We start from the raw sequence: 64,508 nt of genomic DNA, 5'->3' as shown, positions 1-64,508 counted from the left end.
GAAGTCATTCCATCTACACTAGCTGAAAATGCTGGCCTGAATCCCATTTCTACAGTAACAGAACTAAGAAACCGACATGCCCAAGGAGAAAAAACTACCGGCATAAATGTCCGAAAGGTAATAATTGAATTCTTAATTATTGCAGAAAATGTTGATTAAAACATTAAAAGCTTCATAAATGTCTGTCAAATGAAAAGGTGATGTGGGTTTTTTGGTTTTTGGCTCTTTTTTTGGTGGACAGCAAAGCAAGGTTTACTGAGTCGATAGTAAAGTTTATTGAATGATAGAGTACAGAGCTCCCAAAAAGGGAGGAGACCCAAAGGGTTTCCTGAGTGAAAAGCATTTAATTAAAAGTAATCTTAGGGGGTGCCTGGGTGGCTCCCCCAGGGAGCCATGTTGATTAAGCATCCAACTTTTGATTTTGGCTCAGGTGATGATCTCAGGGTGATGGGATCGAGACCTTTGTTGGGTTCCCTTCTCAGTGGGGAGTTAGCTTGAGATTCTCTCTCTCCCTCTGCCCCTGCCCCCTGAACTTTTTCAAAGAAAATAATTTTTTATTTTATTTTATTTTTTTAGTAATCTTGGGTTTAGAGGTGCCTGGCTGGCTCTATCAGAAAAGCATATGACTCTTGATCTCTAGGTTGAGAGTTCAAGCCCCATATTAGGTGCAGAAATGACTTTATTTTTTTAAATTATTTAACAAGAGTACAAGTTGGGGGAGCAGCAGCCAGCAGAGGGAGAGGGAGAAGCAGGCTCACTGCTGAGCAAGGAGCCCACTGCAAGACCTGGTCCCAGCACCCTGGGATCATGACCTGAGCCCAAGGCAGATGCTTAACCGACTGAACCACCCAGGCGCCCTGTAGAGATTACTACTTTTTTTTTTTAAGATTTTATTGACTTATAAAAGAGAGGCAGAGACATAGGCAGAGGGAGAAGCAGGCTCCCTGCAGAAAGGCCTGATGTGGCATTCAATCCCTGGACCCTGGGATCACTCCCTGAGCCAAAGGCCGACTCTCAAATGCTGAACCACCCAGGTGCCCCTCCCTTTTTTTTTTTTTTTTTTAAGCTTAGATCCAAATGTGAGAATTGCAGATTAATTTATGCTGATGAATAAGAATGAAGATGATGTCTTAAGTGAAAAGTATTATTTGTTCATTAACACTGCTATTTATTGATTGTGTAACTCTTAGTTATTTAAGTCTGTGCTTCAGTTTCCTTGGTTGTTAAAAGGGACAACTCATAGTTCCTTCAAAGGCCTGTTGTTAGGATTAAATATTTTACCAACCAGAAGGCTCTTACTAAAGTTGCCTGGCATAAGCACTACATAAATATAATTAACTGTTCTGTTGTTGTGGCCAGCAGCCTAGTATAATTGTGTAAGGTAAACACAGCCGTAATAACCTTCACTTTTGTATTAGTGCTTTATTAATGTCTACTTTTATTGAAGAGAGAGACAGTACATAATGGAAAATAACAGAGTCCAAGGTAATATTTTTTAAGTGATCTAGAACTCGAAAGGAAAGGCACTGCCTGCTTAGGGAAAGCTTTATGATAATGCAACTTTTAATAGGGGGCATGAGGAAATTTCAGGTGGAGAAGCAAAAGTTTTAGGTGAAAGGGCTCATTTTGTCTAGAGGGTTATATGTTGGCATTATAGTAGACTTGAAGGTTGGAAATCTCACAGAAGAACTAGAATGAGGAGGCCTTTGAGTATTGGGGCAGTTATGAGGGAGTTTTGTTTTTATTCCAGTAGTTGGGAGCTACTGATGTTTTTTTAACCAAGAGGCTAAGATGATGAAAAAGTATTTTAAGGAGGGAAGACTGGAAGCATGGTTGTTGCCCATTATGGCCACCATAACATAATGCAATAATCCAGAGAGAAGGTGGACTAAGATAATGGCAGTAACAATTTAAAAATGGGATTTGAGAGAGGTACAAAGGCAGGACAGACCAGACTTAACTATATTCAGAATTGGGGTTCAGGGATTACTTGAGCATTAAAGATCTCACTTTTTTTTTTTTTAAAGATTTTATTTATTTATTCATTCATTCATTGATTCATGAGAGACACACACACAGGCAGAGGGAGAAGCAGGCTCTATGCAGGGAGCCTTACGTGGGGCTCGATCCCAGGTCTCCAGGATCAGGTCCTATGCTGAAGGTGGTGCAAAACCGCAGAGCCACCCAGGCTGCCCAGATCTCACAATTTTTAATTAGTATGAGATTTATCTACCTAATTTTTGCCTGGGTAATTTAAAGATAATTAGAAATTGTTTTGGGGTTAGGACTAGGAAAATCTAGCATTAATTCGGTTTTTCCACATTTTAGTTAAATACAACCTACAATATACAGAAGGGCTTAGCAGAGAGTATTGACTTTTGACTAGAGCAAAGGAAAACTAGGTTGGAAAGGCAAGCCATACTGGTAACAGTGTAGTTGGTGATATGTGTGATTACAGACACTAAATGCAACTTATGCTATTTGGCAGGGTGGTATTTCCAACATTTTGGAGGAACTGGTTGTCCAGCCTTTGTTGGTTTCAGTCAGTGCACTGACTCTAGCAACTGAAACCGTCCGGAGCATTCTGAAAATTGATGATGTGGTAAGTATAAATAGGTTGTGAATTTCCCTACAGGGTCAAAAAGGCATATATTTTTTAAAGTTTTATACACTTAATGAATAAAACATGTTTGTATAAAAGTAGTGGTATCACACATCTCTAATCATTTTAAGAGTTTTAGGGAGAGGAGCAGGGTGGTGAATACTACTTTGCTTGTCATCAAGGTGATAACAGTTCATACTTTTACAGTCTTTTCTCACTTGTAAAAATAGGGATGATTTGGTAATTGCCCTAGAACCTTTTTCATCATTAAAATTCTATCATTGCAAGTTGTGGAACTCAAGTTTTTTTCTTGTCAGGTAAATACTCGGTAATCGGATTAACACCGGTCAACTGGTACTGCTGTGGCCACTAACAGTGCATCTGGAGTGGAAGATCACCTTGGTGTTCTTGCTGTTTGGAAGATTTGTTTCCTTTACGAATCCCTAGGCCTGGTCTTCCAGTTGGCACTTGCTTGAAAAATTGTATTGATACAACTTGATTAAAATATTAAATGTTTGATTTCAAAAGGCAGATTAATTTATTGGCCCTTGTGCCCCAACAGTCTGTTACTTCTGATATTCTTTAAAAACCTGTGTAAGAAGAGAAAAAAATGAATTCACATTTGCCTGTTGACTTTCTTGGGTCTCAATCCTGAGTTCTTTAAGTTTTGTGGGGTGTTGTTTTTTCTTTTTCTTATGGAAGTATTGAGAATTTTTAAATGACCCAATCTGCGCCTCACTCTGATAAATCCCCATTCACACAAAAATATCAAAATGATAATATCTGCTGTTTTAAAAATTAACAGTATAGAGGGCACCTGGGTGGCTCAGTTTGTTAAGCATTTGACTTTGGCTCAGGTCATTATCTTGTGAGATTGAGCCCAGTGTCCAGCTCTGTGGGGTGTCTGTTCAAGATCCTCTGTCCCTCTCCCCAGTTCGTGTGTGTGCATGGGCACTATCTCAAATAAATTTTTTTTTTTTAAGATTTATTATTTATTAGAGCACAGAGGGAGAGGGAGAAGCAGACTCCCCACCTTGCAGAGAACCTGATGGGCTCAATCCCAGGACCCTGAGATCATGACCCAAGCTGAAGCCAAACACTTAGGCACCCCAATAAAATCTTATTTTAAAAAACGTTTACAGGAAGATACTAAGTGAAAAATGAAGTTTTTCCTATAGCCTATCATCCTAGTCCTTTTTTTTGAAAATATAACTTTAACTGTGTTAATTGGGATTCCTTTTGCAAATAAAAGTATATGCATCTATGTAGCAAATATTATACATGGGGATTCTTTTTTTTTTTTAATTAATTTTTATTGGTGTTCAATTTACCAACATACAGAAAAACACCCAGTGCTCATCCCGTCAAGTGTCCGCCTCAGTGCCCGTCACCCATTCCCCTCCTACACCCGCCCTCCTCCCCTTCCACCACCCCTAGTTTGTTTCCCAGAGTTAGGAGTCTTTATGTTCTGTCTCTCTTCTGATATTTCCCAACAATTCTTTTCCCTTCCTTTATATTCCCTTTCACTATTATTTATATTCCCCAAATGAATGAGAACATACACTGTTTGTCCTTCTCCGGTTGACTTATTTCACTCAGCATAATACCCTCCAGTTCCATCCACGTTGAAGCAAATGGTGGGTATTTGTCGTTTCTAATTGCTGAGGAATATTCCATTGTATACATAAACCACATCTTCTTTATCCATTCATCTTTCGATGGACAACGAGGCTCCTTCCACAGTTTGGCTATTGTGGCCATTGCTGCTAGAAACATCGGGGTGCAGGTGTCCCGACGTTTCATTGCATCTGAATCTTTGGGGTAAATCCCCAACAGTGCAATTGCTGGGTCGTAGGGCAGGTCTATTTTTAACTCTTTGAGGAACCTCCACACAGTTTTCCAGAGTGGCTGCACCAGTTCACATTCCCACCAACAGTGTAAGAGGGTTCCCTTTTCTCTGCATCCTCTCCAACATTTGTGGTTTCCTGCCTTGTTAATTTTCCCCATTCTCACTGGTGTGAGGTGGTATCTCATTGTGGGTTTTTTTTTTTTTTTTTTTTTTATTTATGATAGTCGCAGAGAGAGAGAGAGGCAGAGACATAGGCAGAAGGAGAAGCAGGCTCCATGCACCGGGAGCCCGACGTGGGATTCGATCCCGGGTCTCCAGGATTGCGCCCTGGGCCAAAGGCAGGCGCCAAACCGCTGCGCCACCCAGGGATCCCTGTGGTTTTGATTTGTATTTCCCTGATGGCAAGTGATGCAGAGCATTTTCTCATGTGCATGTTGGCCATGTACATGGGAATTCTTAGTGTGTCATTTCAGTAGCTTAGAACTTCTTTGCCTCTGTCCTGATCCAGGCATCCTCTATTGACATGAATCATGTAAAATTTCTAGACTAGTCTCTGTCCTTGCTCTGGCTTCCTTCCAGGCAGTTCTGTACACTCTAGTGATTTTTAAAAATTTGTCAAGCACAGTTTTCATGGCTATTAACTGCTTTGGATAAAGGCCAGACTTTTGAAGAGGACCATAAATTGAGCTTACACAATCTGATACCACTTGGCCCACATCTCCTGGACTCAGTTAAGGGTCCATTTCTGGGTTCTCTGCTATTCCATTGATCTTTGTGTCTTGTTTCTGTGTCAGTACTGTACTGTCTTGATAATTACAGCTTTGTAACAGCTTGAACTCTGGAATTGTGTTACCACCAATTTCGGGTTTCTTTTTCAACATTCCTTTGACTATTTGGGGTTTTGTGGTTCCATACAAATTTTAGGATTATTTGTTCCAGCTCTGTGTTGATTGTATTTTGATAGTGATTGATTGCACTGAATGTATAGATTCCTCTAGGCAGCGTAGACATTTTAACATTATTCTTCCAGTCCACGAGCAGGGAACATTTTTCCGTTTCTTTATGTCTTCCTCAATTTCTTTCATGAGTGTTCTATAGTTACAGGTCTTTGCCTCTTTGATTAGGTTTATTCCTAGATATCATGGTTTTGGGTGCAGTTGTAAATGGGATCAACTCCTTAATCTCTTTTTTTATCTCATTATTAGTGTGTAGAAATGCAACTTATTTCTGTGCATTAATTTTATATCCCACCATATTGCTGAATTCCTATATGGGTTCTAGCAATTTTAGGGTGAAGTCATTTGAGTTTTCCATATAGAGTATCCTGTCATCTGCTAAGAATGAGAGTTCGACTTCTTTGCCGATTTGGATGCCTTTTCTTTTGTCTGATTGCTGAGGCCAGGACTTCTGGTACTATGTTGAACAATGGTGGGGAGAGTGGACATCCCTGTATGTTCCTAACCTTAGGGGGAAAAGCTCTCCGTTTTTCCCCATTGAGAATATTTGCTATGGGCTTTTCGTATATGGTTTTATGATTTGAGATGTTCTTTATCCCTACACTGTGAAGAGTTTTTCTTTTTTCTTTTTTTACTGTGAAGAGTTTTAATCAAGATGGGATGCTTTACTTTGTCAAATGCTTTTTCTGTATCTATGGAAAGGATTATATGGTTTTTGTCCTTTTTTTTATTAATGTAGTATATCACATTGATATGTTGATGTTGAACCACCCTTGCAGCCCAGGAATAAGTCCCACTTGGTCATGGTGAATAATCCTTTACTGTTGGATCCTATTGGCTAGTATTGGTGAGAATTTTTGCATCCATATTCATCAGGGCTATTCTGTAATTCTCCTTTTTGGTAGGGTCTTTCTCTGGTTTTGACTTCAAAGTAATGCTGGCCTCATAGAAAGTTTGGAAGTTTTCCTTCCATTTCTATTTTTTGAAACCGCTTCAATCAAATAGGTATTCTTTAAATGTTTGGTTGAATTCCCCTGGCAAGCCACCTGGCTATGGACTCTTGTTGGGAGATTTTTGATTACTGCTTCAATTTCCTTGCTGGTTATGGGTCTGTTCAGATTTTCTGTTTCTTCTTGTTTCAGTTTTGGTAGCTCATAGGTCTCTAGGAATGCATCCATTTCTTCCAGATTGCCTAATTTGTTGACATTTAGTTGCTCATAATATGTTCATATAATTATATTTTTTCAGTGTTTCTTGTGATCTTTTTCATTCATGATTTTATTTATTTGGGTCCTTTCTTTTTTCTTTTTGATAAGATAAGTCTGGCCAAGGGTTTATCCATCTTAATTCTTTCAAAGAACCAGCTCTTAGTTTTGTTGATCTGTTGTATTCTTTTGGTTTCTATTTCATTGATTTCTGCTCTAATATTTATTCTCTTCTTTTAAAAAAAATTTATTTATACATGAGAGAGGCAGAGACATAAGCAGAGGGAGAAGCAGCCTCCCTGCGGGGAGCTCTATTCAGGATTTGATCCCAGGACCCTGGGATCACGACCTGAGCCAAAGGCAGGCACTCAACCACTGAGCTACCCAGGTGCCCCTTTTCTTTTCTGCTGGGTTCAGGCTCTACTTGCTGTTCTTTGTACAGCTCCTTTAAGTGTAAGGTTAGGTTGTATATTTGAGACCTATAGATAGGTCTCTATATACTTCCCTCCTTAGGATTGCTTTTGCTGTATCCCAAAGTTTTGAACAGTTGTGTTTTCATTTCCATGAATTTGTAAAATTCTTTAATTTCCTGCTTGACCCATTCTTTAGTAGGATGCTCTTTAGCCTCCATGTATTTGAATTCTTTCCAAATTTTCTCTTGTGATTGAGTTCCAGTTCAGAGTATTGTGGTCCAAAAATATGCAGGGAATGAACCCAGTCTTTTGGTACTGGTTAAGACCTGATTTGTGACCCAGTATGTGATCTTTTCTGGAGAATGTTCCATTGCGTCTGACATGTAGTTAACTGAAAATAACTAATTTGGTAAATGGTAAGTCTTAGTGTGTTTAGATGGCTATTTCTGGATTATCTAGAATTTAATTCAGTTTACTCTCATTTTAATGGATAATGAAGTATATTCTAAAAACTTTTAAGTCAAAATACTGTAATCCAAATGACTTATATTTGTTGTTTTTTTGAAATTTTATTAGAGCACACAAGCAGGGGGGCAGGGGTAGGGAGAGGGAGAAGCAGGCTTCCAGCTAAGAAGAGAGCGTGATGTGGGGCTCCATCCCAGGACCCTGGAATCATGATGTGAGCCAAAGGCACATGTTTAACTAACTGACCCACCCAGGTGCCCCAAATGATTTATATTTGAATTTAACCATTACTCAGCACAAGGTTTATAGGCTATGTTTAAATAATAGAAATTGTTTATATAACAAAAAATTTAAAGATTTTTTACTTACTCATGAGACAGAAATGCAGAGACAGGCAGAGGGAGAAGCCGGCTCTCTACAAGAAGCCCGATGCAGGACTTGATCCTGGGACTCCAGGATCACGCCCTGAGCCAAAGGCAAACGCTCAACTGCTGAGCCACCCAAGCGTCCCAATAACAAAATTTTTTTTTTTTCCAATAACAAAATTCTTTAAAAGGGAACTCTTGAAAGGACAGGTTTCTTACTCGTTTTTTCTGTTAAATTTGTTTTGATCTGTATTAAACCACTAAGCACTTTGAGTAGGGTTTTGTTTTGTTTTGTTTTTAAGATTTTATTTATTCATGAGAGACACAGAGAGAGGCAGAGACACAGGCAGAGGGAGAAGCAGGCTCCATGCCTGATGTGGGACTCATCCCAGGTTTCCAGGACCACGCCCAGGGCTGAAAGCAGTGCTAAACTGCTGAGCTGCCCAGGCTGCCTTAAACCAGTTGTATTTTAGGAAATGGGAGACCAAATAAGATTACTCAAAAAGATCTTTATATAGTTATATAATTCTAAAATAAAGGGAAATATATCTTGTTAAATATTAAAAGATGGGCTTTTTTAATAAGGGAGGGGTACCTCAGTGTCAATTAAGCATCTGCCTTGGGCTTAGGTCATGATCCCAGGACCCTGGGATTAGCCTCCCCACTGAGTAGGGAGCCTGCTTCTCCCTCTCCCTCTGCTGCTCCTCCCGTTTGTGCACACTCTCAAGTAAATAAAGTCTTAAAAAATAATAATAGGTGGAATAGTATTGTGCCCTAATGCAAAGATTTTACACACTTGGCTTTTATTCTCTTGAGTGCTATTTACTCCTAACCATTAACTTTTTATTATGAAAAATCTCAGATACTTAAAAAAGTTTAAAGAATTAGCATGAACCATTATATACCCTTGTCTAAACAATTACTGGCATTTTGCCACATTGAAATTCTGTAAATGACATTCCTAAAAATGATGATATGCAAAATTGTGCAACAGATATCATAGGACTTAGAGGGGAAATGTGATTAAGGACACAACATTCAAAAACTTCATCAGGAACAAATCTAAGAGAAACATACAGGTGTTAAATGGTTAAATACATTCGATATTAAATATGCCACTTTACCTTGAGAAATACCTAAAACTGGCTTGTGACAGTGGATATTAAGTTGCAGCTATCATTGCAAAGTGATAGGGTTATCCTTAACATGACAAAGTTGTGACACCTGATGTGGATAGGTATAGCTCGTAACAGTGAATTGTACCAATGTATATTGAGGTTTTGTATGTATGTTATTAGGCAGTTTAATATAGCTGGGTGCATTTTTCTTGAGCTCACCTTTTTCTTAGGAAATCACAAGCAAATTTTGAAATTTAGCATTTTGCTCAAGTTGTCCACTTGTTGGTTTAAGGTTTTTCTCGACATTTTTACTATAACATGTCCAAGTGTAGATCCCTTTGAATTTTTTGCCCTTGAATATACAGATTATTTTTCCAGTGATCTTGTTAATTGAGATAAAGATCAAAATTCAGAATAACTGAAGTGGCTAGAAGTTGGACAAAATACTACAAAAGGAAGCTTGTAGTGTGGAAGAATAGTCTTGAGTTCTTGGCTGAGTACTTATTTTTCTATCTGGGGGGTAAAATTCTAGAGTCCATGGAACAACTGCTGGAAGGTAGTAGGCCGAAGTTTACAAAGGACCAGGAAAATTCAGTAGAGCCTACAGAAGGCTATTATTGCCTTAGTATTCATGCTAAATGAGCTCTGCAATAAAGACTTCTCTAGACTCTTCATAACAGGTTTTCTTTTTTTTTTTAAGATTTATTTATTCATGAGGCAGAGGGAGAAGCAGGCTCCATGCAGGGAGCGTGACATGGGACCTGATCCCGGACCCCAGGATCACAGCGTGAGCTGAAGGCAGGCGCCCAACCCACTGAGCCACCCAGGTGTCCCCATAACAGGATTTTTTTTAAAGGATCAAACTAATCCCAAATAGCTATGTATCAGAGCAAAACTTCAGGGTCCCAAAGTGGTTTAGTCAATCATCCAGCTCTTGATTTCAGTGCAGGTCTCAGTCTTAGGATCATGGAATTGAACCCTGAGTTGGGGAGAAGTCAGCGGGGAGTCAGCATGGGGTTCTCCCTCTACACCCCCCGCCATGCATTAACACTCTCTAAAAAAATCTTTTTAAAAAATTGAAAACTTTAAATGATAAAATCCAGCACTCAGTAACTTAAAATTCATGATATCTGACATTCAGTCAAAAATTATTGGTCATGCAGATGAAAGGACAATGAAAAAAAGGTGGGGATCTGTAAAGGAGTGGTTTTTGTGTTACTGAAATTAAGTTGGCATAAATTCAGGTTAGAGTGTTATGAATTTAAGATGTTAAATGTCTCCATGGTAACCACAAAGAAAATAGCTATAGAATATACACAAAAGAAAATAGGGTAGGAATTTAAATATTTCACCATAAAAAAAGACAAAAGACACATGCCTGGGTGGCTCAGTCGATAAGCATCCAGCTCTTGGTTTCCACTGGGGTCATGATCTCGGGGTCCTGGGATGGAGCCCCATGTCAAGCTCTCTGTTAGGGAGCCTGCTTGTCTCCCTCTCTCTCTGCCCCACCCCTTTCACACTCTCTCTAAATGGATTAAAAAAAAAAAAGACAAGTCAGGAAGTGGACAAAAAAAACATGTAAGACCTATTAAAAAATGACAGATGGGGGCACCTCGGTGGCTCAGGCAGTTAAGTATCTGATTCTTGGTTTTGGCTCAGGTCACGACCTCAGGGTCTGAGATCAGCCCCAGGTCCAGCTCCACACATCCACCAGGATGCTGCCTCCCTCTGCCTCTCCCCCTGCTGGTGTGAACACTCTCACAATTTTTTAAAAAGAGAGTGCATGTGCACGAGGGAGGGAAGAGCAGAGGGAGAGAGGAAGTCCTCAAGCAGACTCCCTGCTGAGTGTGGAGCCCCATGTGGGGCTTGATCTCACCACCCTGAGATCATGACCTGAGTGGAAACCAGGAGTCAGATGCTCAACCAACAGCCACCCAGGCACCCTAATAAGTAAATCCTTAAAAAAAAAAAAAAAAAAGAAAAATGACAGACATAAGTCCCTCCTTATCAGTAATTACTTACAATGTAAATAGGTTAAACTCTTCAATCAGAAGACCAATTGGCAGAAAAGATACAAACATGATCCAACTAGTTTGTCTAGTTTTGGATTTCACTTGAGATCCAAAGACAAATAGATCAAACATGAAAGGGTGGTGTAAAGAAACCCTATAGGGGCGCTTGAGTGGCTCAGTTAAGTGTCCAACTCTTGATTTCAGCTCAGGTCATGATCTCAGAGTCATGAGACTGAGCCCCATATCTGAGCCCGACATCAGGCTCTACACTGAGTGTGAAGCCTGCTTAAATTCTGGGGTGCCTAGGTTGACTCCATTGGTTGAGTGATGGTCTTTTAGTTTTGGCTCATGCCATGGTCTCAGGGTCTTGACCAGGGAGTCTGCTTGAGATTCTCTCCCTCTGCCCCTCCCCCCACTTTGGTGTGCACACCAAATAAATAAATTTTTTTTTTTAAGATTTTATTTATCTATTCATGAGAGACACAGAATGAGAGGCAGAGACACAGGCAGAGGGAGAAGCAGGCTCCATGCAGGAGCCCGATGTGGGACTCGATCCTGGGTATCCAGGATCCTGCTCAGGACTGAAGGCAGCGCTAAATCGCTGAGCCGCCAGGGCTGCCCGATAAAAATAAATCTTAAAAAAGGTTCTCCCTCTCCCTTCCCCCCTTCTCTCTTATACTCTACAAAAGCAAACAAAAAACAACAAAACCCCAAGTGGCTATACTAATAACAGACAAAACAATTTAAATTTTTTTTAAGATTTTTAAAATTTACTTAACACAGAAAGAGCACAAGCAGAGGGAACGACAGAGGGAGAAGCAGGCTCCATACAGAGCAGGGAGCCAGATGCGGGGCTTGATCCCAGGACCCTAGGATCATGACGCGAGCCAAAGGCAGATGCTTAACCAACTGAGCCACCTAGGTGCCCCTAGAATTTAAAATTTTAAGAAGTTAAAAGAAACAGGACATTATATGTAAAAAGGCTCAATCTACCAAGTAAGTATAACAATTACAAATACTTATGCACCTAACAATAACATCAAAATGTATGAAGCAAAAACTGACAGAATTAGCACATGTGGGTGGCTCAGCAGTTGAGCATCTGCCTTCAGCTCAGGTCATGATCCTGGAGACCTGGGATCAAGTCCCGCATCAGGCTCACGGTAAGGGGCCTGCTTCTCCTTCTGCCTGTGTCTCTCTGCCTCTCTCTCTCTCTCTGTGTCTCTCATGAATAAAGAAATAAAATCTTTAAAAATAAATAAATAACAGAAGAAGACATACAGAGAGCCAACAAGTACATGAAAAGGTATTCAACATCACTAATCATTAGGGAAGTGCAAATCAAAACTATCATGAGATATCACACCTGTTAGAATGGCTATTCTCAAAAAGATAACAGTGTTGGCAAGGGTGTGGAGAAAAGGGAACCTTTGTGCACTGTTGGTGGGAATGTAAATTGTTGCAGCCACTGTAGCAAACAGTGGAGGTTCCTCAAAAAATTAGAACTACCATATGATCCAGCGATTCCACTTCTGAATATTAATCCGAAGGAAATGAAAACACTAATTCAAAAAGATACATGCACTTCATATTCATTCAACCTTTTCGACAGACAAATCCTATTACAACAGCCAAGATATGGAAGCAACCTGTGTCCATCAATAGCTGAATGGATAAGGATAAAGAAACGGAATAGTATTCAGGCATAATAAGAAAATCTTGCTATTTGTGACAATATGGATAGACTTTCAGGGCATTGTGCTAAGTGAAATATATCAGAGACAAATACTGTATGATCTCACTTATATGTAGAATCTAAAAACAAAAATGAACTCATAGATACAGAGAACAAATTGGGGGTTGCTAGAGGTGGGGGGTGGGGTTGTGGTGAAGTGAATGAAGATGGTTAAAAGGTACAAGGTTCTAACTGTAAGTCACGGGGAAATAAAATACAGCATAGTGACTGTAGTTAATACTGTATTATATATTTGAAAATTGCTAAAAGTAAATCTGAAAAGTTCTCATTTACTGTGATCATTTTACAATCTATACAAATATCAAATTATGTACTTAAAACTCATGTTAATTATTTCTCTCTCAATAAATAAAGAAATTTAAAAATAAGGCAAACTGGGGGTCCCTGGGTGGCGCAGCAGTTTGGCGCCTGCCTTTGACCCAGGGCGCGATCCTGGAGACCCGGGATCGAATCCCACGTCGTGCTCCCGGTGCATGGAGCCTGCTTCTCCCTCTGCCTATGTCTGTGCCTCTCTCTCTCTCACTCTGTGACTATCATAAAAAAAAAAAAAAAAAAAAAGGCAAACTGGAAAATTATAAAATTGTAGAAATTAACATTCTTTTAAGCAACCAATAGATCAAAGAAAAATCACTAGGGAAATTAAAATGTACTTAGAGATGAATAAAAATGAAAACACAACATACCAAAACTTATGGGAAACAGTGAAAGCAGCACTAAGGGGGAAATTTATAAATATAAAACAAGAAAGGTCTCAAATCAACACCCTAACTGTACAATTTAAGGAACTCTGACAAGAGAGCAAAGACCATTCAATGGGGAAAGGGCAATCTTTTCAACAAATGGTGCTGGAAAACTGGATGTCCACATGCTGAAGAATGAGGTTGGACCCTTATCAAACACTATATATGAAAAATTAACTCAAAGTGGATCAAATATGTACATGTAAGACAAAACAATAAAACTTTTAGAAGAAAACCACGTTGGATTTGGCAGTGATTCCTTCAATATGACACCAAAAGCACAGGTAACAAAAGAAAAAAAATAAAATGAACTTCACAAAAATTTAAAAGTTTTGTGCATCAAAAGGCACTATCAACAGAGTAAAAAGCAACCTACAGAAAGGGAAAAGGTATTTGCAAATCTTATCTTTCATAAGGGATTAAATTCTAGAATATGTACAGAATTCCTAAAACTAAAAAAAAAAAAAAAGAATTCCTAAAACTAAGTAACACTAAGCAAAAAACAAACAATTTACAAACCCAATTCAAAAATGGGCAAAGGACTTGAGCAGACATTTCTCCAGGGAACGTACATACACAAATGGCCAATAAGCGCATGAAAAGATGTCCAACATCACTAAACATTAGGGAAATGCAAGTTAAAACTACAATGAGATACCATCTCACACCCCTTAGGATGGCTACTATAAAAACCTAACCAAGCCAGAAAGCAACAAGTGTTGAGAAGGATGTAAAAAAATTGGAACCCTTGTGCACTGTTGATGGGAACATGAAATGGTACAGCTGCTGTTGAAAACAGTAGGACAGTTCCTCAAAAAATCAAAACTAGGATTACCATATGATCTAGCAATTCTGCTTCTGCGTATACACCCAAAAGAATTGAAAGCAGGCTCTCAAAGAGATATTTGTACGCCCTCATTCATAGTAACATTATTCACAAAGGCTAAACATGGAAGCAACCCAAGTGGCCACTGATGAATGAATGGATAAGAAAAATGTAATATTCATATATAATATGTATATTATATACACATACACACATACATACAGTGGAAGATTATTCAGGCTTTTAAAAGGAAGGAATTTCCAACATATGCTACAACATAAATGAACCTTAAGGACATTATGCTGGATGAAATAAACCAGTCACAAAAAAGATAAATATGATCCCACTTATTTGAAGTACTTAGAAGTACTTAGAGTACTCAAAAAATCATAGAAACAGAAAGTAAGAATGGTGGTTGCCAGGGCTGGCAGGATTGGAGAATGGGAAGTTCTCATTCTGGGAGTGTGGCATTTCAGTTTTACGAGAGGAAAAGTTCTGGGGATGGTTGGTAGTGATGGTTACACAATAGGGCAAATGTATTTAATACCACTGAACTATATGCTTAGAAATTGTTAAGATGGTAAATTTTAGGTATATTTTGTATATTTTGCCACAATAAAAAACTGAAAACACCAGTCACATAAAGAAGCAGGAAACTATGTATAATGGAGAAAAAAAAATCAACCAAGAGAAACAGATCCAGAAATGACAGAATGTCAGACTTAAAAACAGCTTTTTAAAAAAAATTTATTTATTTATTTATTTATTTATTTATTTATTTATTTATTTATTTATTTGAGAGAGAGAGCATGAGTCGAGGTGGGAGGAGAGGAGCAGAGGGAGGAGAAGCAGACTCCCCACTGAGCAGGGAGCCCTATGCGGGGCTCAATCCTAGAACCCTGAAATCATGATCTCAGCTGAAGGCAGGCATTTAACTAACTGGGCCACTCAGGTGCCCCCTGAAAACAGCTTTTATAAATTTTCCATGTACACTCAAGCATGTAAAAGAAAATATGATCATGATGAGAAAATGAAGGATATAAGATAGATTGAAATGAAATGTTTACAAATGAAAAATTCAATACTCTGGATAGGATTAATAGCAATTTAGATATTGCTGGAGAAAAGGAGTAAACTTGAGGGAATGACCTCAGAAACTATCCAAAATAAAGCACAGAAAGAAATGGAATTGATTTTGTAAATTGATTTTGTATACACCAACCTTGTTAATTTATATCACTCTAATAACTTACCTCTCTTTTTGAGAGATCTTCTACACAATTAAGTCATTTGTAAGTATTGAGAGTTTTTCACCCTCCCTTTCCAATCCATATACCTTTCATTTCTTTTTCTATCCTTTCTCGCTGGCTAGGACCTAGAGTACAAATGCAGAATAGAAATGATCACAGTGGGTGTGGTCGCCAGATAGCAACTAATAATTTCTGCCTTCTGGTATTCACAATCTTGTGTAACCCCCATCCTTTCCCTCTTTGCACCAGGGTTGGATGATAGCATGTGATTACCAGGCATGGAACAGAAGGGATAATCACTCCCAGGATTAGATCATAAAACACCGTAGCTTCTGTCTTGGACACTCTTTGGTTTTTGCTCTCTCCTGAATTATTTGATCTTGAGAGGAACAAGCTGCTATGAAATGGAGAAGCTTTATGGAGACAGGCCTTCAGCCGACAGCCAGCAAGGAAATAAGGCCTGTCAACAATCACATGAGTGAGCTTGGAAGCAGATTCTCCAATCTCTCAGTTGAGCCTTGAAATGACTGTGTCCCTAACCAACAACTTGACTTACCCTTTAAGAAATCCTGAGCTTGAACCATTCAGCTAAGCTATCCCAAATTTCTGACCCTTAGAAACTAGATGAGGTAATAATGTTTTATTGTTTTAGGGAAGTATTTTACATAACATTACATAGATAATTAATACAGTGGGCATCTTGGTTTCACCCATCTTTTCACCAATAAGTATGATTGTTATTTTTTGTTTGTTTGCTAGATGTCCTTTATCGAGTTAAGGAATTTTCCTTTTGTTCCTAGTTTAAGAGATTTGTTTTAAACATGTATGGATGTCAAATTTTTTGGTATCTTTTTTTTTTAAAGATTTTACTTATTCATTAGAGACACGAGAGAGAGAGGCACAGACACAGGCAGAGGGAGAAGCAGGCTCCATGCAGGGAGTCTGATGTGGGACAGGATCCCGGGTCTCCAGGATCACACCCTGGGCTGAAGGTGGCGCTAAACTGCTGAGCCACCTGGGCTGCCGGATTTTTTTTGGTATTTATTTGAGATTATTTTATGACTTTTCTGCTTATATTAGTCTTTTCAAAGAATTAATTTTGGCTCTGTTGATTTTCTCTATTGCACATTTGCCTTACATTGCTTTAGTTTTACATGCTTATTATTTCTACTTTCCTTTGAATTTTTTTTTTTTTTTAATTCATGAGAGACAGAGGGGTACAGAGACACAGGAAGAGGGAGAAGCAGGCTCCACGCAGGAAGCCCAATGTGGGACTCGATCCCGGGACTCCAGGATCACACCCTGGGCCGAAGGCACATGCTAAACCGCTGAGCCACCCAGGGATCCCCCAGCACATTTTCATCACCCCAAACAAAAGCCCCATTCCCTCTAGTAGTCACTCCCTATTTCCCCTCTCCCCAGTCCCGGGAAACCACTAACCTTTCTGTCTCTGTGGACTTGCCTATCCTGGACATTTCATATAAGTGGAATCAGACTGTGTGTGGCCATTTCTTTCACTCAGCATAAGGTTTTCATGGTTCATCAACCTTGTAGCATGTATCAGAAGTTCATCCCCTGTTTTTAGTGTAAATTCATGGCCCTTTGCCCCTGTATTAATACCTTGGAACATCAATTTAGCATTTATTACAACAAATGTTATAGTCTAAAGTTAAAACACATTTTTGCAATTTCAATATCAAATTGCATACAGACCAAATAAACTTTACATAATAACAAGACATTTCCATCCATGACTGGGACATGTGAGCCTTCATATTGATCTCAGCCCCCCACAGGTGCTTTTTAAGTCATGAAGGTTATCCTCAGCTTCCCATCTCCTTCTTAGTCTCTGGCTCAGCCCTGGTTCTTCTTGTGCTGATATGGCTATAGGAACAGCAGCTGTGGCAGGGGTTAAAAACAGCTGTAGCAGCTGCAGCCACAGCCTCTTCCTTCTTATGTTTCTTTTTTGGGGGGGCCTGTTTTGCTTCTTTTATACTTTTGTCTCTTTCTTTCTTCTTTCTTTCTTACTTCTTTCTTTCTTTCTTTCTCTTTCTTTCTTTCTTTCTCTTTTTCTTTCTTTCCTTCTTTCTTTCATCTTTCTCTTTCTACGTCCTTCTTTGGGATTCCTTGCAGTAATGGGTTTGGTGGCAGGCTTTCAGTCTTTTTGATCAGTGACACGGGTAATCTGTTTATAGAGGGTGACTGAGACTGGACAGGGGATGGAGGTGCTTGGGGGTTTTAGCTACTGGCTCAGGAGACTCTGAGGTCTGTGGAGCCGGAGGCCACTGGGAGATCAAATGCTCTTTCTAGGTAGATAGGCTCAGGGAAGACTCTTTCCCATGCTTTGATAGCAATGCAGGTGAAGTCTGTTGCCGACTTCTTTGGGGGGTGAAGAATGAAAGACCCTGTGCTTTGGGTGGAGATGGTGATGCCCTTGTTTAGGAGGTGGAAAAGAAACACACATCTCATCTGTTTTGGAGACTGTCTTGAGAATATTGAGCACTGATGTGGGGTAGGAGAAGGGGGCTCTTCCCTTGGTAGCATCATGGAAGACCTTGGAAGACCAGCGTCTTGAAGAGGAGTGAGGAGGAAAACGGCGTCCTCTACTGGTGATGAGGAGGGAATCCACCTACCACAAGGGAATCCTCTTCCTGGCCCTTTGGCTTTCGTGGTGAGAAAGAGGCCTGAGAATCCACACCATTTTTCAAATGGGACCCCATGAGTCGCTCATCATCATCTAAAAGGAGGATCCAGAGTCAGATGAAGACTGCTGGTTTTGGCATCTGGTTTGGTGTCTCTGCTGCACAGAATCTGTGGCAACCATTTTGCCACCTTTATGTTCTTTGGATTCAGAGAACTCTTTTCCAGGTTTTGGGGCTGGCGAGAGGGGCTCTTTTCTCATTACCTTTATATTGTGTCCCTTTACCTGAAGGTCTCCTTTAGAGATACAGAAACATGAGCTTGTCGGTACAGCTTGGCTGCTGGGAGGTTAGGAAATGAATTTTTGGTGTTGTTGCTGGAGATGTTGGTGCCTTCTCCTCAGAGGGCATGTGAAGGACATAACCTACAAGTTTTTTTGAGGGAGCCAGATGTTTTTTGTGATTGGCAACCAGACAAAGCAGACAATGAGCTATTTCTAGACAAGGATGCTGATGAGCACTTTTTTCTGTCTCTCTTCTAAGCCTTGATGGAGTTCAAGGAGATAGCCACCTCCCTAGGCATGGCTTGCTGCTAGGTGAGCCAACCAGGGCAAGCATGAGGAGAATAGTGTCTTGGTCAAAACTCTTTTTCTTTTTTTTCCCCCCGAAAAGGTTCATACCAGGCTCTGGTACAGGTTCAGGTTGGGGAATTTTCAGGATGTCACTGAAGTGGCGACTTGTACTGAAGGTTCTTTTTAGTTTTCTTGAAGATTCTGGGAATGCTGGTTTTTCTTTTTCTGGAGCTGGGGAAGGACTCTGGCTCATGGTTCTGATGGGGAAATTGAACATAACTGTGCTTTCTCTCTCTCCTGACTGGGCAGGAAAAGAGAGACCAATTGGAGTCTTCTTGGGTTTCAGGAAGACTCTCTCCTTTCTCTCTCTCTGCTGCTTTTTCTTTCTTTCTGCTCTTTATCTTTGTTTTCACCTTGCTTTTTCATAAATGCCAAGTTTTCTTTTCATTCTGCCTCTGCTTTATTTCTTCTTTAGATCTGGGAAAGCAGAAAGTATTCCAGTGATGTCTCATAGGAGGAGCCAAAGTTCTCCCATAAACTAACTTTCCAGCTCTTTTTTTTTCCATTCAAAAACCCAGTCAGGTTGATTCTCATAATATTGGAGTCTGGAGTCTCCAAATATACCCAAAAGAGTTGGGTCAGAGGCACAATGGGACGCTTACTCTGCTGTAACCTAATAAGGTGATGGTACTATTTACTTAAATTCAAGGAGTAACTTCTATTTTGGTTCAGTCCTTCACTTCTAATTGGTTGACTAAACTCAGTCACAACATCCTCTTCAAACCCAAGAATTTCTGTTACTTGTTTTGTTATCCAAGGCTTTGTAACCTCCAGATTTGCTTTGCTCATATCTGCCAATTTTTCTAGGCATTCTGTACATTTCAGCTATTTCAGTAGCTTCTGTTTGTTTTTGAAGCAATGATCTTTTTTTGCAGTTGTTCTATAGAAGAATCCCAGGGTTATGTTGTTCTAACATCACTTCTTTACTCCAAGTGCCAGAGCTCTTTTTTTTTTTTTTACCTGGCTGAGGCTTTCTCAGAGTTACATTGCAGTTTCAACCTCCTCCAACACAATTATTCTACTTTCCCTCTCTTTTCTAAGGTGTTAGACTATATCTTGGCCTGGAGACTTCCTACTCTTCCCTTTATCTTTCACAGGAATTTCCCCCAGTAAATCTCTTGCACTTCCAACTCCTTAGTGTCTGCTTCTTGACTCAAACTGACAGAAAAAAGAAAAAAGAAGAAAAAGGAAACAACCCAAGTAACCATCAACAGGTATATGGATAAACTTTGAAAAGTAAAAAAGTGGGGTGCCTGGCTGGCTCAGTTGGTAGAGTGTGCAACTCTTTATCTTGGGCTGTGGGTTCAAGCCCCACAGTGGGGAGTAGAGATTAAAAATAAAAATCTTTAAGAAAAAAGTGAAAAAAGACAATGTTAATAGTGCAGATTAAATTTAAGAGTATCCCTTGTCTGTAACTCTTACATTATAAAGAACACACACACATACAAAAAATTAAAAATGAAGAAAATTCTTCCAGTATTGGAAAGCTATTATCTTTCAGCAAAGAATACTATTCAGCACTTTAAAATGAACAGACTGCTCATATACACAACATGGATGAATTAAGAATAAAAACCAAAAGAAACTAATATTCTGAGCAAAAAACCTGAAAGCAAAAGGAGTACATACTACATGATTCCATTTATGTGAAGTTCTAGAACAGTCAAAGGGATGGAATGGGGGATTGGCTCGGAAGGGCACAAGAGATCTTGCTGGAATAATGGAAATGTCCTGTATCTTTCTTTGCTATTTCAAATTTTTATTTAAATTCTAGTTAACACATAGTGTAATATTGGTTTCAGGAACAGAATTTAGTGATTCATCAGTTACATATAACACTCAGTGCTCATCATAACAAGGGCCCTCCTTAATCCCCATCACCTATTTAGTCCATCCTCCACCCATCTCCTTCCATCAACCCTCAGTTTGTTCTCTATAGTTAAGAGTCTCTTATGGTTTGCTTCCCTCTGTCTCTCTTTTTTTTCTTTCCCATATGTTTATCTGTCTTGTTTCTTAAATTCCACAAATGAGGGAAATCATATGGTATTTGTCTTTCTCTGCAAATGTTCTATATCTTAGTAGTGGTATGATCTCATGAGTGTATGCATTTGTCAAAATTCAACTATGCATTTAAGATGTTTAATTCACTGCGTATGTTACCTCTCAATACAAAAGTACAGAAACCATTCTTCTTATGATGACGTAAGATTTGTCATTTTGCTCTTATAAATCTGTCCATTTCTGCCCTATATACTTTGCAGCTATATCATTAGGTATCTGCAAATTTAGAATATTGTTGGCAAATAACTTTTCTGCTCTTCTACATACACACATGACCATACTTATCCCCTCTATTCTGTTCTAATCTTCCATTTGCAGTGCTTCAGCATGTAAGTCTGTCTTGCTGTTTTGGGGTCAGGCCCCAGGAGGGGCACATGTGGCCACAGAACCATCTGCATGTGAATGACCAGAAGTCCCTATATTTATGGCATCCATACCTCATAAGCTTCTTCTTCTTCTTCTTCTTCTTCTTTTTTTTTTTTTTTTTTTACCTCATAAGCTTCTAGCTCTAGCTTCTGCTCAGAATCCAGCCAGTATCCGTTCCAGTATGCAAAGCAAGTCTCAGCCAAAACAAAGAACAGCCTGAAGGAGGTGGGGAAATGGAGGATTTTGCAGATACTCACACTCCAGCTCCATATGCAAGAAACGCTTGGTAAGAAGAGTTCAGAGGTGCCTGGCTGGCTCAGTCAGTAGAGAGTTTGACTCTTGATCTCAGAGTCCTGGTTCAAGCTCCATGATGGATGTAAAGCTTGATTAGAAAAGAAAAAATGATTTAAAAAAAGAAAGTGAGCTCAGACCTCAGAGATAAGTTCTAGGCAGCACATGCACATGCAGCACATGCAGCACACGCTGCAGCTTAGGGCTCCTGGGCACGACGAGGCTGAAGGATAGGGAGGAGAGGGTGATGGCAGCCTCAGCCTGAGGCAGCAGGGACTTAGGTAGCAGGTGGCTGAGGCTGCACCGCAGTCCCATGGGACAGGGGGAAGCTGCCTCCTGAAACGCCCAAATCTTGAGTGGGGAGCTGCTGATGGGGTGAGGTGGAGGTGGGATGTGTCTGCGGCTACTGTTCAAGTTGGTGGGCCCTTGCAGCAAACGCCCGCTTCGTGCACCTGCAATTTCAATCACTGGTGGGTGGGCCAGGCTCCACCTAACTCTGGGCTTTGATTGGTCAAACCAAGAAAAAAAAAAGAAGAAAAAGCCCGGTAGCTCTCAGGTCAATCAGCAGAACGTACCTCTGCTCCCCCTTCTCGGGCTCCGGGGGAGCCGTGTCAGGTAACAGGTGCGAACCACGCGGCTGCCCTGAGGTCGCCACGCGACAGCATCGCCTGCTTTCCGCCGCCGCCGTCACCACCGCGTTATTTCAGTGAATGAAAACGCGCTATTGTTTTTTTTTCTACAAAGCGAGTCGTTTCGCCGGTAGGAGGCGAGCAGCGCGCACCCGGGCGGCGAGGCGCGAGGCCGGCGCAGAGGCGCCCCTTCCCGCCCGCCAACCCTCTAAGCCAGCGAAGGCGCAGCCTCGCGCCGCGCCTCCCGGAAGCGCCCGCCCCGGGTTTCCCGCCGCCGGAAGGGGCGTCCGGGGGCCTTTTGGCCCCTCGCGGGCCCTGTAGCGTCCCTGGTTACGGCGCCCTTGGTAACCGCCCGCCCCCAGCCGGGAGCCGCCGGGTGGCGGGAGTCCGCGCCCGCTCCCCGGCCCCGGGCGAGCGCGGGCCTCGGCGGCGCGGCCATGGCAGCCTCGCAGCGAGCGGCGACCCCGGCGGCCGCCCGCCTCCAGTGCCCGGGAGATTCCAGCCCCGGAGCGCAGGCCGCCCAGTCCCAACGCCTTGAAGACCCCTCGGAGGCTGCGACGGCGGCGGCCGCGGCCTTGAAGGACGAGGAAGACGGAGAGGAGGCGGCGCCGCGGGCGCTGGCGCGGGTAATGCAGGGGGCCGCGGGCCGCGGCGGGGTGTGCGCCGGGTGCTGGCTGGCGGGCGGTTCGGGTCCCGCTGGGTGAGCGGCGGCCTCGCGGCCGGGAGGCGCCCTGCCCAGCCCCCCACCCCCAGTGGGCCCGGTCCGCACCTTCTCTGCACCCCCACGGTAGGTACTCAGAACCGGGGCGCTGGATTGGAAGATCTTTTAATTTTCCACAAAGAGATCGTTGCAAAAAAAAAAAAAAAAATTCTTGGAGAGCCTCCATTTCTAGAGAGCATCAAGTACGGAGCTTTACTTCTTTTGCTCCAGCATCTGTCGCACTTGCAAAAGCAGTTACTGCTGTTTCTTTTCAACTTGCGGAGAACTGATGTACCCCATAGTGCATGACCCATGAAACTCAGGCCAATCAGCTGTGCTGTCAGGTGTGTTTTGTTGTCCCTTTAAAGTCTTGGTTATTGGTGCATTTCTTTAAAAATTTTTATTATTATTATTTTTTTTATTGGTGCATCTTCACAGAGTACAGGAGAGGCGGTGTTTAAACCCATTCAAGAGTTCAGGGGGGCACATCATACACAGATGAACGTTAAGCATCCAGAGAAACAAATGACTGAGGTTCCAGTTTCCTAAACGACTCTTCAGAGTGAGAAAGCCCTTGACAGATCAATGTTCAGTGTCAAATGTGTGGTGAGCACCTGCCCATCAGGTAGAGGGCTGAGTTTGCCATCTACTCTGTTCCCTTAAAAGATGGGACCATTGAATTTTAACTAGTCATGTGCAGATATAAGCCTTACCCCCAGTTAAAGATTCTTAATACCGTCTGTCCAGAGCGTCTCAGATACAAACCATTATGGTCTAGGGCTAATAAAATCACTGGTATTTTGGAATTCTAACCTAAACACTAAACTAAACACTAAAATTCTTTTTTTTTTTTTTTCTTTTTTTTTCTTCTTTTTTTTTAAAGATTTTATTTATTTATTCATGACAGACACAGAAAGAGAGAGAGAGAGAGAGAAAGAGAGGCAGAGACACAGGCAGAGGGAGTAGCAGGCTCCATGCAGGGAGCCTGATGTGGGACTCGATCCCGGTTCCCCAGGATCACGCCCTGGACTGAAGGCGGCGCCAAACCACCAGGCCACCGGGGCTGCCCTAAACACTAAAATTCTATCCTAAACACTTTCTAAACACTAAAAGTGTTTAAGGAGAAAATCTGTAGCAACACCTTCTATGGTCAGTATTTCACCAGCAGACAAACTACCCGAGGTCATCCAGAGTAAGGTACATTGAGACCCTGAACATGAACCAAGGTCAGAGTCCTGGGAACAGTTTCATTCATGATAAAGCTTCCCCACAAAACAAATCTCAGAACCAACAAAGGAGGCAAAGTGATAGAGGAAAAAGATTTGAGTGGAGGAAGCGGATTGGGAACCCTGGACAGGATCTGTTCTCTGCCATTTGCGAGGTGATACTAAGATGTAACTTTCTTTAATCTCAGTTTCCTTGTATGTAAAAGAACTCTAATAAATGTGTCTCTTACTGGGATATTAGGAGAACCAAAGGAGAAAATGTGTGCATTATCTAAGGAACACTTTGTATAAATTCATAATAATAATAATAACTGCCAATGAGACTGTCATTTGAACAACTGCCCCAAAGATTAAATTCTCCTTTGGCTTACTGTGCTGGAGGAGTCAGTCATTTCTGTAGTAGCAGGTATACTTCCAGACTGCCCTGCTAAACTGCGAATCTGTATCAGAAATTTAGTGCCTTAGGAGAGATCGATTCATCCAACAAGCTAGTTTCAAAGGGACAGATTACTACCAAACAAACAGAAAAGGGAGCTAAGTCTTATGAGTTTGATACACTTGGAGGATCCAAAAGCAAATCTGGATAAGCTGCCACAGTAGACCTGATAGCCAGAGGGCACCGGTTGGAGAAAGGAACCCTGAAAAGTCAAGAAAGGGTGCAGGAGCCAAGCTTGTCTTCACTGTTCATCTTGAGTCTCTACCTTGATTTTTTTAAAGATTAATTTGTCTCAACTTTATCATCTACAAAATGTAGTAAACTCATGGATACTATAAGTACCACACAAGACTGATTAGAGCGGCGCTTGGGTGGCAAGGTTGGTTAAGTGTCCGATTCTTCATCTCAGGATTGTGCGTTCAAGCCATGCATTGGGCTCCATGCCTAGCCTTTAAAAAAAAAAAAGACTGGTTAGAGAACCACTAGGCTCCTTTCACTCCTTTGGTTTGCCAAAGTGAACCCCATCCCCCTCCCACACACACCTTGAAGGACCCAGAGCCCATATTGAGTTCTGAGGTATGTTCCTTGAATCTAGCCTCCATTGGAGATAGCATTTAATAGGCCTTGCTGTGTGGTTGATGATGGCATGCGTAAAGCAATATTCTTGAATTCACAGGTAAAGTCTCACTGACTTTCCTAATGGGGTAACAAATATCAAAGAGTTATTAAGCGCTAGTCACTGAATATTCATTTGTGAGTGAAGCAGACAGATCCCATCGTCACAAAGCTTCCAGTCTGGTGGGGAAGTTAGACATACAAAATGAATAGCCAAATGATTATAAGATGAGAAATGCTGGGAAAGAAATGAATAGGCTTCTGTGATTAAAAAAAGAAGTCAGGAACCTACTTAAATGAGTAAACAATTAAGTCGATGCCTGGTAGATAAGAAAAAGAAGCCACTTGAAGACTAGGGGTAGAAAAAACATTCCAGGCCGAGGGAACAGCAGAGGCAGAGGCCCTAAGATAGGAAGAGAGTTTTGTGTGATTAAGGATCTGAAAAGAAAAGAGATGAGAGAGAAGGGCAGGGAAGGAGACAAGGTGGGAGAGATGAGCTGGGCAGGATTTTTCAGGGCCTTTTAGACCAAGATAAGGAGTTTAGAGTTTATGGTCAGTACAGGTACTGCAGAAGGTCCTTGAAGACATTAAAAGATCTGACATGTTTCTATTTACATTTTTAAAAGACGACTGATGGCTCTGTGGGAAATGATTAGAGGCTTTGACAAAGCAAAAGTAAGGAAATTGGTTAGGAGCTGTTGTGGTTTCAGGGGCAGGCGGCGGTGGTTTGGTTCTAGTCTAGGAGAAGTGGCAAGAAGTGGACAGATTTCTTTAGAATGCATAGGACTTGCTGTTAGATTGGATGTGAAGGCCAAGGACGAAGAAGAAATTAAGAATGTTCATTTCCATTTTCTGGCTTAACCAGTTGCATGAAAAGTAATGCCATTTACTGAATTGGGGATAACTTAGGGAAGAATGGGTGGGAATTAGGGTTTCCGTTTTTTGTTGTTTGTTTCAAGATTTATTTATCTATTTATTTTAGAGAAAGAGCATGAACGGGAGGGGCAGAGGGAGAGGGAGAAAGAATCTCCAGCAGGCTCCTCCCTGAGCATGGAGCCAAAGCAGAGTTTGATCTCACGACCTTGAAGTCACAACCTTGAGGTCAGGACCTGAGCTAAAATGAGTTAGATGCTTAGCTGACTATGCCACCCAGGTGCCCCAGGGTTTCAGGGGTTTTTTTGTTTGTTTGTTTGTTTTTGTTTTTGGGTTTCAGTTTTGAACATGGTAAATTTGAGATGCCTATAAAACTACCAATTGGAAATATGTAGGAAGGGGTAGGGTCTATGAAACCATAGTCCTGTGTGATCTAGACTATAGACTTCTTCCTAGGAATTTTCAGCAATTTTTTTAAAAAGATTTTATTTATTTATTCATGACAGAGAGAGAGAGAGGCAGAGACACAGGCAGAGGGAGAAGCAGGCTCCATGCAGGGAGCCTGACGTGGGACTGGATCCCGGGTCTCCAGGATCACACTCCAGGCTGAAGGCGGCGCTAAACTGCTGGGCCACCGTGGCTGCCCAATTTTCAGCATTTTTAAGACAATGGGAATGAATGAAGTCACTTAGGGAGAGGATGTGGAGAAAGAAGCGAAGGGGCCTAGTATAGAATTCTGAAGAACCTAGCATTTAAGGGGTATCTGGCTGGCTCCATAGGTGGAGCACAGGACTCTTGATCTCAGGATCCTGAGTTCAGGCCCTACCTTGGGCATGAGGCCCTAAAAAATACACACACACACACATATATATTTTTTTAGGTGGGCTTCGTGCCATGTAGATATACGCATATATACACATGTATACATATGCCAGGTGCCTGGGTGACTCAGTTGGTAGAGATAAAGAGATAGAGAGTTTGACTCTTGGTTTCCTCTCAGGTCATGATCTCAGAGTCAGGAGATCCTGAGATCGACCTCTCCCCTGCCCTTCCAGCCCTACACTCAGCCGGGAGTCTGGTTGGGATTCTCTTCCTCTCCCTCTGCCCCTCCCATGTTCCCCTGACTAAAATAAATCTTTAAAAAATTAAAAACCTAGTGTTTAATAGTCAAGTAGAGAAAAAGGGAGCAAAAGAAATTAAGGACCAGCTACAGTGGTAGAAGGGTTACCAGAAAGTGGGCAAGTTTCCCATTCATTGGCTTTAGTGATGAGGAAAGGGATAAATGGTGCTAAGAGAGGGATATTTCATCTTTGAAACAGGAGGGAAGGAGAAAAGGAGCACAAAAGTGGGCAGTTTTGTAGATGGGAAGATAGTGAACTTCCCTCTGAAGATTTCTGTTTTCTTAAACAGAAGAGTTAGGGATGCCTGGGTGGCTCAGTGGTTGAGCATCTGCCTTTTCGGCTCAGGGCATGATCCCGGAGTCCTGGGATTGAGTCCCACATCGGGCTCCCTGCGTGAGGTCTGCTTCTCCCTCTGCCTATGTCTCTGCCTCTCTCTCTGTGTCTCTCATGAATAAATAAATTAAATATTTAAAAAAATTAGAAGAGTTATAGGCAGTTGGGGGATGAGTGTGGGAGCAGGTAAATGAGCAAAGGAAAGGTAAGAAGTATTGCTGGGGGAATATGAGAGCCACCTTCCAGAAGGAATAAGGGAGGTGCTAGGCAGACCAAGTGTCCACTGAAAATTGTTCAGTTTTTTGGGGGATGTGGCAAGTTCCTTCCCCCCCCCCAAGATTTATTGATTTATTTGAGAGAGAGAGTGAAGGGAGAGGCAGAGGGAGGGAGAGAATCTGAATCTGAAGCCAACTCTGAGCTGAGCTAGGAGTCTGGCACAGGACTTGAATCCATGACCCTGAGGTCATGACCAGAGCCAAAATCAAGAGACAGATGCTCAATCAACTGAGCCACCCAGGCACCCCAGAAATTGTGCAATTTTAAATTTAGTATTAATATTCACAAACATTCTTTTTATTTATTTTTAAGTTAAATTAAATTAATCTATTTTCAAGTAGGCTCCACACCCAGTGTGGAGCCCAACACAGGTCTTGAATTTAACCTTGAGATCAAGACCAGAGCTGAGACCAAGAGCCGGATGCTTAACCAACTGAGCCCCCAGGCACCCCTCTTTTTATGTTTTTAAGTTACATTTTAATTGTGAAAATAATATATGAATATATTCTCTTTTTAAATTTTCAAATGTTACAAGGGCACCTGGCTGGCTCAGTCATTGGGGCATGTGACTTGATCTCGGGGTTGTGAGTTCGAGCCTCATGTTGGGTGTAGAGATTACTTAAAAATAAAATCTTAAAAAAAAAATCTTAAAAACCTTCAAATGCTACAAATAAGGCATAGGACCTTTTAAAACTCTCCCTGCAAAAAAAAAAATCTGATACCCTGCCTCTACCCCCTCACACCATTGGTAGCCACTGTTTTGAAAATGATATATAGTCTTCTGGACTTTTTCCTGTTTCCTGTGTACATAATATGTTAATATATGGTCACATTAAAAATGTGTGTGTGTGTGTGTGTGTATATATATATATATACACACAAATACACATATTGTTCTGCAGCTTGCATCTTCTCTTAACTTTTATTGGGGGTTTACCCATGTTAATATATGTAAATCTACCTTTTTCGTTAGAAATCCTTTCAATGCAAAAAAATTTTTAAATAAAAATTCCAGAACTTCAGATGATACTAGATAGACTATAACACAAATAATTATGAGTGCTGGTTACTAATGAATCAGCATGTGCCAGAGGGAGTCATTATCTAAATGGGTCAAGCCAGTCTAGGGGAAGATTATCCTCTAATCTGGTGGCTACATATACAACATTCCATAGAGAGCTGAACGATTAAAGGGAAAGAGTACTGTGTTAAGTTCTTAGGATATAATGTCTTTGACCTAGGTTATTTGATTTACTAAATATTTTCCTTTGTGAGGAGACAAAAATGGCATTAGAATTGGAAGCTGCTTATTAACCATTCACCTGTTTCAGATAAAACACTGTGAGATCAGTTTATCTGAAAAATTTAAAGTAGTAAGCTGAAATGGAATGGATACTTTGCAAAAGTCAGTGCCTAAGTTAGAAGCTACTCATCCTTCTATAACTTTTTCAAATACTTTTTCCAGGTCCAAATAAATTTTAGCCTTTTTGTGAAAATGATTGTTATAAGGCCTCCTTTTAAGGGATGTTCTAAGAGAATGAATGAAGAATGCATGTGTGCTTTTGCCAAAAACAGTTCTTGGAATGTCCTCCTGGTTTTAATTGTAGTTTTTGGAAAATAAGCCCTTAATACCTAAACATAGCTCTTTAGGGCAGCTGGGTTTTTTTCAAATGATTCAGTCCTCTTTGAGGGAATACCTGTCTTCTTCCCTCTATGGAAACTTAGTATTTTTTTAAGCTTATACTCATTCATCCAACAAATATTTCTTGAGTATCTGCCATTGGTAGGGGCAGGCACATAATACACAAATAAATAAAGTCATGTAGGATGTCAGTTGGGGTGAGTACTTACGAAAAAAATAAAACAGAGGGGCACCTGGGTGGCTCAGTCGGGAGTGTCTGTCTTCGGCTCAGGTCATGATCCCAGGGTTCTGGGATCAAACCCCACATCAGGCTCCCTGCTCAGCGAGGAGTCCGCTTCTCCCTCTCCCTCTGCCACCCCCCCATGTGTGTGCACATTTTCTCTCTCTTAAATAAATAAAATCTTTTAAAAAATAAAGAACTGACTTTAAAAGGAAAAAAGACCAGAAAAGGGAGGCTGACAATGAGTGGGGAGGGACGTTGTAATTTCAAATACAGTAGACAGTGAAGTCTTTGTTGAGAAGATGGCATTTCATTAAGACCTGAAGGAGTGAGCAAGTGGGCCATGCCGATATCTAAAGGAACAGCATCCCAGGGAGGGGGAACAGCAAGTGAGGTCCTGAGGTGATTTTGCTGATGCTGTGAGCATTGGAAAAACTGCAAACTGGAATCAACTACTGCTACTAGGATGAACTACTGTTGCTGCCCAGGGGAAGAACTGATGTCGGGGAGGCTCAAGCAGATGGAGAACTAACAGAAAGGAATATAGTCCCTTCCTCCTCCAGCCTTGTAGTTTCCCTCTAATCTTACTTTTGGCAAATATAGTGGGGAGCAGCTGGCAAAGTAGAAACCCTCTTTGGAGTCCCATCCCCAGCATCACAGAGCAGGGTATGGAAGGGAGGTGTGGGAGCCACAAGACAATAGCATACACCTGGCACCTACCTTATGTGTCATAAAATTAATGTTCAGAAGGTAAATGCCTATGTCACATGGCTAAGGAGTGCAGAACCTAGGCTCGAAGGAGAATTCGGACCCCACGCCTGTAATCCTTCTCCCAAGGCATGACAGCGCTCCAAACTGAAAAGGTATTTAACTTCCATAGGAGTGCTTCTTATTGAAGGGTTATAAGGGAACTGAAACCAGGTGACCAGCCAGTGGTTGGGAGCCAGTAGTTAGATGAGAAACGGCTACCGCTCCTCAAAATTGCTCTATGCCTTTTACTCTGCTCTTAGCCTTCAACTTTGTGCACCTTGCTCCCCACTCTACTGTCCGCCCTTGCTGCTTTTACTCATGTCATTTAAATACATCTGGAAGTTTGTCCAGAGTACCCTTTGCCTTTTTCCCCTACACTCTCTTTGACCCTCCAGATTCTTCCATTCTTTGACTCATCTCGGACATTACCTCCTCCAGGCAGCCTTCCTTTATCTTCCAAACTCAAACCAAGCTAAAACTCCTTTGGTTTGAATACTCTTATCACTTGGTCTTTGTATCTGTCGTGACCACTTTCTCTTTCATATCAGTCCTCCTCTCCCTGCTTATTAAATGTTGGTGTTTGCCAGCATTTCCATCCTCAGGTTCTCATCTCTCATTGTTCCCCTCTCCCTGGGCAACCCTATCCACATCCAAAGCTGCACCTGTCACTTCTGTGTGCCCTGGTACCTGCCATATCTCCCTCTCCAGCCCAGCCTTATTAGCAGCTCTCCAGATATATTTACCTCCCAGACTTCTGACCACCTGGCTGCCTGACTAATCCCTGAAACTTAGTGTGTCTAAGACATAGATTAGTTTCCTTTCCCTAAAACACTCTTTTCTGCTGTATCCCCTGTATCGATGAATGGCAACACCACCATCTACCTAGACAGCACTCCAGACAGAAATCTTTTTTTTACTTTCTTGCCCACAGCCAGACCATTGTCAAGTTGATACTTCAGCTTCCTAAATCTCTCAAGGCAGCTTCCTTTCTTTTGTCCCTGGTGCTGCCCCCTTCATTTTGCCCTTAATATCTCTAACTCGGGCCTTTGCTGTAGCCCACTAACTACTGTCAGCCTTGCCTTCCTTCATTCCCTCCTACTCGCTATAAGAAGACTCCTTCTGAGCATTAATATGTCACTCCTCTGGTCACATTCTTCAAGGCTCCTGTTGGCTATGGCCTGGCCACCTGGGCTCTTGGTGGCTCCTGACTTATCTTTTTCACCTTGTTTCCCACCCTCATCTGGGCTCCTTATACCCTGCTCCCCACTGCCACTCAGACTACCTCCCTCTGAGCACATAATGCCTGTTCATTCCACTTGTGGCTAAAAAAACCCCCTGCCCTTGGGAGGAGTGTGGTGTGCCTTTGGAGCACAACGGATTTGAAATTGAGTACCAGCTCTGCTACTTACTAGCTGTGCAACTGCAGGTGGGTCACCTGCCTCCTTTGAGCCTCAGTTTGCTTGAGATCATACTACCTGCAAGTTGCATTGTCAGGAGGTTTCATCATGATGAATGTTCTAGCACTGTGCCTCAGATGTCTCTGTTTTTCCCTGCTCCCTTGATTTGGCACACTCTGTCCTCACCCATCCTTATGCCTTCAGTCTGGCTCACCTCTACAAATTCTACCTTTTTTTTTTCCTCCCTAGTCAGAGTTAGGCATTCTTTCTATGAGTTCTCATGGTGTCTTATATCATGACATATATGGTCACTCGTCTGTCTCCCTCTTCAGAACAGCTGGGAGCAGTTTGTGGACAGGAGTCAGGAGTTCCGTCTCATTTAAAGCCTGCTACTGAGTTATGTACCTGTTCTAAACTAGCTGGAAGCTTCTGGAAGGTGGAATTTTTATCTGATCTGTATCAGGAGCCAGCTGAATGCTGGGCGTCTCTAAATATTTAATGAATGAAGAAGTTAATAAAGCTCTCATCTAAGAACTAAGCTCCACGACTAAAAAAGTAATGATGAAGAGCACGTACAGAAACTGCAGAAGACATCAGAAAATTCTCTGACTTGAGTTGTAGGACATACATAAATTTCCTTTGAGACATAAATTTGTTGGTAATAAATTTCCACATACCAGTTCTTTTGAGGAAAACTTGTTTTCTCCTTCTTCTTTTTTGGTTTTTAGATTTTATGTATTTATTTTAGAGAGAGAAAGCAAGTGCACAAGCAGGGGAGAGGGAGAAGCAGGCTGGGCAGGGATACAGGCCTTGATGTGGAACTCGATCCGAGGACCCTGGGATCATGACCTAAGCTGAAGGCAGACACTTAACCGACTGAGGCACCCCATTTCACTTTTTTTAAGTTACCTCAAGTGGTACAACACTGGCTTCTTATACACTGTTTTTAGTCCATTAAAAAAAAAACCGAACATACCTATAACTATTTGTATACAATTGATGTTCTGAATTTTCCTATTGGGAGAAAGGTACTCGATTTTACTTCCTAGAGTCTTATCAGATTGTTATATATCTATAATTTTCTATGGCAGATATACTTTTTTCATTTTAAGTCTTTCAGCCACTAAGTTTAATTTAAAACCATGGTCAGCAGCCTTTTATGCATACCATCATAAATAACTTCAACTGTTTCTCAACTGAGAAAATATTAAAAATTTTTTATTTATGGAGAAAATGCAATTTTACCACGTTAGCTGCTTCAGTTAAAGAACTTTGAGGGACACCTGGGTAGCCCAGTGGTGGGGCGCCTCCCTTCAGCCCAAGGTATTGATCCTGGAGTCCCAGGATCGAATCCTGCATCGGGCTTCCTGTGGGGAGTCTGCTTCTCCCCCTGCCTGTGTCTCTGCCTCTCTCTCTCTCTCTGTGTCTCTCATGAATAAATAAATAAAATCTTTAAAAAAAAAAAAAAACCGTGAAAGGAATGGGGGAGGAGGATAGTCAGACCCTTCTAGGGATGACCTATATATAGCATAGCTGCACTCTGTGGTTATTATACTGTACTACTCTTGTTCTCTTGTCACTCCCAAAGTCTGTCACCCATGGGAGCTGTTGCTCTTATTGCCCCAGAAGTGGCTGTTCTGATGGTCCCTCCTATTCCCTCCTGAGGCATCTCCTTGGTGAACCAATGAGAAATTTGTTCCCTCCCTTCTCCTGTCCCCATTCTCCCATTTCCCTGACTTCTTTTTCTCCCTGTCTTCTCTCCAAGGGCACGCTGCAGAAGGCCTGCTAGGGCTGGCTATTGCGCTGTGTTTGGTTGGTTTGCAGCAGGAAGAATGTTTTTCTTCATCTCAGTTAAAACTTACAACTCAGAAAGAGGCTCTTTATAAAGGGTGGTTTGGTTCTATCCTGTTACGGGTTAGTATATGATCTGGGAATTTAACTATTCTTTATAAAATGAATTAAATCGCATTTATTTCCTGATGTCTCTCTCTATCATTCTTTTTTTTTTTTTAGTATTCATTTATTTTAGCAAAAGGGGGAGGGGCAGAGGGAGAGAGAATTGCAAGCATGCTCCCTGCTGAGCAGAGAGCCTGACTTAGGCTGCTCTCATGACCCCAGGATCATAACTGAAATGGAAATCAAGAGTTGGATTCAACTGACTGAGCCACCCAGGTGCCCCATCTCATTCCTAATAAAATATCATTAAGGGAAAATGTACATAGTCCACAAGTAACTTATAATCCATTATATGTAGGTACCCACAAGTAACATAATCTAATTAAGCATACACTTTAAGAAGCAGCATTGGGAATTGGTGTCAGTTTAATTTGTTTTCAGTTCTAAAGACCATTTAACAGATTTTTTTTCCTCCTACCAGGCTGATTTTAACACCAACATTTCTGAGGTAGATGAACAAACACAAATAAGCGATGAGGACTTTGTGGACTTTTCTGATATTTGCCACTCTAATGAAGAGTATTTTAGGAAACTAGAAGAGCTGAAAGCTGCCCACTTGGAAACTATGGCAAAGTTAGAGAAAATGTACCAGAATAAATTAAATTTAAAAGTTCAGCCAGTGATCATCAGAGAAGAAGCTTCTAGTGTCTCTTCCAGGTAAGTTTGTACATAACATTATTTGTGGGCTGTAAAATAAAATGTATACTTAAACATGCAGAACAGAAGTATTTCAGAATGTTTTCTCTCAACTATCCTTTTGTACTTTTACTGATATACAGAGACTGGATTTTATTTAAAATGTGTAATGGGGGCAGCCTGGGTGGCTCAGCGGTTTAGCATTGCCTTTGGCCCAGGGCGTGATCCTGGAGACCCGGGATCTAGTCCCACATCGGGCTCCCTGCATGGAGCCTGCTTCTCCCTCTGTCTCTGTCTCTGCCTGTCTCTATCTATCTATCTATCTCTGTGTCTCTCATGAATAAATAAATAAAATCTTAAAAAAAAATGTGTAATGGCTTATCCACCAATGGCTTCTTGTTTTTAGGGTCATTTGGTGGTCATTTAGTCTTTTTTCTCTGACCTGCCACTCATAGAACTGTAGATATGTGTCAAAATATTTAGTCTGGGCCATTTTTATTTTTATTTTTATTTTTTAAAGATTTTAAGTAATCTCTACACCCAACATGGGGCTTGAACTTACAGCCTGGAGTTCAGGAGTTGCATGTTCTAATGACTGAGCCAGCCAGGCTGGGCCGTTTTTAAGTGAAAATATTTAAATTTAATTTTAAAATCCCTTTACATTATGTGGATTAACATGAACTCAGGGGTACCTGGGTGGTACCTGGGTCAGTTAAGCATCTGACTCTTGATTTCAACGTAGCTCTTGATCTCAGAATTGTGAGTTCAAGCCCCATGTTGGACGCCATGCTAAGTTTAAGAAACAAAACAAAAAAACATGAACTCACTAAAAATATAAAGTATAGATACAGCTCTCTCTCGAGAGCACCCACCATTGTATCTCAAGGTGTACTTTTTGCTTTATTTTAAAAGATTATATTTAATTATTCATGACAGACATAGAGAGGCAGAGACATAGGCAGAGAGAGAAGCAGGCTCCATGCAGGGAGCCCAATGTGGGACTCAATCTCAGAACTCCAGGAGGAGTAGCTGTACAGATGCAGGAAGCAAGGAGTGGGCTTCTAGGCAACAGACCACATGTGCAGAGGCATGGTAGTATGAGAGATCATGGTATATGTGAGGAGCTTCATGTGATTGGATATGACTTAAGATTAGTAACTGGAGGGCGAGAGAGGCGAGAGGTGAAACAGGAAAGGTGGCCAGGGGCTAGTCTTAAAGGGCCTTTATGATCTAGACTTGACTCTGTTACAATGGCAAATCATAGAAGAGTTTCTTTTTTTTTTCTTTTTTTTTAAAGGATTTTATTTATTCATCATAGAGAGAGAGGCAGAGACACAGGCAGAGGGAGAAGCAGGCTCCATGCAGGGAGCCCAATGTGGGACTCGATCCCAGGATTCCAGGATCGGGCCCTGGGCCAAAGGCAGGCGCCGAACCGCTGAGCCACCCAGGGATCCCCATAGAAGAGTTTCAAGAGGGGGAATTCCATGACTAGATGTATGTTTTAAGATGATGACTCTGAGAAATATGTGGAGAATTTAATAGACATTAGCCACAAGGAGCCACTGCTGTCTCGGTTCCCCTGTAAAATGAGGGAGTTAAATTAGAGGATCTCTTAGCTCTATTCTAAATAAAAGTGATAATTATAAGCTTTATGTATCCAGCTCCTGCCTTCTAACTGATAATACCTTGATCTTATAATTCTTAATTTTTATATTTGGTCACATGCAACTGAGAGTGTAACTTAATTATTATTCTTATTTAGGTCTGAATCAGAAAAGAACTCTTATCACCCTATCTCATTAATGACATCTTCAGAGCCTGATTTAGGGCCGTCTTCCTCCTTGATTATGTCTTCCTCTGAAGACGAGTTGCCCAACTTAGAAAAAGAGTATCCTGAGAAAAAGAGGGTGGTGATGAGCTATGCAAAAGAGCTCATCAACAACATGTGGACAAACTTTTCTGTTGAAGATTATATTCGGTGTGAAGATGCTTACTTCCCAGCCGTTGAAAAAACAAAGAAGAAACCAAGAGAATGGGTGCCAAAGATTACAGTTCCTGAGCCTTTTCAGATGATGATTAGGGAACAGAGGAAGAAAGAAGAGAACATGAAATCAAAATCAGATATTGAAATGGTACACCAACTGCTCAAAAAACAAGAAGAAGAATCAGAGTGTAAGAAAAAATTCCGAGCCACTCCGGTTCCTGCATTTGTCTTTTTCCCCCTTTATCATGACCTAGTCAAGGAAAATGAAGACCGCAGAAAGCGTTTGAAGGAAAAGAACAAAGAAGCTCTTCTGGCCTCACAAAAGCCATTTAAATTCATTGCAAGAGAGGAACAGAAGCAAGCAATCCGGGAAAAGAAGCTGAGAGACTTGTTTAAGTCTAAAAAGAAAACAAATCGATTTAAGGCCAGACCTGTGCCTCGATCTACTTATAGCTCAGCTACCAAAGAGAAGTTAAAAGAAGAGGAGCTCTATAGAGACATTATGACGCAGCTGAAAGCCCAAGAGCTCTTGCAGAATCCATCCCCTTTGCCTTCTAGGTCAGGTCACAAAAGTTGTGCTCCAAGGAAGCTCAAGTATCCTGAGCAGCCTGAAAGGCTGAAGTGTACACACAAGTTTAGATGCCAGATTGCTGATTTTGAAAAGCTTCCTGAGGGATACCAGAAACACGTCTCAGAACAGAAGTGTTCAAAACTCCCAACCTCCCATAAACCACCCAATCTTCACGCAGCCTCCACTGCATCCACTAAAAGAGAGAAAATTTTGGCAGACATTGCAGCAGATGAGGAACATTCAAAAGAAACACGGCCTTTTCTGTCTCCAAGAAACAAGTCACCAGGAAGAAGTGCAAGTGCAAAGCCTGTGCCTTGTAACTGTCCCCCTCCAATGCCCACAGTATCTTCCAGAGGGAGAGAACAAGCCACAAGGTAAACGACTAGAATATAGCACTAGCTGACTCATGGTTGCTAAAACAGTGTTTGTAGCCATATTGATTTTATGTCAGTCAATTTGAAAATATGAAATTATATTTGGTAACATATTTTTGGTAGATAATATAGAGCATTTTGCCAGAGGATGTTCTTCTAAGAAATGAGTATATTTTCCATTTCCAATCTTTGGGATAGAAAAGGTTAGTCAGCCTGTTGATTTCCAATTTCACAAGTCAAAGCCTTCTCGAAAGGTTGCCTTTAGTTTCAACGCTTGAATTTTCCTGTGTTAAATCTTTGCTGAACAACATTCTTACTGGCTTAAAGTGAATTAAGCCTTAGTTTGTTGCCCTCAGGAGATCACTTGAGGAAAAGAAAATGTTGGAAGAAGAGAGAAATCGGATCCTAACTAAGCAGAAGCAAAGAATGAAAGAATTGCAGAAACTCCTGACAATCCGGGCTAAAGCTTATGACTCCCATCAAAGTTTAGCTCAGATGTCTAAATCCAGAGTCAAATCTCTCAGGTATCCTAAAAGAATTTAGTAGTTTAGTTTCTGGATTCAAGTTGCTATCAATTACTTACACTCAATGTGCACACACACAAACTCACTCACCTCACCTCATGGTGAGGACCCTGAAGCCATGTTGCTGAGCAGAAATGTTTTATATCGTGGCCACAGTTAATAGTTGTAATCTTATATCAGTATCTAACCTTTTTTTTGACTCTATACTATTATTTTTAAGTAGACTCCATGCCCACTGTGCGGCCGAACATGACATGATCTGAGACCAAGTGTCCTATGCTCTACTGATTGCGCCAGCCGGCGCCCCTTCTTTATGCTACTTTTGGTTGCACTGTAATGATATTGAGAAAAATCTTTTTAGGTTTTGTATTTTAATTCCAGTATAGTTAACACTGAAAAATCTTGACTCATACAGTAAAGCTCTCGTTTAATAGCTTGCTGTGTAATCTCAGAATATTGTTCAATAAATAGGTCTGTTGAAGAGCTTTGTTCTAAGGTGCATGAAATATGAGGTCACAAATTAACACATTGATATTAATTAACATCAGTTATGTGATATGTCAATTAACACGTGTGTAAGTGTTTAGCGGTGTGTATTGCAATTCTTGGAGTTTTGATATAATAAATAAAATATAAATAAATAAAAATATTTGCAGAACCCCTTCACAGAACACTGGAATTCTGCAATACAAAGTTTGAAAACCAGTGTTCCAGAGGAATATTTTTATGTAAAAAATGTTCATGTTTAAGTAGGAAAATATCTCCCCCAAAGCTGGATAAGTAATATGATTTATTAATTTTTAATCTGATTTATAAGTACCCCCCAATCTATATATTGGTTTTTACTTATTATTGGTATTCCTTTTAAAATATATATTATTTATAACAATTATATTTCTTTATAATGTATATTATGTTTATATTCCATATAATGTATATCAGTGTAATTCGATACAGGGAACTTAATTTGATAAACTTGAGCAGAATTTTTTAGAAAAAATACTATCCACCCCAAGAAAGTAAACTGGATTTTTCCTAATACCAATTTTGTGTATAAATTAATCATAAGTATCATTCTGTAGTACAATTCTTTTCTCTAATCCATGTAATCTTATTATCTTGGTAGAGTTAGTATGTTTTACATGTTATTTTATATAGAATATCATATTTTATTCCCAATAAATTATAGGATTTTTATAAAGGATTTTTCCCAAATAGTAAGTACATTTACTGTGAACTTAGTATTTTGGTTCCTTTTTCTCTATATGTTCTATTCCCTTACTCCTCATTTTCCCCTGACTTGCTCTCATTTAATTAACTTTGCCACCCACCTATAGAAGATCTTGTTTAGGGGAAAAAGAGAAAAGCAAGATCTTGTTTTTCAGAAGAAATTTCTTAAGGAGAAGATATCTAATTTGAACTAAGTTTTCTTGGTTTTCTGCACTTAAAATTGAGTTAAGAGGGCCTTTATTCATCTCTTCAGGCCAGTTTAAAGCATTTTATTCTGCATTTCATAAAAATTTACCAGTCTAGGAAAGGTATTGTGGTAAATTGTAAGCCATGCTCATAATTTAATTTCTGATTTGTCATCTAAGCTAAATGTTGTATGTGCAAATTATTATTTCTTTTTAAAATTCCCTTCCTTTTATTTGATTTTAGAAAGAGTGAAAAGGAAAGGATGAGAGAATACCAACAAGAACTAGAAGAAAGAGAAGAAAAATTAAAAAACAGGCCGCTACTGTTTGAAAGAGTTGCTCAGGTTGTGTTTGTTGGAATTTAAGAGCTACAATCAGCTTTTTTTTTTTTTTAATACATCTCTAATGCCTAACTTACAGTCCATTTTTCTTATATGTTATATAATTTATTGAGACATATTATTGTTTCTGTGACAGCTTCATCAAATCAGTCAAGTAAGTTTTTGCTTAAATCTGAGCATCAAATCTTGTTGAGGAGGCATGTTAGCTTGATAAAGAACACACTGCTACTGCAGTCATATTCAAAATAATAGTTTCACAACCTGTTCTTCATGGCTGATCTTTTTTTTTTTTTTTAGTACCAATTTAGCCATATATTAAGGTGAATCTTCATGATACTACTTGGAAGTCTGAAGAATTAAAAAATGAAACAAAATGCTAATTGGAATCAGGTTTTGCCAGGTTTTGTTTCTGCTAGGTTTTGCCAGGTTTTGTTTTGTTTTTCAGTTCATTGAGGTATATGGCTTAGAGCACTGTGTAAATTTAAGATGTACAGCATGTGACTTGACATAGATGTATGGTGAAACAGTAACTACTGTAAATTTAGTTAATAATCCTCACCTCATATAGTTAACCAAACTTTTAGGATTTACTCTCTTAGCAGTTTTCAAATATGCCATACAGTGGTGTTAACTACAGTCATCATGTTGTACGTTGCATTCCCAGTACTTATTTTTCTTATACTTAGAGGTTTATAGCTTTGACCATCTTCATCCAATTCCCCTGGTAACCACAAATCTGATCTATTTTTCTATGACTTTGTTTTGTTTTTGTTTTTAGATTCTACATGTAAGTGAGATCATACAGTATTTGTCTTCCTCTGTCTGACTTATTTCACTAAGCATAAAGGCCTCAAAGCCTTTAAGAGCTACAATCTTGTTGCATATTGTTGCATATGGCAGAATTTCCTTTTTTATGGCTGAATAGTATTCTGTTGCACATATACACCATTTTCTTTACCCATTCATCTTTTGATAGACACTTAAGTTGTTTCCATGCCTTGGCCATTGTAAATAATGCTGCAATGAATGTGGGTGCAGATAGCACTTCAACATAGTGATTATTTTTCCTTTAGATAAATACACAGAAGTTGGATGTTGCTGTATTGTATTGTATTTCTGTTTTTAATTTTTTGAGGAACCTCCATACTATTTTCCAGGGTGGCTGTACTAATTTACATTCCTACCAACAGTGCACAAGGACTCCCTTTTCTCCATATCCTCACCAGCATTTGTTATCTCTTGTCTTTTTTATATTAGCCATTCTAGCAAGTGTGAGGTGATACCTCATTGTGGTTTTGATTTGCATATCCCTGATGATTAGTGATGTTGAGCACCTTTTCATGTACCTGTTGGCCATTTGAATATTTTCTTTGGAAAAATATCAGTTCAGATCCTTTATTTTTTTTTTTTTAATTAACTTTTATTGGTGTTTAATTTACCAACATACAGAAAAACACCCAGTGCTCATCCCGTCAAGTGTCCACCTCAGTGCCCGTCACCCATTCCCCTCCAACACCCGCCCTCCTCCCCTTCCACCACCCCTAGTTCGTTTCCCCGAGTTAGGAGTCTTTATGTTCTGTCTCCCTTCCTGATATTTCCCAACATTTCTTTTCCCTTCCTTTATATTCCCTTTCACTATTATTCATATTCCCCAAATGAATGAGAACATACACTGTTTGTCCTTCTCCGATTGACTTATTTCACTCAGCATAATACCCTCCAGTTCCATCCACGTTGAAGCAAATGGTGGGTATTTGTCGTTTCTAATTGCTGAGTAATATTCCATTGTATACATAAACCACATCTTCTTTATCCATTCATCTTTCGATGGACACCGAGGCTCCTTCCACAGTTTGGCTATTGTGGCCATTGCTGATAGAAACATCGGGGTGCAGGTGTCCCGACGTTTCATTGCATCTGAATCTTTGGGGTAAATCCCCAACAGTGCAATTGCTGGGTCGTAGGGCAGGTCTATTTTTAACTCTTTGAGGAACCTCCACACAGTTTTCCAGAGTGGCTGCACCAGTTCACATTCCCACCAACAGTGTAAGAGGGTTCCCTTTTCTCCGCATCCTCTCCAACATTTGTTGTTTCCTGCCTTGTTAATTTTCCCCATTCTCACTGATGTGAGGTGGTATCTCATTGTGGTTTTGATTTGTATTTCCCTGATGGCAAGTGATGCAGAGCATTTTCTCATGTGCTTGTTGGCCATGTCCATGTCTTCCTCTGTGAGATTTCTCTTCATGTCTTTTGCCCATTTCATGATTGGATTGTTTGTTTCTTTGGGGTTGAGTTTAATAAGTTCTTTATAGATTTTGGAAACTAGCCCTTTATCTGATATGTCATTTGCAAATATCTTCTCCCATTCTGTAGGTTGTCTTTTAGTTTTGTTGACTGTATCCTTTGCTGTGCAAAAGCTTCTTATCTTGATGAAGTCCCAATAGTTCATTTTTGCTTTTGTTTCTTTTGCCTTCGTGGATGTATCTTGCAAGAAGTTACTGTGGCCAAGTTCAAAAAGGGTGTTGCCTGTGTTCTCCTCTAGGATTTTGATGGAATCTTGTCTCACATTTAGATCTCTCATCCATTTTGAGTTTATCTTTGTGTATGGTGAAAGAGAGTGGTCCAGTTTCATTCTTCTGCATGTGGATGTCCAATTTTCCCAGCACCATTTATTGAAGAGACTGTCTTTCTTCCAATGGATAGTCTTTCCTCCTTTATCGAATATTAGATGACCGTACATTTCAGGGTCCACTTCTGGGTTCTCTATTCTGTTCCATTGATCTATGTGTCTGTTTTTGTGAGTTCAGATCCTTTAAATTGGATTATTTGGCTTTTTGCTAGGACTTTTATGAGTTCTTTATATATTTTGCATACTAACCCCTTATCAGACATATCATTTGCAAATATTTTCTCCATCCAGTAGGTTCCCTTTTCATTTTGTTGATCAGTTGTTTTTTTTTTTTTAAGATTTTATTTATTTATTCATAGAGACACAGAGAGAGAGAGGCAGAGACACAGGCAGAGGGAGAAGCAGGCTCCATGCAGAGAGCCTGACGTGGGACTTGATCCAGGGTCTCCAGGATCACGCCCCGGGCTGCAGGCAGCGCTAAACCGCTGAACCACTGGGGCTGCCCTGTTGATCAGTTTTTTTAAGTGAGTCTATAATTTTCATTCTTATCTACAATTACCAAAAAGACTTTCTTTTCATTGGAAAAATAATTTGGTCCTATGGACAGTGAGTTCTGATTTTACTATATTTATACTCAGTTTTACAGTCTCCCCCTAAGAGATATCTGTCCATTTCACATCATCTTCTCCTTTGTACTCACAAAGGAGGTGTTCTTATGGGTGACATAGCTTAACGATCGACAGACTCACTGGAGGTTACAGGTGCTGTGTTGTAACCTTGTAAAAGCTGTTGCATTTGGAGCTTCCTGCCAGCATTATAGGACTGCCCTTCTCAATGAAACACTGAGGACAGGGGCACGTATTATAGGTGAATTTACATTTATAATCTCTCAAAGTTATAGGACCCGTTTACTTACAGATTTGGAAATTTATATAATGCTTTTCATTTTAAGGAGTGGGTTTCTTTTTTTAATTTCTTAGTTTCAATTTTAAAGGGAAAAATCGTCATAAACTGTTCTGAATTACCTAGCAGAAAGTGATTGACTTTTAGCTCAAAGTAGTTATTTCCAGCTCCCGACTGCTTGTCTGGTAGTTATATCTACACAGATTTCCCATAGACATCTTACATCCATCTTGCCTCAAACTAGATCTTCCTCTTTGATTTCCTACTTTTGTTGGGCCACAGTTTTGGAGACTGGTAACCACTTTTCCTCCCTCTTTCACTTGCCAGTGAGAGACCTGACAAATTTTCTTCCTAAATAATTTTTGGATCTGCCTTTCTCCATTCTCAATGATGAAATGCTACGTGAAACCTCTGTTATCTCTTCTCTGAGTTACTGTAGTGATTTGACTAGTTTTCTGGCCTTGTTCTTTGCAAAGCTACCCATCATATCTTCACTTTGCCATTCCTGTTCCCTTGCCAAAATGTTACCCTGGGTAGGTAGTAAATAACCTCTGATATTAGTGACAATCATCCATTTTCACTGATTCTACTCATTCTCATTTTCAATGAAAAATATCAAAAGGTCTTATCACTGTCTTCTTCAAATACTACAAAGTGGGTATTCTTATATTACAGAGGAAAAAACTGAAGTTCAAAGAAGGTAAGTAACTAGTAAGGTTTATAGTTAGTAATGGAACTAGGATTGGACCCAAGTCAGTCTGCTTCCAAACAATTAAGACTAAACTGTCCTGCTCTTTCCCAGAAGATGACTCCATGACTCTTAGCCTGGTGTATAGAATCCTCTACATTCTGATTCCTGTTAACCTCTTTGTTCATCGACCCCAACACACCCCCTGCCCCCTCACCATGACCACCCTTTACTTTCAGACCATACTAGACTACAAGTTCCAAACTTATTTATTCATGCTTTTTCTGAACACTCTTAGAGCCTCTTCCTTTTTTTCATACTGATCTTTCAAGTATTCATATAAAATTACTTGAATTGCTTCCTGGGTTGAATTGGGTGCCCATTTCTGTTTTTTTGTTGTTGTTGTTGTTTGTTTTGTTTTTTTTATTTATTTATGATAGTCACAGAGAGAGAGAGAGAGAGAGAGGCAGAGACATAGGCAGAGGGAGAAGCAGGCTCCATGCACTGGGAGCCCGACGTGGGATTCAATCCTGGGTCTCCAGGATTGCGCCCTGGGCCAAAGGCAGGCACTAAACCGCTGCGTCACCCAGGGATCCCCCATTTCTGTGTTTTTTATTAACCTCTGCATACCTTTGTCTTTGCTCCTGCTATATTGTGTGGAAATGATATGTTTCAGGATCTCTCTTCCCTTCTAGCTAGTTACTTTTAAAGGTTGTGGTCAAATCTTTGTATTCCTAGCACCCACCACCTAGGATATCCTCTGGCACAGAGGAGATGTTAATAAACATTTGTTGAACCAAAACTGAACTGTTAGGATCAAATTAGCCAGGTAATGACCTCTCATTTTTTTTCTAGGATTAATCTGGGCTGAGAGCACTGTTTTTTGCAGTCTTTGATAGTGATGAGTCTCAGCATGAGTAAGCTGTTGTGCCATGCTGTGAATTCCCACTGCTTCTAAGCACAAGAGAAAATGAGGCAAAATAAGCAGTGTGTGTGAAATTAAACCCATAAAGAAATTTTGCATGTTGAAAACAGGTTAGTTTTCATAGCTGATTCTACTTCTGCCACTTTTGGCTCTTGTCTCTGCTATTCCTTTTGTCCAAAAACACTGTTCTCTTTCCATATACACCCACTACCTCTCATGAGGGCTTTTTACAAAATAAGTACTCAGTAATTAAATAAATGAAAGAATTACTGTAAATGAAACTTATGATTACAAAAAATAAATATTTTTCCCCTTCAATTGAGGGCACTGACTGTAGACAAACTTTAATCATTGTACATTATTTTGGTTTTCAGAAGAAGCAACACTTGTTTTTTGTTTTGTTCTGTTTTGGTTTTTGCAGTCTTTGATAGTAAAATAAAATAATCATAGTTATTCTCATTGTTCCTTTTATCTTGTAGTCTGTACAATTCTTTTGCATGGTGAAATGCAAGGAGGAAATGTTTATTTCAATTAAGAATAGTTATACACTACTCACCTTGATATAAAATACTAAAAGGTAATTAATTCTATATATAGAGTGACTGGCAGTGACTCACCATTGCTCTGGTTTTGTTAACATAAATTAGTGCATTTTTTTTTTTTGCAGTCTGTTTTGCTGTGACTATTGCTGCTAATTAACAGCTGTTATTTAATAAATCCACTCACAACTTTATACATTATCCATGTATTAGCGCTAATTGTGGTCTTGCTGCTGTTGAGTTATTCTCTAGCAGAATAAGCTTACCAGCCAGGACAGAACAAACTATGTTGTCCTGTTTCTTGGAAATCACAAGGTTTACTGATTGAGTAGATTCTAAATTCTCAACCAAATTCAAATGAAGAGTTCATGAGTACCGGCTTTGATATTATTTTAATCTCTTTTATATTTAACTTGCTTTTATCAGAGTATAAAATGTTTTTAATGGATTAAGAGTTATTTGGGTTTTCTTTATTCTACTCTACAGTCTTTGGGGCATAGTTCTTATCTTCTCACTTAGCCCTGACTTTCGGTTCTTCAAGGCCTGTGTGTTGGTGTTCATAGCCTCTGGATGCATTTTATTAACTTTTCTAAAAATTATTGTATTTTATAGCAGGTGCATTTTAGCAACAGTTTGGGTATGTTTTCAGTTTTCCAGAGCATCACAGAAATCACTGGTGGTAGCTTATCCATTGTAATCAGTCTTTATTTCCCTCATGGAACACTAGATGCCGTGGTCCCTCAGTATGCTGGAGTCCCTAGGTTAGGCAAATAGATATCTGACACTTGCATTGCTGAAGTCAGGTTTAAGCTACCTTCAAACTCCAGGATGAGCACTACTACTTAGAGAAAGCAGCATGGTGAAATGGAAAAGACCCAGGAAGTGGTCAAAAGAGCCTTGGTTCTACCATTCACTGTCCTTATGACCTTAAGCAAACTGCCCAACCTTACTGGGGGTGGAGGGAGTGTTCTAGTTTCCTTTTTTTTTAAGATTTTGTTTATTTATTCATGAGAGACACACACACAGAGAGAGAGAGAGGCAGAGACACAGGTAGAGGGAGAAGCAGGCTCCATGCAGGGAGTCTGATGTGGGACTCGATCCCGGGACTCCAGGATGATGATCTGAGCTGAAGGCAGACACTTAACAACTGAGCCACCCAGGTGCCCCGTCCTTATTTGTTAAGTATGGGGGTAAGACTGGGTGATCTCCCACACCCTTTCCAATATGGGATGCCATCGGTGCACTGGAGCTGGCCCATCCTAGTTACCTTAGCTGGAGGTCCACATGGCAACTCTTGGCCCTATACTAGTTCATATCCACTCATGGAAGGTAAAGGGTGACCAAAGCTGAGGCCCTAGTGAACCCCAGGCGTCTTGTAGATCACAAGAGTTCCTGTGGTCTCAGGAACTGTGATGACTCCTGACCTGCTTTAGGTCTGAGAGGGTCATCACAGGTCCTAAGGCCAGGAAATAACATTCTGGAGATTTGGTCTCAGTTCTAAATTCTTGTTTTTTGCTGTAACCATTGATTTCTCCAGAGTAAAGATAACCACATTGATGATATTATCATCTTTGATGCATTAGAGATCTGGCATTTAAAGACTAAAAGTTCCAGTAGGTACATAAAATGGAAGAACCCTCTGACAACTATCGCGAACTTATTTTCTTCCTTGTTTTTCCAGATTCCTTGAGCAGTCATAAAAGTATATTTTTAAAAAGTATATAAAACAGATATAATGTAAAGAATATAGGTCACGTGGCTACTACCTAGGTTAACAACAGAACATCACCAGCACCCCAGAAACCCTGTGCACCCTTACCAGATCAAAACCTCTCCCTCTTCCCTAGAGGTAACCACCATTCTAATTTTTGAGATAAGCATTTCCTGGTTTTTGTTATTATTGTTTTTGTGTTTTGCAGTTTTACCATCCTACACAGTATGGTTTAGTTTTGCCCTTTTGGGGACTTTAGGTAAATGAATCATTCATTCTATATGTATTCTCTTGTCTTTTGCTTCTTTTGCTTAGTACTGTGTTCATGAAATCCATCCATACTGTCGTGTACGATAGAATTCATTTATTGTCATTGCTTTATTTTACTCCGTTGTGTGAATAGACCATTATTTATCAATCCTATTGTTGAGAGATATTTGGGTTGTTTCCAGTTTGGGGTTGTTAAAAGTAGTACTTTCCTGAGCGTTTTTGTACACGTCTTCTGGGGTACATATGTAGGAGTTCCTCTGGGTATATGCCGGGGAGTGGGATTGCTGGTCAGAAGGTTTGCTTACTTTGAGTCAACTGTGATTATTAGATTTAATTTCTAATACTGGAGCTTTTAACCCATACATTTTTAATGAAAATTTAAAGTCTTTTGTTCTCCTCTAAAAAGGTTTGTCTTTCCTATAGAAAAATGCAAGAATGGCAGCAGAAAAACGTTATTCTAAAACCCTAAAAGCATTAGGACTATCTGATGAGTTTGTTTCAAAGAAAGGCCAAAGTGGAAAAGTATTTGAGTACTTCAGCAATCAAGAGATGAAGAATTCCACTGAAGATAAAGAAAGGTAACATATATAGGACATCTAAATGGTTTACCTTTGGAAAAATTCTTACTTGCTGGAAAGAATAAATACTGTCCTGTATCTTTAAAAGATCTTTTAACCTAACACAATACATGTGAACTGTTGTAAAACATTGGTATTTTAACACTTGGCACATTGAAAATATTACGTGGTGATGAAGTATCTTGTTTTTTAAAGCAGAATAATTTAAATTTCTGACTGACATAAATGATGAAAATAATAAGATACTTTCAAATGAAGTTTACAGAGCCAAACAAGGTTTGAAATAGATTGGTTCCCAAATTGGCACTTTTTTTTTTTTTTTTCCCAAATTGGCACTTTTATAGAGCTGTCTTGGTAAATCAGAGCTCATGCCCTTGAGGAAGACTGACTCCATGATGATATACGTTGCAAAGGGTTGGTTGACCTTTAGACCAAATCATTTTTCCTTTGAAAGATTGATAAATTTCTTCTTCCAGCTTTGATGAAGAAGAAAAAGTAGAAGAAAGAGAGAGTGGGGAAGAAAATCATTTTATTGATACAAACAGCCAGGATTCTTACAAGGAAAAAGAGGAAACTGATGAAGAGAGTGAAGAAGAGAAATCTGTTAAGGAGTAAGAGGGAATGAGCAGGATGTCTCCTGTCTGTGCCCGCGCTGTCGATGGCAGCCCCTGGCATTAGCATCCGTGCTTATGGTGGGAACAACATCAATGAGAGCCCTCCAACCTGTACAAGGCTCTTGAGCAAAGTCATCTGTAGCCTGGAAAGGCCAAATCCAACCGAATGGTTGTTGGGTCAGTTGGAGTAAGGCTTTGCCTGTTCAGGTTTTTTAATCACTATGTATGGTTTGCAACTTTGACCTTACTTGTATTTTTAAAAAAGCATTTGAGAATCATAGCTGTCATCATAAACTGATTAATTCTGAACATATTTGCTACTTCCTTATTTGAATGGGAAAAAATGGCTTGGCACTGAGAGCAGAAAGAAGTACTGGCTTTTGGTGATTTGAAAAAATGTTTTTGGGAAGTCTGAATCAATAAATATTTTAAAATTATACTATTTGCCCATTCTTTTCCTCTGCAATACGTCTCACAAAATTCTCATACTTGTTTTACTGGGTATTTTAAGTTTCTTATCTGAGCCATTTTTTTTAAAGTAATAAAATATAGAAAAAAATAGGTACTTAGAAATTCATGTTCATTTCTGCACTGTTGGTTGTTAAAATTTTCCATACTATCATGACTTTTTCTTTTTATCCCTAGTTTTACTCCACATTATTTTTGATATGTAAATTAGGGGAAAAAATTTTTAAGATTTTATTTATTTATTCATGAGAGACAGAGAGATAGAGATACAGGCATAGGGAGAAGCAGGCTCCATGCAGGGAGCCCGATGTGAGACTCGATCCTGGGACTCCAGGATCACGCCCTGGGCTGAAGGCAGAGGCTCAACCGCTGAGCCACCCAGGCATCCCTAGAAAAGTTTTTATACCAGATTTTTTAACCTTGTGTATTATGACAGAAATAATTATAAGCATCTGAATTATCTTAATTGGGGGTAAATATCAGCTCTGTTGTATATATGATGGAATTGTGCATAATAACTTGTCCAAAGCAAATCTCCAAAGTAATTCAGATTTAACTCGTTAATACTAGGCCCAGTTGTGCTTAAGTTTTTATACATTATTGTGGATGTATTTTGTCTTTCTGTGCATGATGGTAATTTGTATGAATCTATCATTTTTCTTATTTAAGCAAATGTTTGTTTTAAAAATTAAAACCAGACATAAACATATGATAGGGTAAGACATTTTCTTTTCTTTTCTTTTTGACATTTTATTTTCTAAAAACAATCTCCTTTAATGAGAATGAACTAATTAAAGTATATATATAATAACAATGTTTCCCAACTGAAAATTTATGCTTTAAATGAAGAAATAAGGTGATTTTTCTCAAGGCCACGTGTTTACTTGTAATTCCTTCCCACAGTTTATGTTAACACTATTTGTCAGTATAATTAAATTGTAGACTCTTTGAGAGTTGGCACTATTTTATTTTATTTTTTAAAAGATTTTATTTATTTATTCATGAGAGACATACAGAGGGAGAGAGGCACAGACACAGGCAGAGGGAGAAGCAGGCTCCATGCAGGGAGCCCGACGTGGGACTCAATCCTGGGACTCCAGGATCATGCTCTGGGCTGAAGGCAGTGCTAAACTGCTGAGCCACCCGGTCTGCCCAGTTGGCACCATTTTAAAATTCATATTTGTATTATTCCTTTAATATTTTGCACAGGGCTGTGCATATGGTAGGTACTTAATAAAGGCTTGGATGAGTGAGTAAATAGATGAATATGGTTTTTATTATAATTATTTCAAAATAAGTACACATGGGATTAAAAACATTTCCTTTTTTTTTTTTTTTTTTTTAGAGATTTTATTTTATTTATTTTGAGAGACCACGAGCGAGGGGAGGGGCAAAGGGAGAAGCAGACTCCCTGCTGAGTAGGGGGCCCCATGCAGGGCTCGATCCCAGGACCCTGGGATAACGACCCGGGCTGAAGGCAGACGCTGAACCAACTGAGCCACCCAAGTGCCCCTAAAATCATCTCTCTTCTTCTTTTATTGAAAACCTGTAAAACACCATTCACAAATTGTAATATTTAAAACATGACTTGGTTGCAAGGATTTGCTCTTCATTCTGTCCCTTCTTGGTTTCATGGAGACAGTGTAAGACTTGGTTTCAGGACCATTGTTCTGTTTTCTCTTTAAAAATGGGAGTCGTACCTATTTGGGTGGCTGTAGGAAGGATTGGATGATATAATGTATGGGGAAAACTTTGGAAACTAGGCTATTCAAATGATAGCATCAGAGGACAGAATATTCCTGAAGAAACTTTAAACACCCTTGTATTTCAGTGAGATACAAAGTGATTTAAATATTGTATTATTAATAATGTTTGGGGGCACTTGGGTGGCTCACTTGGCTCAGGTCATGATCTCAGAGTCATGGGATCAAGCCCAACGTAGGACTCCACGCTCACCAGGGACTTTGCTTGAGATTCTATTCTTCTCCTGCTGACTCGTGCTCTCTCTCTCTCTCTCTCTCTCTCTCAAATAAATAAATACATATCTCTGAAAAAAAATGTTTCATTTATTTATTAGAAAGAGAGCGTGAGTTGGGGGAAGTGGGGAGAGGGAGGGAGAAGCAGCTCCCGCCTGAGCACAGAGCCCCATGTGGGCCTCGATTCTAGGACCCCAAGATCATGACCTAAGCCAAAGTCAGACGCTTAACCAGCTGAGCCACCCAGGCACCCCCCAAGCCACTTTTTTAAAGACAGTGATCTGGTAACCTCAGAGCCGAACTTAAAAGACACTAGCAGTTTCAAATCTCTCTATGCAAAAATCACAATTTTTCATTTAGAAGATCTCAAATTGATAGCTGAAAGATTTCTTTAGCATGTATTACACAGTGATGGGCAGAAGTCAGTCTTAAAGATTAAATCAAATACAATTTTCAGGTGGTAAGTAACTGAGCATTTGTATCATCAGAATTTGCTCCACAATTATTTTCATTTATGGGATTGTCTGTTATTCATAATTAGACTAGTATCAAGAATAAGGTTATACTCTTTTCCCCTTAAATAAGAAAAATATTACTGGATCACCCAGTAGCCTCAAATACTTCTTTCTTTTTTCTTAAAGATTTTACTTATTTATTCATGAGAGACACAGAGAGAGAGACAGAGGCAGAGGCAGAGGGAGAAGCAGGCTCCATGCAGGGAGCCCGATGGGGGACTCGATCCAGGGACTTGATCCAGGGACTCCGGGATCACGCCCTGGGCTGAAGGCAGGAGCTAAACCGCTGGGCCACCCTCAGGTGGTTTGAGGGATCCCTCAAACACATACTTCTTAAGAAGAAATCATCTGGGTAATGGAGGATTAAGTGATTCTCTATCTCTCTCTATATATATATACACACTTAATAACTTTAACATGGGGAATCCCTGGGTGGCTCAGCGGTTTAGCTCCTGCCTTCGGCCCAGGGCGTGATCCTGGAGTCCCGGGATGGAGTCCCACATCTGGCTCCCTGCATGGAGCCTGCTTCTCTCTCTTTCTCTCTTTGTGTATATCATGAATAAATAAAATCTTTAAAAAATAATAATAACTTTAACATACTTAAATATATATACTAAATTTTTATATTCATGTAATATATAGTATACATACAATATATACTACGTATACGCATATGCACCCACAGGTATATGTATGTATATGATAGAAAATTTTAGAAATTACTTTTATTCCATTTATTTAGTCTACATAATAAAACAATTCCTATGCCTCAAAGGCATTTTCATGGGCAATATTTTTAAGTTATTTCTAATAATTTGAGGGTAGCAAAGACTTCAATATTTAGAACGAGTCAATAAAAATTGTAAGCTTTAAAATATTGCCTTACTGTTAAATTTTTTTTTTTACCCTTCTCAACCATCATATGCCTGTGTGTAGATGTGTGCTCTTAGTGATTGTTTTAGAAGGAACAAGGACATGAAATGAAGTTTTGGTCAATAAAGGTTTATCAATATATTATAGTCTAAAGAAAATGATTACTTTGTCTTAAATGCTCTAGGCATTCTCAGTTCTTATAGCTTATAAGTTGTGCTGATGTGGCCTGTGGTTGGCTTATTTATCTGTATTGGCCTTTAGAAAAGGAATAACTTATAAATTTTTAAAATTTGTTTTTACAGAGGAAAAAAAAACAATATGCATTATGTTTTTAAAATTCTACTTTTAAAGGAATCCGGGTGCCTCAGTCAGTTAAAGCAGCTGCCTTTGGCTCAGGTCATGATCTCAGGGTCCTGAGATAGAGTCCTGTGTTGGGCTCCCTGCTTAGCAGGGTCTGCTGCTCCGTCTGCCTCTCCCTCTATGCTCTACCCCTACATACATACATATATACACACATACATACATACATAAATTCTTTTGACAAAAATTCTACTTCAAAAAAATCTCAATATTCAGAGTTTGTTTAGCAACTACTATAGATCAAATAAATGAAAAAATAAAACCATGGTTTATAAGATGTCCTTTTTTTTTTAAAGATGATATTTATTTATTCATGAGAGAGACACAGAGAGAGAGAGAGGCGGAGACACAGGCAGAGGGAGAAGCAGGCTCCATGCAGGGAGCCTGACATGGGACTCGATCCTGGGTCTCCAGGATTATGCCCTAGGCCGAAGGTAGGCGCTAAACCGCTGAGCCACCAAAGGATCCCCTATAAGATATCCTAATTATGAAAGCAGATATATTAACATTTAGAATATCTACTTACTCTAGTTATTTTTACCTTATTTATTTAAGGTGTTTTTTTGTTTTTCAGTTTTATTGCAATAAAGTTGACATTGAGCACTGTGTAAGTTTAAGGTATACAGCATAAGTATCTCTATATATTGTGAAATAACTACCACAATAGATTTAGTTAACTCTCATCATCATTTGGATAAGAAAAAAAAAAAAGGTGTTTTCTTCTTTGTGTTGAGAACTTTTAAGACTTACTCTTTCAGCAACTTTCAAATATACCATATAATAGTGTTAACTGTAGTCACCATATACATTACATCCCTAGTACTTATAAAAGTTTGTGCCTTTTCACCAGCTTTCCCAAATCCCCCATCCTCTACTTCTGTGCTTTCTGTAACAATGAAGACTTTGTTCTCTTTAGCAAGTTCTGAACCTCAATAAAAGGAGATAAAAATAGTAAACTCTATTATATAACTGTCAAAAGTTAAGGATTAATACATTTGTTTATACTTAACTCTGAAAAGGTGGTCATACCAAAAAATGGTAACAGAATTCGCCTCTGGCAACAGTCTGGGTGTGGGCAGTGGAAGACTTAGGTTTTGGTTTTGTCTTTTCAACATATATTAAAGAAAAATACAAATGAGTCTTGTTGGTAGCTATTTTCTAGTCATGGATTTATAGTATCCTGGCATCAAGAAAAGAGAAAAACAGTTTTTTCTTGGTACTTAAAAAAAACTGCATAATGACAGATTTTGAAGAAAAAAAGAACATTTTGGACATATACAAAAGTAGAGCGAATGGTCATGAGACCCATATACCCATCACCCAGTTTCAATAATTACCTACTCACAGTTACGTCCTCTATACTCCCATCCACTACTCCCTAATTGTTTTGAAGTAAGTCAGCCCTATTTCATGTGTACATATTTCAGTACATATCTTGAAAGGATAAAAACACATGCAGGTGGGGGGAGGGGCAGAGGGCGAGACTCTTCCAGCAGACTCCCCATTGACCGGGGAGCACGACACAGGGCTTGATCTCATGACCCTGAGATCATGACCTGAGTCAAAACCAAAAGAGTCCAAGGCTCAACTGACTGAGCCACCCAAGCACCTCTCCAAAGTCTCTTCTTAATACATCTCTTTTTTTTTTTTTTTCTTGCAATTTTGTTGTTGAAGAGACCAGGTCTTTTGTCCTATAGAGTATCCAACCATAAATTTTGTCATTTAGTGTGTTCCTCTGTTCTTTGTATTTCCTGTAAACCAGTAGTTAGATCTAGGCCTGATCAGATTCATATTTGATGTTTTTGACAAAATTACGCCATAGGTGGTGATGCCCGTTTCTGTCAGGAAGCGATGTCTAACGATTTTTCCTTTGGCGACGTGAACATTCCTCCAATCCTCACGCCAGTGTCTCCCCGCTCACTTTGGTTATCTGAAGCTCTCTTCTCTAGTAGATTCCTTAGGAAGGGCTCCTGGAGAGAATAGTCCTTGATTCCTTAACATCTTCATAACTGTTTGTCTATGATCTTTGTATTTGAAAACCAATTCGGCTGGATATAAAAGCTTTACCTCATATTAAGTGTCTTAAATATGTCTTTACTGCCTTCTGGCATATAGTGTCATATGGTCTGATAGAAATCTTGTTTTCTTGCCTTTGTAAGTGACTTGGTGTAGCCAAAGTTTTTGTTTTTCTCTTTGCTGAAGTCCAGTACTTCTTGGCCTCCTGACCCAGTTTCTCCAGGTATATGGTGTGCCTTTTTATTTATTTAATTTTTTTTAAAAAAAGATTTATTTTGTAATCTCTATACCAACATGGGACTCGAACCCACCACCTCAAGATCAAGAGTCCCACGCTCCTCTGACTGAGCCAGCCAGGCACCCCTTAACAGATTATTTTTTGTATTTTATTCTCTCTAGTCATCATATTTTGAAATGATTGTTTTCATGTACTTCTGGTCTTTCCTGGATTTTTTACTTCTCTTTTTAAATCTTTTCCAAATCACTTCAAAATTTTTCTCACTGTAATTGATATTTTCTCTCACATTTTTAACATTTCCTTTAGCTCATTCTGAAATATGATAGCTATAGTTTTCATTTCTTTCGCGGGTATTTTTTTCTCATGTGCCTTCATTGTCCAAAGAGAAATAATTCCTCTCTTGTTTTCTTATTTAAAAACAAAAACCTTTGAATAGGATTCAGTTGTGATCCTTTTTCTTTGCTAATATTTTAAGTGAAATGAGTTACACCACGCTCCTGGAAGAGAGAAGCAGCCCAGGTCGGCTCTTCCAGCTTCTGTTAAGAACTGTGCAGGGTCAGGGCGCCTGGGTGGCTCCGCCGTTTAGCACCGCCTTGGGCCCAGGGTGTGATCCTGGAGACCCGGGATCGAGTCCCACATTGGGTCCCTGTGTGGAGTCTGCTTCTCCCTCTGCCTGTGTCTCTGCCTCTCTCTCTCTCTCTCTGTCTCTCATGAATAAATAAATAAAATCTTAAATAAGTAAATAAATAAATAAAACATGGGCTTGAACTTTCTGAGATTTTCTACCCTGCTCAGCCATGAGATTTTATCTGAATCTCCTATTTTCTTTGTCCCTATTGTTCCTACTCCTAAGTCCCTCGTCCAGGGCTGCTGGCTGGCTCAGTCGGTAGAGCGTACGACTCAGGATTGTGAGTTCAAGCCCCAGGTCAGGGGTAGATTTCACTTAAAATTTTTTCTCTCCTCAACGTGAGATGTTTTTCTGGGGGGATGCTCTGGTGGTTCCGGGCCCCCAGCAAGCCCGGACCTTACGGAGTCTCCCCATACCCACCTGCCAGTGGGGCCTGCGACGTCCATCCTCATTCCTGCCGCTGCTCTCAGAACAGCCTGCCCGACCCACAGGCGAGGGCCTGATGGCCATTCCGGGCTCTCAGATTCTCGTTGCTTCCAAAGGCACTTTGGACTCTCTATTCCTTTCACATTCTCTGACCCCACCAGGGTCTTATTTTTCCATTTTGGGAATCTGTGGCTCTATCTCACCCCTGTAATTTTATGTAGATGTTAGCTGAGGGGTTTTGGCTTTGTCCCTGTCCCCTTAGGTGGGTGGCTATGGGAAGACTGGGACATGAGCGGCCACTGCCTCTTCTCCACACTCTGTTTTCTATGTACTTTTTGAACTGTTTGAATTTTCTTTCTTTTTTTTTTTTTTTTACTGTATTACTTAGAGAAAATAATTTAATTAAAAGAAGATACCGGGCTAGGAGTAAAAGTTTTAGTCCTCTTCTACAACTTAAAGGAAGTGAAATGAATGATGGTGGTGAGAAATTCAAGTGCTGTGGGAAACAAACGAGGCCGAGAAGGGACATGAGGGGGACTCATGCTGCAGATTTACTTTTTAAAAAGATTTTATTTATTGATTTTAGCAGGGGGGACAGTGAGCGAGGGGGAGGAGCAGAGACTCCCAAGCAGACTCTGAGCGCAGAGCCCGGCTCGGGGCTGGATCTCACCACCCTGAGGTCGTGATCCGAGCTGAAACCAAGAGTCGCCTGCTTAACTGACTGCACCACCCAGCCGCCCCTCAGGCTGCAAGTTTAAATAAAGTGGTTAAGGGAGCGGGGTCTTCAAACAAAGCCCTGAAAGGGTGAGGGTCCAGCCGGTGGCTCTCAGTGGGGAAAGTGCTGCAGGCAAAGAAGAGGCGGCAGAGCTCTGAGGGGAGTGTGCTTGGGTGCCCGAGGAACAGCAAGGAGGCCGGGGAGGCTGGAGCAGAAGGAGGAGGAGGAAAGACAGGACATGAGATCAGAAGGACATGGGGGAGGGGGTGGGGTGGGCAGTGGGCAGTGGCAGACATGGGGGTGGGTTGGGCAGAGAAGGAGGGATCCTGGAGCCCATCACAGGGATTTTGACAATGGGGTGAGTGAGATGGGGGAGCCACCAGGTGAACGACCTGATGGCATTTAGGGTCATTCTGAGCTGGATGAGAAGGGTCTGTAAGTGCAAGGGCAAGAGCAGGAAGGCCACGTAAGAGCCTTTGAAATAGTCCACAGTGCAAACCCAAAGCCAGCTCTCCCTCCATTATACCTTATGTACCAAAGTGGTCAGAAAGGAGATTATACTCCTGAGTCCTTGTTTCCTCAAAACTACTCTTTTACAAATAAGCCATGAAAATATCCTTTGGAAATAAAAAAAAAAAAAAGCGAAAATCCTCTCCAGACCCACTGACTGCAGCTTCGAGTGTATCATATTTCCATTGGAAACTACTCCCCCAGGGCAGAGCCGGTGGCTCAGCGGTTTAGTGTGGCCTTCAGCGCAGGGCCTGATCCTGGAGACCCAGGATCGAGTCCCACGTCGGGCTCCCTGCATGGAGCCTGCTTCTCCCTCTGACTGTGTCTCTGCCTCTCTCTCTCTCTCTCTCTGTGTGTGTGTCTCTCATGAATAAATAAATAAAATCTTTAAAGAAAAGAAAAAGAAAAGAAAGAATATTAAAAAAAAAAAAAAAAAAGGAAACTACTCCCCCAGACGGGATAACTGACTTGCTGTAGGGACAGCACTGAGCAGTTCAAGCCACCCGGACAACTCAGTCCATGGCATCGAGAGCAGCGCGGGGGCCATGTGGGGAGAGGTTCTTCCGATGTTGGTGTCATACCCAGAAAATGACCACCAGGTTGTAGACGTAATCTTGAGATAGTGATATTTTTCCCAGGAAAGGATGTGGCATAAACTGCCAATTGTTTGGCCAAAGCGTTTTCCCTTTCTCCCTTATTATTAGTCCCCTACTTCCGCTGGAGGTGGCAACAGGCCCAGGTGAAAACAAGACAACACAAGATTATACTCCCGGGCTTCCTTGCGGCTCGGCGGCCACGTGGCACCATCCTGGCCACACACTAGTACGTGTGCTTTCAGGCAAGGCCCTCAGAAGGGAGAGATTTGGCTGGCTTGGCCTCCCGGTCTTTGCCTTTTCTCTTTTCCTCCTTCTCCCTTCCTGGAACTTGAATGTGATGGTTGGAGCCAGGGCTGTCATCTCAGCAGCATGAGGGAAAGGCCAAGGGAAACCTGGGAAACTCTGGCCTCGTACCTTTGAGCCACAGGAGCAACTGCCAACCTCCAGACTCTGGGTTCATCCTGTTTGAGCCTAAGGAATTCGCAGGTAGCAGAACACAGCTCCTAGTCCAAGAGCTGCCCAACCCATCACTAAACATACTTGGGAAAGAAAGAACATTCCTGAATTTGCACACGGCAAGCGTCTGCGATGTTAAACATGCACCCTGAGGTCAGTATTTTGCTTCTCCTTGAAGAACGCTCACTTTTTCCAAGAGGGAGAATTTTCCCTGCATCCATCTGTGGGGAAGAAGTGCAAAAAGGGAAATTAACATTCTAAGGAGAAACAACCATGGAGCCCTCCTCAAATATTTCTGTTCATCCTGGCGGGTTTTTTTTTTTTTTTTAAGATTTTATTTATTCATGAGAGACACAGAGAGAGAGAGGCAGGGACAGAGGCAGAGGGAGAAGCAGGCTCCATGCAAGGAGCCTGATGCGGGACTCGATCTCGGGTCTCCAGGATCAGGCCCTGAGCCAGGGACAGGTGCTCAACCTCTGAGCTACCAAGGTGCCCCTTTTTTTAAGTGGTCTCTATGCCCGGCGTGGGGCTTGAACTCAAGACTTGTGGATCAAGAGTCACACACCTCACCAGCAGAGCCAGTCAGGCGCCTCTGTTCATCCTGAATTATTAACAAAAAAGCAGCACAGTAGATCTGGTTATGAAAATACGCTACCGTGTGGCCCCGGGGTGCTGCTCGGGCAGACCGAGTAAGCTACAGTGTCCTTTTGCCAGCCCTAAACGTTATGTTCCTGAAAACCACGCCAAGAGAAAGTGTGGCGAGGGCCCGAAATACTTCCTGAGAAACACGGAGGCACAAGAACCAAAATAGGCCCGGAGGAAGCCAAACAAAGCACATTCCTAAAAAATGTTCGCCACTATCCAACAGGCCAAATAAAGGGAGCATCGATGACGTCATGGACATGCCTACGTAACTCATAACAAGTACCACACAACTCATTTTCTTCGTTGCTCATCGGGAAATTTTCCGGACTTCTCTCTCTGCCGTGATCTTGATGGGATCCTGTGAACTGGCGTCCCTCGCAGGGCAGTGGAGACAAGTTGTGTCTTGCCTCAATGTTTCTTTCTTTCACAAGGAGACTCTGAACCAAGTATTTCCTGTCACTGTGCTGTTCCTTCCATCCCTGCGACCTCCCCAGGTTCTGATCCCAGACCAGGTGGGCCGGTGCACTGGCTGAGAGGCTCTCCAGGGCCTCCTGTCACTTCTGGAGCCACTCGAGGGGGACACGTGGTAAGGAGAGAGGAAAGGAGGAACGTTCAAAAGCAGCAAACAATCACCAAGAATCTTCTGTTTGTATGACTCTGTAGTTTGGTTATTTTTTTTGGACATGAAGGGATCCACAATGTTTTGGGTTTTTTTAATTTTTTATTTTATCTTTATTATTATTTTTAAGATTTTTATTTATTTATTCATGAGTGAGAGAGAGAGAGAGAGAGAGAGAGGCAGAGACACAGGCAGAGGGAGAAGCAGGCTCCATGCAGGGAGCCCGATGCAGGGACTCGATCCCGGGTCTCCAGGATCAGGCCCTGGGCCAAAGGCGGTGCTAAACCGCTGAGCCACCCGGGGATCCCCTACTCTGTAGTTTTTCAAAGTATTTCACGTATCACTGGAGATTCACATCCAACCTGTGAGGCAGGGAGAGTATCCTTTCCATCCTGCAGGGGAAGAAACTAAATAACCCCGGGCTCCACTATGCAACCAGTTAGGGACAAAACCTGGACCAGGGTCCTCTGCTGGTTCAACGGCCGCACCCGACGCTTTAAGGAACGTTACCTTCAAAACAGAAGACACGGTCAGTTCATGTTCTAAGTTGACTCAGAAACAAAACAATAGTTTCATTCAAGGAAAGTACAGGATTTTTTGGTCCTTAGAATGGACCCCACTGGGGGCAGCTGGCTGGCTCAGTCGGAAGAGCATGTGACTCTTGATCTCAGGGTTGTGAGGGGTTGTGGGTTCGAGCCCCACGTTGGGTGTAGAGATTACTTAAAAATCTTAAAAAAAAAAAAAAAAAAAAGAATAGAATACAAAAACATTTGTGTTCAAAAGCTTCAGAATCTAGAAACATTACCCCAAATGGAATGTTAGGTAGGTATAACTAAGAGTGTTGTTACAGTCGTGATGAGGAAACCCACTAGGAGGAATTATTGAAAAATTTTCTTTTTAATGTATTTATTTTAGAGAGAGAGAGAACTTGTGTGAGCAGGGGGAGGAACAGAGGGAAAGGGAGAGAGAATCCTCAAGCAGATTTTATTTATTTAAGAGGAGGAGAGAGAGCTGGAGCAGGCGGAGGAGAGGGGCAGAGAAAGGGGAGGCCGCAGACTCACCGCTGACCATACTTCAGATTTCGTACACACCTGCTACCTCTGCATCACTCTCAGAGGTGTCACCTCTTTGCAGACCACCTGTCCTTCCCCAGGCCTCTTAGACTTCAGACCTGGACTGCCTCATCCCTAAGACCTCTTCTCTTCCACCTCATGTGGACACACCAAAATCATCCCTTTGAACCCCACACTAAAAAGGTTACAACTTCGACTGACTTCTGCCTTAGTTGCTACTTCTCTTTCTGTTTACATCTTCCCAAATGTTAAGCTCTAGATTCATCCACTCGTCTCTTCTCTTGCTTTCTTTGTTCTTGTCGTTTTATACTTGATTCCATCCCTTAGTGCTATTTCAGTAGTGTTTCAGGAAACCAGATGGTCAGACCATTCCTCCTTTTGTAATATTTTTCTCTTCTCTTGGGTATTTTCCTGGTTTTCTGCCTTTTTGGCCGGTGGCTTCCATTCCATATGCCCTCTTTTGTCTCCATAGAGATTTTATTTTTAGGTCATCTCTACACCCAAAGTAATTTTTTAAATGTAATAATCCAATAAAAACTTTTGTTCCATGAGAGGAAGGTGATTGAATACGGTTATTTTTGGAAATGTTGATTGAACACTTTGTGATAAAGCAATTTGAAAGATTGGTTCCACGTTGAGTGTACCTCAGTGCTGGGCTTGAATGCCTGTCATGTTAAGATGCCCTCCAAGACTCAAAGCGCAGCGTCCAATATTCACACAGGCTAAGGTTTGTTATTAATTACGGTGGATAGGACTCCTGATCTCTATAGTCTTCTTGATAATTTTGAACTTTTTGGCTTCTCTAAGTAAGACTCATTAGATCACCATTGGTTTTGCTCCCTCATGTAGCTGATTAAGAGCTCACATCAGGTACAGGAGAAGCACTCTGGTATTTTCTAGCTCCCTGTGCTTGGGCTAAGAGTATTATCCTTAGTTGGAGGTTTCTTTGCAGGACTTTCTTTTAAAGCCACTTGGCTATTTCGTGATCTTGGTTTTGGAAAGCTACTGACATAACCTGGGAAGCTGCCTCGCAGGGCACGCACAACCTAAGACACAGAGCCACAGGTTCCACGTGAACAAACCTGAGCGGCCCTGTCTCACTGTGGCACCTGGGGGCCTGAGGACCAGACCACGTAAGCAGCCAGTGACAATCGAGATACTGTTTTGGTAAAGCTATATTTCTTTTTTAGACAAAATAAATAGAAATTTTCTAGTAAGTGGTTCCTTTCTGCACCTGTGGGGCATCTTGCTCCCTTCCCACCGCGCTGTGTGCTTTCCACGTTGGAGGCGACCGGTCTGGGGCCCTGCTTTCTCTCACACGAGCTGTCAGCGTGGCTGGAAGGACGCGTGCGCCTGCTCCTAAGACTGTGGTTGCCAAGGCAAGTGGGACAGAGCGCGAAGAGCCACTTGTTCTAAGTCAGGGAGGGTGCGCATATTATCCGACTTGCTGGTAACAGGTGGGGAAAGCCGGAGCTCCTGGGCCTACCCTTGCCCCTGGTGACACCCAGGGATTGGGGCAAAGGATGAATTGATGCCTTTGCTGTCATTCAAGGTCAGAGTACGGGCACCTGGGTGCCTCAGTGGGTGAGCGTCTGCCTTTAGCCCAAGTTGTGATTCCAGGGTCCTGGGATCGAGTCCCGCATTGGGTTCCCCGCATGGGGCCTGCTTCTCCCTTGGCCTATGTCTCTGCCTCTGTCTCATTAAGAAATAAATAGAATTAAAAAAAAAATCAAGGTCAGAGTGCTTATGTAACCCAGGCAGTGGGTGGGGGGAATATAAGGTAATGAGGTGAGAAAATGTGCTAAAAGGAGTACGATTCTTTGTGTAGACGAGACCAGTCTCGTGGGGCTTCAGAACAACATGCGTCCTTAGGTGTGGAGGCGCGTCGTATTCTATGCTCTGGAAGGAAGCTGGCATGGAATAGGGGGTCGCACTGGCACCCCAGGCTCGGAGCTTACCCCTCTTCAAGAGGTGGGGGTAGGAGGGGCAAGCAAAGCCTGGGCTTCCCCTCCCTTTTTGCAGAGCCAGCAGGCCCGGGCTCAAGGGCTCAGGAGAAGATGCTGATCTTCAGGAGAGGCCCAAGGATGCAAAGTCTGCAAGACAGAGGAAAGAAGGGGACAGGATTCCATTATTTTTGTTGGAGTCTTGGTTGGCCCTGGGTAACGGAGGGTGCAGCGGGGAAGAAGGGAGAGAAAATAGGGAGCAGTTAAAGGAGGGACTTCGGGAAATAGGGGCAGAAGAACTGAAGGAGAACCCGCGGTTAATGACCCAAGAGAGCAGGGCCTAGGGCCTGGCTCCCCCCGCGGATCCCCTCTACCAGAAAAGAACCTTTTCTTTTTCTTTTTTTTTCCAAAGCCTCGTCAGGGGCTCCATGTGTGTGTTTTCCCAGCAAGAAGGTCATGTACAGGCACTTGCTGAAATGCCTCAGTTAAGCCTTATCTAGCTCTTTCTCCCCGCCCCCCCCCCCCACCCTCCGCCAGCCCCTTTGGAAAAAATAATGATACGGTGGAATTTCCAGGACGGCCTGAGCCCTGGAGACCAATCAAAGGATTATTCAGTTGCTCTGCTTCGTCTACACTACATCGAGTCCATGCTGTTTAGATTTTTCCACCTGGTTTCCACTCTGCACAGTAAGATCTGCTCTGAATAGATGTAGCAACACCCCGGCCCCCACCCACCCCCTCTCAGAGGGTGGGGGTTGGCCTCGGAGGGGGCAGGCTTCTGAGCCCCGCTGGGAACCCTCCTGGAGCCAGCACTGGGCCACCCGCTGCTGGCCTGGCCGAGCCTGTCCCCTCCCTGAGGCTCATTCAAGGGACCGGAGGGTCCCTTCTGCCCCTGGCACAGGGCGAAGCAGCTGCCTGCAGGCTTTTGAGAAAAAAGGGTTTTTTCCACAGAACTTTGTAATTAGGCAGAATCTGAGAAAGGTCCCCCCAGAGCCCGGGGCGATTTACTAGAGGACAATAACTTGCAGCCGGAGTTTGCTAATCCCAGGTGCCTCCCAAGAGGGAGGAAAAATGTTGATTGGAAGGCCGAGGGGCCTAGGTAGAGTCAACCCAGGGCTGTCCCTCCCTGCCCTGGGGTCATCTTTACGGGCCATTCTGCTGTTGTGGTGGGAGACCCCTGAGAAGGCAGCTGCCATCATCCCAGGGAGAGATGATGGTGACTTTAACTAGAGCTGCTGCGAGGGAGATAATGAGAAATACTCGGATTCTGGATTTATTTTATTTTTTAAAGATTTTATTGATTTATTCGCGAGAGACACACAGAGAGAGGCAGAGACACAGGCAGAGGGAGAAGCAGGCTCCTCATGAGGAGCCCGATGTGGGACTCGATCCCCTGACCCAATCCTCTGACCCTGGATCACACCCTGAGCCAAAGGCAGACGCTCAACCGCTGAGCCCCCCCAGCCATCCCTGGTAGATTTTAAAGGCAACGGCAAGAGGATTTTAGTGTGGAGTGTGAGATAAATCAATGAGCCCAAGGATGGAGTTTCTACCTCGAACAACAGGAGAATGGAGTTGCCACTTACTGGATTAGAGAAGAACTGGGAAGAAATGGGTTTGGGGACTTAGCAAATGCTATGGATGCCTTGTCCCCCCTCCCCTCAAGCTACTTCTGAGTTTACTTGCAGCTTGGCCGACTCATCCCTCTACCTGGCTGTCTTGGGGACTCCTTTGCTGGGGAACTTTGCTTCCACTTCCTGGTCTAACCTCCTGTCTAAGTTAGCATTTGACACATAACAAACTACCTTAAAATGTAGTGGATTAAAATAACTCTTATTTTTGCTCACAATTTTTCGGTTCAGCAATCTGATCTGGTCTCAGCTGGGTGACTCTTCTGCTGGCCTTGCCCATGTCACTTAGTGCTCTAATCATCTGGCAGCTTGGTTGGTGCTGAGTGGTCTAAGGTGAGCTCTGCTGGTAGATGGCAGGTGCTAGTTGTCAGCTGGTTAATTTAAGAGGCTTCAGACGG

At 41.2% G+C, this 64,508-nt stretch overlaps 2 protein-coding genes and 1 pseudogene across 3 annotated transcripts in view; 2 read left to right on the top strand and 1 right to left on the bottom strand.

Moving 5' to 3' along the window:
• Positions 1 to 3,221, top strand: part of CCT4 (chaperonin containing TCP1 subunit 4) — a 14,990-nt gene extending 11,769 nt beyond the window's left edge. Inside the window, exons 12-14 of the mRNA XM_041756978.1 lie at positions 1 to 117; positions 2,489 to 2,602; positions 2,920 to 3,221. The exon at positions 1 to 117 is cut by the window's left edge and continues 118 nt beyond it. Coding sequence (XP_041612912.1) covers positions 1 to 117; positions 2,489 to 2,602; positions 2,920 to 2,934 — 246 coding nt within the window. The 3' untranslated portion in view covers positions 2,935 to 3,221. The remainder of the gene's footprint in view (positions 118 to 2,488; positions 2,603 to 2,919) is intronic.
• A 13,585-nt stretch (positions 3,222 to 16,806) lies between these two features.
• LOC121490562 lies at positions 16,807 to 20,673 on the bottom strand (annotated as a pseudogene).
• Positions 20,674 to 22,459: 1,786 nt separating this feature from the next.
• FAM161A (FAM161 centrosomal protein A) lies at positions 22,460 to 48,861 on the top strand. Of its 2 annotated transcripts, XM_041757534.1 has the most exons (7): positions 22,460 to 22,801; positions 34,142 to 34,377; positions 36,119 to 37,285; positions 37,642 to 37,809; positions 39,469 to 39,568; positions 47,654 to 47,808; positions 48,285 to 48,861. In XM_041757534.1, the coding sequence occupies exons 1-7, from the start codon at positions 22,613 to 22,615 to the stop codon at positions 48,421 to 48,423; spliced, it is 2,154 nt and encodes a 717-aa protein (XP_041613468.1). In that variant the 5' UTR covers positions 22,460 to 22,612; the 3' UTR covers positions 48,424 to 48,861. The 2 variants fall into 2 exon arrangements, with proteins under 2 accessions (XP_041613468.1, XP_041613470.1); XM_041757536.1 differs by lacking the exon at positions 37,642 to 37,809.
• The last annotated feature ends 15,647 nt before the right edge of the window (positions 48,862 to 64,508 follow it).

The sequence above is a fragment of the Vulpes lagopus genome, chromosome 5, assembly GCF_018345385.1.
Source record: "Vulpes lagopus strain Blue_001 chromosome 5, ASM1834538v1, whole genome shotgun sequence".
Lineage (NCBI taxonomy): Eukaryota > Metazoa > Chordata > Mammalia > Carnivora > Canidae > Vulpes > Vulpes lagopus.
This window is presented reverse-complemented; position numbering and strand designations above follow the sequence as displayed.

Bases quoted from the DNA above. Each gene is read 5' to 3' on its own strand.
- FAM161A (XM_041757534.1), top strand. From the start codon at position 22,613: ATGGCAGCCTCGCAGCGAGCGGCGACCCCGGCGGCCGCCCGCCTCCAG. The intron at 22,802-34,141 runs GTAATGCAGGGG...TCCTCCTACCAG, and splicing joins CGCCGCGGGCGCTGGCGCGG to GCTGATTTTAACACCAACAT. The intron at 34,378-36,118 runs GTAAGTTTGTAC...ATTCTTATTTAG, and splicing joins GCTTCTAGTGTCTCTTCCAG to GTCTGAATCAGAAAAGAACT.